The following is a 72,089-nucleotide window of genomic DNA, read 5'->3' as shown; positions in this document are numbered from 1 at the left end:
TCAGAGCCTTCACATTGGTTCTTCAACTAGTCAGGTAAATACTAATGTAATAGAAAAAGCCAAGAAGATCCTCTGATACTTCCCTCCTTAGGGGCAGAGGGAAATGACCATAGGAAAAATTGGTTTTACCATATATTGTGCAATTCTGAAATTGTCACCTAATAGTGGGTTGAACAATCTTCTTTTTTTTTTTCACACAAAGCTTTCCTTTTTTGAACAATCTTCTTTAGGTGTAGCTGAGGTGCCAGTTTGAAGATGATACCCCATAAGAAAGGGTCATTACCTTTCAAGACACAGTATGCATCTTAAACAATGGCCATTTTATGTTGTTGTGTCCTTAAGGAGAATATGTGGGTCTGGAAACCAGGTGGTGTAAGTAGGAGTTCCCCTACTCACCATTACTTCCAAAGATGATGTGTATTACTTCCATAGGTGATATGTAATTCTGTCCCTGAAACTTTAGGCTCACAGCTCCAGTTGTGCTGAGTGATCCTTTCCCCAGGCATGAGGAGGAATAATAAGAACCCCACTAAAATTAAAGCCTTGGCTTTCATCTGTTCATGTAGGGTTTCTGTGACAGTGAACCATCAAACACAGAAAGGAGTTATTACACTGTCAGAGATAATTGAGTTTGGTCATCATGAGAAGTAAGATGCTGCCTCATAATGGAGACAGAGAAGAACATTTTGATACTTAGGTGATCCACTGAGTCCTCTTCTGGTGGTCTCCTGTTCTATTAGTTTATTCTTGGTTTTTCACACCAGAAAATCTTCGTTATGAACTCAAATACACACACACATGCAGTCACACACACACATGCCATACACATACATTTCCTCCAGCATTTCATGTGAGAGATTTAATTTATCCTAATTGCCACTAACAGAGCCACAGTTTTATGATTTACAGAGCATAGCTTGTCATATATACATTATGCAATAACTCACTAAATTTACTGGGTTTTTTTTGATATCTGATCTTCTAATGCCAAGCAAATGGGGACTATATTTTCTGTGAAATTTCACAACTACTATTGAAATTAATTATTCTTGATATGTTGGTAATGAGGAATATTGTCCTGATAAGCACCTGCAATAGGGTGTTTAGTAGTCCTCAGGTAATAACGATAGAGTTTGAATGTACTTCGGTGCAGATTAATTTTCATAATCCCCTATAGTCTGATTAGTCCTGTATTTTGGACTATATTCTCAGGTATTCAGAGCAATGAATTTCTATCAGATCCAGAATGCTGATTCTAAGAACGGTAAGTACTTATAAATAAGGAGGAGATGGTGGGTGAATATTGAAAATGGTAATCTACATGTTGGCAAGGATGCAGATAAAGGGGAACCATTTTACATTATTGGTAGGAAGACAAACTGGTGCAGCCACTCTGAAGAAAAGTATGGAGGTTCCTCAAAAAGTTAAAAATAGAACTACCCTATGACCCAGCAATTGCACTATTAGGTATTTACCCAAAGGATACAAACATGCTGATTCAAAAGGGCACATGCACTCCAGTGTTTTTGGAAGCGTTATCAACAATAGCCAAATTATGGAAAGAGCCTAAATGTACATTGACTGATGAATGGATACAAAAGATGTGGTGTGTGTGTGTGTGTGTGTGTGTGTGTGTACATATATATATATATATATATATATATATATATATATATATAATGGAATATTACTTAGCCATCAAAAAGAATGAAATCTTGCCACTGGCTATGATGTGGGTGGAGCCAAAGTGTATTATGCTAAGCAAAATAAGTCAGTCAGAGAAAGACAAGTACTATATGATTTCACTCATGTGTGGAATTTAAGAAACAAAAAAGATGAACACAGGGAAAGGGGAAAAAAAGAGCAAGAGAAAAACCATAGGAGACTCTTAACTATAGAGAACAAACTGGGGGTTGCTGGAGGGCAGGTGGGCAGGAGGATGGGTTAAGTGGGTGATGGGAATTAAGGAGGGCATTTGTTGTGATGAGCACTGGGTGTTATGTGTAAGTGGACGAATCACTACATTCTACTCCTGAAACTAATATTACACTATATGTTAACTATGCACAATTTAAATAGAAACTTGAAAAAAATAAAGAAAAAGAAAAAAAATGGCAGTGGTATTGGTCCCTAGTTTGGATTGAAGACTGGCTTTACAAACATGCTAATAATCAATGTTACCACGTTAAATTTCTAAGCAAGTTTCTTCAATATTATTACTTTAGATGAATATATTCTTCTTTGGGGGACAAGCAAACTTCCCACTTATCAATAGCTGCAGTTAGCATTTGAATAAATAACTACAAATATTTTACTTTTACCCTGGGGTACTTAGAATTAATGTACTTTAAATTTCCACCAAATGAGCCCATGTAAATATTTAAACAAAAACAAATATATCTTGCAAGTGAAAATACATATAGTAAGTCAAATTAAATCACCATTGCTGGGCCCCTGAATCAAAATAAGAAGAAAAAGATCCTTGTCTGAGGAGAGGAGTAGGTTAAGAAAGATAAAAGAAGTCAGTGGAAACTGAACTGGGACATTTTTGCATGACGGCCAAAGAGCTTAAATGAAATTTCTGAAGATGGGGAAATAAATACTTTAAAACTCAGGTTTTTTGCAGCACATCCTATTTTAACCTATTATTACTTAAAATTCAGACTCAAAATATTTATTTAGACCTACATATTTCTAATTACTTATATAAAGATAGAAATAGTATCCATTCTTACATTTCCCTCCTTTTCTTCTGTTTAGTTTTCCTATTTAAAAATATAATCTTAACTTTCAGCTGTAGAATAATTTTATTAATTTTGATTGCAATTTTTCTCAAAGAAGTTGCCATGGTATTCATATTAAAATTGATATCCATATTAAAATTTATATTAAAATTGATTCCATGTTGTATGGTGTTTTTAATACACTTTTTTTGTTAATCTCCACTACTTTTGTGCTCTGATTTCTTCATTCTTAAATCATATACCTGATTAAGAGGAGTACACCTTTAAGCATATTTTTTTACTGGCAATTCTTCATGGAAAGTTTATTTTCTTTCAAAAATATATATATTATATTATAACTATATTACATATTACATATATGTAAATAACTTTTCTTGTGTTTGAACAGAAATGGCAATTTGCTGAATATAGGATTTTGAGTCTCAGCCTTCTGAGTAGAAATTATTCTCAGAGATATCAGAGGCAAACGGTTATTATAAAGGTTGTTTTTATTAACATAAACTCTTCTTTATTATGACCTTTATACTTGATGAGAAGAATAAGGGCAAAGTGCTTTCTTGTTTTGTTTTTGTTGCTCTGGCTCTTTATAGAAGTTTTTAAACCCTTGAAATTAAAAATTCACAGCAGGACTTGTTGAGGTATCACCAGTACTATTTGTAGGTTCACCAATGAATATTGTCAACATGCAAAATAACTTTTCTAACTTTAGCAATTGCTTTCTGAATCCTAAACAAAAACTCTAGTGTCATAGATGACATGTCTTGTCATCTTTTTGAGGTCACAAGTTAAATGTCATATACAATCTTTTCCTACCACTATGCAATAATTCTATTACATAAGAAAGCATTTTCTAGTTATTCATACAGACACCTTAAACTTATGTGTATTTCCCTGCTCATCCTTGCTATGGAAAGACTAGGCTTATCTGGAACTGGGATAAATTGGTAAATCCTAATCAGTGAAGGAGAAAAGGCTACAATGAAGGAGAAAAGATTTAGATTTGTCATTATATGACTTTGCTGGTTCAGCACTAAGAGGAACCTCACCAGACAAGGAATGTTCCCAAGTGGAGGAAGCTGTATCACTTAGCTTTGGCACTGCAATAGAGAAATCCTCTCAATTTCAAGGGGTAACCAGTAGTTAGTTGGGGTGATATTCCTATTTTGCCTAACATAATCTCCCTTGTTAGAAGTCAGTAATAGTAGTGTTTTGTGCTTGGCCCATCCATCTAAACCAGTGGCCTTTAACCCATAATGCTCTTTCTGGAATAACTGGTTCTAACCAAATACGCCTTCTGACTGTCCCATATTTATCTTTGTTTTTCAGTTTGGGGAGAATTACTGAGATTCTGTGAAACTACCAGTTTCTTCCATTTAACACATAGACAAGCTATTCCTTCACAGGCAGAAAGCTATATTTAAGTTGCCTTTCCTTCATTATAGTCAATTTAAAAAATGCAGACAGCTTAAATTATTTGATTTTTCCAGGAAGTGGTTACTATCTATTGATATTTTCTACAACAAATGAAGATTTTTCCCTAATTTCAATATTCAATTTGTATTCCAATAGAACTTTTAGAAAAGACGAGATTAACACTTTTGCAGAAATTTTCATTATACTCAGAAATTCACTTCTAAAATTATCAGACTGAGTGGTTGTTCTTTTCTGAAATTGTCCTTGTGAAATTACTTTGGGCCAGAGAACACACATACCTGTGATGATTTTAGTTGAAATAGAAGTCAGTAAGTAATTTCAACCACCAGCTAATTAACCTGCAAAGTTGAACTTAAACTGTCAGCTAATTAGCCTGTGGGTCTGAGCTGTAGACTATTGAAAAAGGATGTGGAGGGCAACAGGCCAAAAGAAAAGGTATCTTTCTGCCGCAGTGAGGGCTTTGGGAATGGGGGTAGGGTCTGGTACTCTTTTCTTGACAAAAATACAGTTAAATAAACTGAAGGATAATTGATAATTATGATTTGGCTTATGAATATGTTTATTTAAAATAAGGTGTTATTCACATTCCTTCCCTTCTAAATCCCTTGTTTCTATCCTTTACCCACTTTTCTACTGGAGTTTTTGTTTTATTCTTTTTTTTTTTAACGTTTATTTATTTTGAGAGAGAGAAGGAGCATGTAAGTGAGTGGCGGAGGGGCAGAGAGAGAGAATGTCACTAACCAAGAGATCATGACCTGAGCCCAAATCAGGAGTTAGATGCTTAGCCAACTAAGCCACCCAGGTACCCCTAACTTATTATTTATTGATGTATAGACATTCTGAAAATTGATCTCACCTATATGGGGGAAAATATACTTTCCTAGACTGTTTTCTGTTAACATTTTTTGGAGTCTTTTCTGTACAGAGATTTTAAACTTTCTTATAGCTCAATTTATCTATTGTTTCCTTTATTGTATGTGCTTTCCTTTTCTTTTTTAAACAATATTTATTTATTTATTTATTTATTTATTTATTTATTTATTTATTTAAAAATATTTTTTAACGTTTATTTAATTTTTGAGAGTCAGAGAAAGAGCAGGGCAGGGTCAGAGAGAGAGAGGGAGACACAGAATCCCAACCAGGCTCCAGGCCTGACGCAGTGGTTAACCTCACAAACTGTGAGATCATGACCTGAGCTGAAGTTGGATGCTTAACCATCTGAGCCACCCAGGCACCCCATATTTTATTTATTTTTTTAAGCAAACTCTGTCCCCAACATGAGGCTCTAACTCATGACCCCAAGACCAAGAGTCGTATGCTCTGCCCACTGAGTCAGGCCGGTCGGTGTCCCTGTGCTTTCTTTTTCTTCATTAGGAAAGACTTCTCTACCTCAAGGTCATACCGTTGTTTTACTTTATTTTCTTTCAATTGTTATGAAAGTTTGTTTTTCACATTTACATCTTGGACGCAGCTGGAATTTACTATTAGTGCCGGAAATAGCAATCTAGTTTTATTTGTTTTTCCCCTAAAGAAAGTCAATTTTTAAAAACGTGATGTACTATATATCTATTTCCCCCATATGATATCAGCCTGTTCTATACCAAATATCCACATATACATAGGCCTGTGAGTAAAGAATTTATCCTTGACCAAAAAAGAGTTTTAACTTTAGTCCTGGGCTTCTTGAAGTTAACCTCTCAACCCAGGATTTTTCTCCAGCAATAGGAATTTTTGTTTTGTTTTGTTTTGTAATTTTTTTTTGTTTTTATTTTTGGCGGATCTCTCTGACCCATCCAATAGTTTATCCCAATGAGATATTGAACCCACATCTGATGTGAACCTAAACCACTGGGGAGAGGTGCTGCTGGACATTGAATTTAACCAAGGGACAATCAATTAACCAACAGTGCCAACATAAGTCAGACACACATGCTCATTGAGCTTCTTGCTTGACAGTACTTTGTTAGTATTGTCATATATCCATGACTCTACAAAGAAAGGACCTTAAGCTCCATATATAGACCCCCCCCCGCCGACTCTGCCATACGCATCTTTCTTTGGCTGGTTCTAATTTATATCCTTTCCCCAGGATAAACCCTGTAACCACGAGTATAATGGCTTTAAGTAAGATATTTGAAATCTTTCAGCAAACTAACTAACAGGAGGGTCATTTGGGGAAACCCCCAAACTTGTTGGGGGGTTTGATGTCAGAAGTGAGGACAGTTTATGGGGCACATGGGTGGTTCAGTTGATTGAGTGTCCAACTTCAGCTCAGGTCATGATCTAGCTGGCTGTAGGGTCGAATCCTGCATCCGGCTGGATGTTGGCAGCTTGAATCCGGGAGCCTGCTTGGGATTCTATGTCTCCCTCTTTCTCTACCCCTCTCCCACTGGCGCTCTTTCTCTTTGTCTCTCAAAAATAAATAAGCATTAAAAGTTTTTAAAAAGAAAGAAGTGAGGACAGTTTTTGGGGTATTGTACCTCCAAACTTCAAAGTTTGTCTAACTCTGGCTATGGTCTTTTTCTGGACCCTGTATTCTACTTCAATATCTACTATTCTATTTTTAAAAAAAAATTTTAATGCTTATTTATTTTTGAGAGAGAGACACAGAGAGAGCACGAGTCGGGAGGGGCAGAAAGGCAGAGACACAGTATTCAAAGCAGGATCCAGGCTCTGATCTGTCAGCACAGAGCCCCACACGGAGCTTGAACTCACAAGCGGTGATACCATGACCTGAGCTAAAGTCAGACGCTTAACTGACTGAGCCACCCAGGCATCTCCCCCCTAACTATTCTATTTTTGTACCAATATCAAACTGATGTAATCAGTTTAATTTTGATAAAATTAAATATGAAACATCATTATAATATGATGGAATGATTCATACACTCTTTGTTCATTTTTCAAAATTGTCGAAATTATGTGCTTGTAATCTTCAAAACAAAATTTAGAATCAGTGGTCAAACTCAAAAAATCTCTGGTACGTGTGTGTGTGTGTGAGTGTGTGTGTAGTGTAATTACACTGAATTTACAAATTAATTTGATAAACCAACTAACTCCTAATTACCACACAACACTTGGAAATTAATTTGACCTTTATAATGTTGAATCTCACCATGTATGAACATTATTATTGATAAGGCATACATTTATATATCTACATACGAATTAATTAACTGAACAAATACATATTATATAAAGTACTTTTCAGGCATGTTCTATACACTGGGGATAAAGAGGCGAACAGCACAAACTGAAGGCTTATTTTTGGAAGAAGGAGAGAGCAAACATATAAATATGTGAAATATTTTTAGGTGATGGGTTAGTGTTATGAGGAAAAGTGAGGCAAGGTAAACATATAGTAACTGACAAGAAGAGTGAGCCTTTTATAGATACTATGCTTGGAAAGAATCTTTCTAATAAATTGCTATTTGATCAGAGTTATGAATAAACTCTGGGCATAATTCTATGTGGAGGAAAGAGCAAAATCAAAGACTTTGAGGTACAAAAGTGTCTGGTATGACCCAGAGACACACAGGGTGGTTAGTGTGGCTGAAGCCAAGTGAGTGAGCTAGATGAGAGACGAGCTGGGGAAGTCAGGGACTCTGTGGTGAAGGGCCAAGTTGCAATGTTAGTTTAACTGTCCTAAGAACCCATTGGGGATTTTTGGATGGGAGACAGATGTGATCTGCATGTTGCTTAAAAAAGAAAACGTGATTCTGAAAAATAGATGACAGAAAAAGGAGACATACAAACTCATTTTTATACAAATGAATAATTATTACAACTTAAAATATTCTATCTGTAATGAAATCATAAATATCTTCTTGATATTTCTCAGCTTTACAACACATTTCTCTTCATCAATCCATTTATTCTTTAAATTATCCATCCATTCATTTGTTTAAAAAAAATTGAAGCTTTACTCTGGTCTTGCACTCTGCTAGAAAATCAACAGAAAGCAAGACAGATATGATATAGATGGAGAAAATGACAAAGAAGCAGTTATAGTAACAATGAAATGAGCTATAACAATATAAATCAAAATGGTACTGAAAAAAATACCAAAAAGAAGAATGGGTTACTAAATTTTTATTTTTATTAGCCTCCCTTTGTTATACTCAAACTCACTCACACTCTCACTCTGGATGGAACTTTAACTTTCTCCCATTCAGTCTTAGGCCATCCAAATACCCCAAGCATTTTCCCTTTATTTTGAATTTCCTGCTTTGTCTACTTCAATCTGTTTGGGAGGCTTTGGAGCATTATTAAAAGGACTTAACTGTGTGTTTGCAGTTTATTAGAGAGAAAGTGTTAATTTGCTTCTTAGCATTTTTAATTAGCTCTGGAAACCTCTGAGCATCTTTGCAGTAATTCCAGAGAAACTCAGGCTTTGTAGTGAGTAGAATGATCTTCTTTTTTTTTTTTTTTCCAACGTTTATTTATTTTTGGGACAGAGAGAGACAGAGCATGAACGGGGGAGGGGCAGAGAGAGAGGGAGACACAGAATCGGAAACAGGCTCCAGGCTCTGAGCCATCAGCCCAGAGCCTGACGCGGGGCTCGAACTCACGGACCGCGAGATCGTGACCTGGCTGAAGTCGGACGCTTAACCGACTGCGCCACCCAGGCGCCCCTAGAATGATCTTCTAATTACCTTTTCAGACTTTCTGGCCTGATCTGCCTCTTAAGGTAAAAACAGAAAATGAAAAAAAAAAAAAAAAATCAGGGTTTTCCTTTGTCTATTTGCATTTACAGCTTTGTTTTATTCCATTCAAGAGAGAATTCTCTTGATAGTAAAGATTATATCACCCCAACAAATGCCTTCATCCATCTGATCTTCGAGGCTTGGTTTCTTGTAAAAGTGATTTTTTTTGAAGCCCTGAGGATTATTCATTAGATAGGCTACACATTCTCATAGTTTATGAGTTTATTCTCCGTGTGTTTGAGCAAAGTAGAAGTTTTATTATAATAAGTTGATTATTCTTAACTAAATCATTTTTTAAATGTGATGTCCAATTTATAATTCTTATTTGGATGCATTTATTATGTTAAAGAAAAATTGTTAAAATAAGGTATAATTGTGGTTCTTGAGCTTACATAAAGTGAATACATGCTGAAGATTCTGTTTAACTTATTTATTATGAAGGGAATTGGTATATTATACACAACCGATAACATAACAAAGGATAATCCAGAGCAGAAGCACATATTGGGAATAAGAAATTCTGAAATGAATTCACAAACAGTTGCAAAATGGATATTTGCAAGGCAATAATCAATTGCATTCCATAGGACACAATTAATTTGAAGTTTTATAACTAAAAATAATCTGCAATTATTATCAGTTTGCTATAATGTACAGAATTATAAAATAATTTAAGATTATGAAATGCAGAGATAATGAAAGGGTGGTCTGGTTAGTACTCTACTAGCCTTATTTTATGCATTTCGTAGTCTTTCATACACACACAATTTCATCTCCATTTTGTGATTATAATAATCTTAAAGAAATAAAACACTTGATCACAATATAAGTCTTTTCACTTTAGATTTGGTCTGACTCATTACATAGGTATAAAAAGAGTGTTTGGCATATAGGCAAATATTTGGCATATAGGCCTCTTTAGGTTTGCTTTGTAAAGTCTAGAGCCATACAGTATTGGACAATTACTAAGACCGCAAAATTAACCTCTATCTGAAAGTTTTCATAGAGCCAAATTGGATGGCTAAAGCCCCTATGATTTGATATCCTAAGTCTAGGAAATAAGCCTAATAGATGGACTCTGCCACATTTTACCTGCTTATCCATAAATTATTCTTTCCCAGAGTCTATAAGTAAAGCCAACCAAATTATTTAAAGGTGACTTATCATACATACATAATTAAAGGAGCATGATTCTCATATGTGACATTCCAGGTCAAGTCTATCTTGTATAATTTTAAAAATTATATTCTGATTTAAATTATATTTAAATAAACAGGTTTATTGTACCTATGTAAATAACTATATTACATGAAAAGTAAATAAAGACTTAAAAGGTTTTAAATTTTGGAGAATTGGGGTGTCTGGCTGACTCAGTTGGGGGAGCATGTGACTCTTGACCTCAGGGTTCTGAGTTTGAGCCCCACAATGGGTGTAGAGATTACTTAAATTTTGGAGAGTCAGATACAATTTTAAAATGTTTCATTGTAGTTCATAAAAGCAGAATATAATATGTTGTCATGAGTTAAAGAATAGCTTAAGAATTAACAAAAGGGCTTTCTTACAAATCTGGAAAATAGAACATTAAAACTACATAAAAATATATCAAATTACCACAATAAAATTTCCCTCATCAGGTACAACCTAATTAATTATACTCCATTTGATCTTTGGTTAACAGTCTCATCAAACTATTTTTTAAATTTAATAAAAACGGGACCGATGTCCTAGAAATCCTTACTCGGCATATTGGTATAGACTGAGTACCATCTAAGCAATACATCTAAGCAATGTCAACTCAAACCCTCTACCCAGGAGTCTATGCTCTGATATATAAGCAGTTTAAAGCACTTGGTCCAGTTGTTTTCTATGAGGAAATAGTTTTATCATTTGAGAGAAACTATTCCACAGAAAATTCAATGAACTGCTCATGTGATGATTTATTTCTAGCCCCTTATTGCACATTTTAGTTAACTGACAAGAAAATACATAACACAAAAATTAGTTAAGAGCCTAAGATACTGTTAGTCAGCTTTGCATTTGAATCACAGCTTGTGAGGTGTGTGGCAGCGAATATGAAGTGTGATAGCAATGCAGGTAAAATGATTACACACTGACTAGCACATAGTGATATCTGAATACACGTTAGTTAAATATTGAATATGTACTTGTGTTGGTGAAGCTGATGTGCTAGGAACACTGAGACTCCAGTCTAGTAGCTTGAGAACAGGTGGACATTGGCTGTGCTAGGATGTCCTAAACAATTGTTAACATGGTAGAAATATCTTCAAATGTATACCTATACTAAAAGCATGAAGTGAGTATAGCTTTTTTCTTATCCTAAAATGTAAAGAAGGGCATAAAACCAGCATTTAATTCCTTAAAGTGTTTTTTGAAGCACTATTAAAAGAAATCCGGAGTTACAGAATGGTCTTTCCATACCAGCTCAATATGCCATATGGAGCCAAGTCTAAATTAGATATATTTTAAAGCAGGTAAATCAAATTTCCACATAGTAGTAAAAATTTCATATTGCAATTAAACACCTAATATATCCTCAGTAAACTTACCTATCCTTCCTGCACATCACCACATTAACTCATTAGAAACTCGGAGTTGACCAACTCTGTGAAATTTGTTGATTACAAGTCAATTAAATTTTTGAAAATATGTACCAAAAACGATGATTTTAGTTTGAGTGAATATCCTTAAAAGGTTCTTCTGGACATGGTTTAGTGGCAAAGCAAATTCTCTATCAAGGCCATTTCTAAGAAAGACAACAAAATCATCACTGAAAATATATTTATCTTAATATTGTCCCTGGAGAGAGGAGGAAGGGAGTCATCCTCATTATCAAAAAGCAGTTTAAAATCATTAATATGTCAAAATGCAGCTTTGTTCTACATTATTCCAAATTAAGATGTGATGATATGCGAGTAAATAATTTCTCCTGCTCAGACACTACAGTCAGCTAAATGTATAAAGGAACAAAAAGAGAATACTTGAATTATTTTCACACTATGATAATTTTCTGATTAGTGCACTTAAAATGATATGTGTTCATATATGTTAATTTTTAGAAGATATTTATTTATTTATTTTTTAAAAATTTCTGTTAATTTTTGAGAGACAGAGTGCAAGCAGGGGAGAAGCAGAGAGAGGGAAACACAGAATCCAAAGCAGGCTCCAGGCTCTGAGCTGTCAGCACAGAGCCTGACGTGGGGCTCATACTCACGAACTGTGAGATCATGACCTGAGCTGAAGTTGGATGCTTAACCAACTGAGACACCCAGGATCCCCTTTTAATAGGCCTTTTAGAAAGAAAGAAATCAGATTAAAATTTTCTTTCACAAACTGTTCAATTTCTAGAGAAGATATTCCTACCTCCTCACATTCTTTTTTTTTCTTTTTTTTAAATTTAATTTTTTATTTTTTAAAATTTACATCCAAATTAGTTAGCATATAGTGCAACAATGATCTCAGGACTAGATTCCTTAGTGCCCCTTACCCATTTAGCCCATCCCCCCTTCCACAACCCCTCCCATAACCCTCAGCCTTTTCTCCATATTTATGAGTCTCTTCTGTTTTGTCCCCCTCCCTGTTTTTTATATTATTTTTGTTTTCCTTCCCTTATGTTCATCTGTCTTGTCTCTTAAAGTCCTCATATGAGTGAAGTCATATGATTTTTGTCTTTCTCTGACTGACTAATTTCATTTAGCATAATACCCTCCAGTTCCATCCACATAGTTGCAAATGGCAAGATTTCATTCTTTTTGATTGCCGAGTAATACTCCATTGTGTATATATACCACATCTCTTTATCCATTCATCCATCGAGGGACATTTGGGCTCTTTCCATACTTTGGCTAATGTTGATAGTGCCACAGTGCTTTTAAATGTACTGGCTCCACATTGTGGGTCCTCATCCAAGATTTTCAGCCTACCAATTGGACAATCCTGAAAAACCTATTTCACTCCTTTAAACCTGCATTTTCTCAACTGTAAAGGCAAAACAATAATGATGACACTTACCTCATAAATTTGTTATGAAGATTAAATAAATCACGCATTTAAAATTGTCAGCTGAGAGCCTGGCATGTATAAGTACTCAATTACTATTATCATGATTTTTATTTTTATTTGGTTCTCTTTTTTTTTTTAATTCTTAACATTTACTTATTTTTGAGAGAGTGAGAGAGAGAGGGGGAGAGGGAGACTGAGCACAAGCAGGGGAGGATCAGAGAGAGAGGGAGACACAGAATCTGAAGCAGGCTCCAGGCTCTGAGCTGTCAGCACAGAGCCCCATGCGGGGCTCGAACCCAGGAACCATGAGATAGTGACCTGAGCCAAAGTTGGATGCTTGACCAACTGACCCACCCAGGCGCCCCTAGTTCTCTTCTTTTTAATTGTTATGTGAAGTTAGTAATACAAAGTCACTTCTATGCTTTTCTAGTTATTTTCAAACAAAATGATCAATTTATGTAGATACCATTCTGTCATATAAAAAAAAAAATCACTCTCAAGGCCGAGAGTCACATTTGAGAGATGACTGTCAAAATTAAAAATATAATTGATAGAGAAAAGAGAATATTTATTAACTATTATAATAAGCCCTACAAAACACATTTCTTGAATATATTATTTTAAACCTTTTGATCTCAATTTTATTTTCAGAACTTTGTGTTTCTACATGAACACAATAAATTGGTTGTTTTCACTGACTTCATGTAATTATTCAATCCCATGTCAAATTAATTTGGCTAAACTTACATAGTTTTTCTCAATTGGCACAGTGAAGACAATATCTCAGAGACTATCTTTTAGTGTTTTATTTAAATACAGAAAAATCATCTTATGAATGTAAAAGTAGAAGAAAAAGCGATATGGAGAAAGCCCATCTTAAAATATGTCTGCAGACAGAGGCTAGTGTTTACCTGAATTGGTGGCTGGTGTCACATGAGCTAATGTTATTTGTTGAAGATGAACAGGAGCAGAACACATTTATTCTATTCAAAAATGTCTCTGTGTGTATAATTCCATTTTAATTTTAAAAATAGAGTATTTCCCTCAAGTTTCCCACCTTATTCTTTTTTTTAATGTTTATTTTTGACAGAGAGAGAGAAACAGAGCGTGAGAAGGGGAGGGGCAGAGAGAGAGGGAGACACAGAATCGGAAGCAGGCTCCAGGCTCTGAGCTGTCAGCACAGATGCCAGCGTTGGGCTTGAACTCACAGATAGAGAGATCATGACCTGAACTGAAGTTGGACGCTCAACGGACTGAGCCACCCAGGCACCCCTGTCCATCTTATTCTAAACTGAATCTGGAATGATATAGTATCTTGTGATGTTGCTACCCTAAAGTTACAATTTTCTTATCATTTACAAAAAGGATGGCTAATCTTGAACATTTTTTAGAATGAAGTCATATTCTTCCTTTTTTTTTCACTAAATGTCCAAATATGGAAACAAACTGGAAACTAACTCTGGAATGCCCTATGAGAAATGTATACGTTTAATAATAGTAATTTTGGAAAAGTGCCATCTTCTGAGACTTAAGGTTATGACAGTAGCATTTATTTTTATCTAAGAGTAACAACAACAACAAGGCAATTTTTGACTGGCTAGTATTTTTTTTTAATTTTTTTTAACATTTTATTTATTTTTGAGACAGAGAGAGAGAGAGAGAGCGTGAACAGGGGAGGGTCAGAGAAAGAGGGAGACACAGAATCTGAAACAGGCTCCAGGCTCTGAGCTATCAGCACAGAGCCCGACGCGGGGCTGGAACCCACGGACCGCGAGATCATGACCTGAGGTGAAGTCGGACGCTCAACCGACTGAGCCACCCAGGCGCCCCGACTGGCTCGTATTTAACTAGATGTGTAGTGTGTCTTTGTGGTAGGCTAAACAGCAGCCCTCCAAAAATGCCCAGGTCTTTATCTCCAGGACCTATGAATGTTACCTTCTAGGACAAAAGGGACTTTTTCAGATATGACTAACTGAAGGATGTTGACTTGGGGTTTGTCCTGGCTTATCCAGGGGTCCAACGTAATCATGAGTGTCCTCATAAGGGAAAGGAGAGGCAGGAAAGTAAGAGAAAGGGATGTGTTGATGAAAGCAGTTTGGAGAGATGCAGTGATGGCTGCAAGGGAACTTTGAACCAGGTACAGTTACCAGCATTTAGAAGCTAGAAGAGGCAAGGAGTCTCTAATTCTCCTGTAGAGCCTCCACAAGAAAAGGTTCTGCTGACAGTTTACATTTAACCTAGTGAAACTAATTTTGGACTTCTGACCTCCTGAACATAGGGTAATAAATTTGCTCTGTTCTAAGTACCAAATCTGTAGTTATTTGTTACAGCAGCAGTAAGAAGTTAATGCAGTCTTTTTGATAGAACTGTTTTTCATTCAGTAAGTGGTTGAATTCTGTCTTTCCCTGGGTTTAATATAGCCATTGCTAGCGCCTGGGTGGCTCAGTTGGTAGGGCATCTGACTTCCGCTCAAGTCATGATCTCGTGGTTTGTGGGTTTGAGCCCCTCATTGGGCTCTCTGCTGACAGCTCAGAGCCTGGATCTTGCTTCAGATTCTGTGTCTCCCCCTCTCTGCTCCTCCCCTACTCACTCTCTCTCTCTTTCTCTCCAAAAATAAATAAATATTTAAAAAATTAATATAGCCATAGCTGTGTTAAGAGTTATAAATTCCTTAGTCAGATTTTTAAACTATAACTGTAGCTCATCCTTTCCTATTTTACATTTGATAACTCAAGGTTTTTTTTTTTTTTAATAAACACAGTATCTGGCACTTAGTAGTGATGTCTTTTTTAAATTTTATTTTATTTTTAATTTTTTTAATGTTTATTCATTTTTGAGAAAGACAGAGACAGAGCATGAGTGGGGAGGGGACAGAGAGAGAGCGACACACAGAATCTGAAGCAGGGCCCAGTCTCTGAGCTGTTAGCACAGAGCCCAAGGCCAGGCTCGAAGCCACAACTATGAGATCATGAACTGAGCCAAAGCCAGAGGCTTAACAGACTGACCCACCCAGGCACCCAGTACTGATAAGTCTTAATGAGAATGATTACTTTCTAAATTGATGAGAATCAGAATTACTCAAGTGCTCTTTTCGGTCTACATTTTTACTAAAGCAGAGACCAGGACTAGTGACAGAGAATGTGTCACTCACTCTTTAGGTTCTTCTCTTGATGAACTTACTTCTCCCATGTAGCTTTTACTTAGTTTGCCAGGAAAACAGTGTGGAAGAATACATGGCAAAGCCATTTTAGCAACTTAAATTAGATGTTCTCTTCCTGTGTTCTTCCCTGCTCCACTGTTGTCTTCTCCATTACATGGGGCAGAAAGAGTTACACTCAAAAGATTGCCAGTATACAAATTAGAGGGCAGTTACTTTTATTAAATTATGTACACTTTTAAAGAAGGTTAAAAATGAAAGAAGGAGGGGCACCTGGGTGGCTCAGTCAGTTAAGCATCTGACCCTTGGTATCGGCTCAGGTCATGATCTCACTGTTTCATGATTTCGAGCCCTGCATCAGGCTGTGTTCATGGTGTGGAGTCTGCTTGGGACTCTCTCTCCCTCTCTCTCTGCCCCTTCTCTACTCACGCTATCTCTGTCTCTCTCAAAATAAATAAATAAACTTAAATTTAAAAAAAAAAAAATGAAAGAAGGCAACCAACAGGAAAGACCAGCTGTGTCCTCAGATGTCTCACAGATGACATTATTTTATTGAACTTCCCAAGGGAAGGATCTGGCATAAACATTACCAGCTGAATAAATTTGGCTAATCTATAACTTCTTTGAAAGGAGGGACTTTGACAGAGCAATTTCTGGTGGCTCTAGGACCTTTCTTTCAGTTTAGGCTTGCATGGCAAAAATACTGACTTTACTTACATTTTATGTTTATATGGGGTGACAAGGATGAGAAATTTTGAAGACTAAGCAAAAAGTAAAACCAACCCTCCCTAAACTAACCTTTGGTGTTACCAAAGATCAAACACCTAAACTGTGAAATTGAGAATGGAGTGCCTAATTAGATGTAAATGCAGATTTAGCAGCCTCGTATAACTGGTTTTAGAACCAAACTACAAATCTGTGTTATTAAAGGTATATAGATCAAAATAGTGTGGTTTCAGTCAAATCTCAGTGGCTTGAGATACCTCTGTCTTTTCAAGGTGGCTTTGTCTTACCACTTTTCTGATAACTCTATGTTTTAATTCTAAGAGCAAACTTACTTCCTTTGTTTTGTATTTCTTTGAAGAGAACACATGATAGCTTTTAGATGCCAGCTGCAACTTTGTTTTGGATCACTAACATAGTAAAGTAATTAATCCAATTATTTATCACCATCTAGTGTTTAAAACCAACAGAAGTTGGCTTGGCCATAAATGACATTACATCTCAGATATGTTTTTCCTCCAGGAATGACTCAGGGAAGATTGTGTTGGCGAGTAAATAAGGTAGCATCTAAAAAGGAGGCTGCTGGCATTCAAGTCTGACATATCCAATTACTGGAAATACCTCAACATCTCTCCAAACTGCTTCTCTCCCATCCCCAGTGCCATGGCATGGCTCAGGCCTCATTATTTATTGTCTGGATTAATGTAACAACTTCCTAATTGGCATTCTCTGTCATCAATCTTGTCCCTCCTCTTCTAATCTACCTTCTTTATGGTCACTGGTGATCTTTCTTACACAGAAAATGCAACAACATCACTTCTTTGCTTACATTTCTCCAAAGCCTCCCACAGCCTTCAAGATTATGAGTGATGTTATACAGTCCCTAGCTCACATAAGAAGCCTGCCTAAAGGCTCTTGCTCTGACTTCAGTACAAACTATTCTTAAAGCTCTTAATTACTTTCAGATTTTGGAAAATACCTTGAGCAGTTATTATTTTTTTGACAATCATACTTGCATCACCCACTGTCTGGAATGCCCTTTACATCCAGGTCCTCAGGATTCATCTTTTATATCGCCTCTCTCATTTCCAACTCTGCTTTTTTCTGAGGTTCACTTTTCCTATGAGTGCCCATTTCACAATGTATTATGTTTAATTACCTTTCTACCTATTAAATTTGATTTCATGATTTTTGTCATGGAAGTTTTCTCTTCAGCCTCAAGAAAGTACAAGTATCATATTTATTTTGGGATTAATAAAGAGAATAGGAATATACAGGATTTCTAAAAATGTATCAACACCACAAAATCACACACACATATATATTTAAGTTTTAATTTTAATTCCTCGTTAGCATACAGTGTAATATTAGTTTCAGGTGTACAATATAGTGATCAACAATTCCATATGTCACCCGGTGCTCATCACAAGTGCACTCCTTAATCTCCATTACTTATTTAACTCATTCTCCTATTCACCTCCCTCTAGTAACCATCAGTTTGTTCTGTATAATTAAGAGTCTGTCTCTTTCTCTTTTTTCCCTTTTGCATCCCAATATTTTAGTGGTTTAATATAATAGGATCTTTTTTCTTGCCCAGAGAATCAGTTGAGTGGTCAAGACAAAGCATGGCTTTCCGTCATGTGGTGATATGGTAACTGAAGTATCTTATATTTTGTGGCTATGTCATCTCCTAAGAACACATAATTATTTGCATGAAGCTGGTAGACTAGGAAAGAAATGGAGGAGCTACAGATTAGATTTTAATGGCCCAGAAATTGGCTCACATCTCTACCAATCACCTTCTATTAGAGAGAATTCCACATAGCCATACCTAACTACAAAGAAGGCTGAAAAAAATTCTAGCTATGTGCCAGGGATTGGAGATGGATTTCAGTGGATGGCATAGATGTCTCTTACAAGAGGACCAACAGTGAAACCCCATCAACCTTACTCATCTGGTGTTGGCCCTTTTTTAAAAAATATGCATACAACATAAGATGGGCTTTCACCTCATGTGCTTGTTCAAAGTCTAGGCTTTCCCTAATGGTTCCTAGAATTCACACATTCTTGTTTTAGAAATGCTTACCCTCCCTTGTTGGCTACCTATTGCATCTTGTTCTGCAAGTTTGCTTCAGGTTCACTTATTAATCACTTTGAATTATCTTATTCTGTCTGTTCCCTTTACCTGAGTGTGGTAAGGATTTTATGCCATCTTCCAAGTTACCATTAGGCAATACGTTATGTGATACAAACATGAAATTTTTGCTATAATGAAAGGAAATTAGAGCATAGAACAGTAACCAGTTTGAGCAAACATCCTCATGACTTTTCCTAAAGTTTCATGGGCACATTCATTTTTACTGGTAGCCTATTATCTAGTCCCTACCTCATTTTATGGCCCTATGAAAAACCTTCCAACTGTTTTCTTCATCCGCGGGTCCATTTATCCATTCAGAGCTCTCCAAGGCAACAAACTAGAAAACAAACATAAAACTCAAAATTCCTTTTCTCTAATGCATAGATCAATTGAGCTCAATCAACCTGTCCTCTTAAGATTATTGTGAAAATGAAACAAAATTCTGCCCTATTACAGAATGCTGAATGGCTATAGTGAGTGTTTCTTGTTTTTGTTTTTGTTTTTTTTAAATAGCAGTTACTTTTTCTCCCTTATAGCACCAGTAGTTTATTGTGAACCTCTATAGTGATTTGAGTTAGAAGAAGAATTTGCTCTACTGGCCATGCAGTTATCCTTGTTTACTGTTCTTCTGGATCTGAGAGAGATAATGAACTGCAGGAGTAAGTCACATGCTTGAGAAGTGTTGCTCAGTCAGCAACCTGATCTGACCGGTCCCTTCCCTTTGATTTTCTTGCATTTATATTTCAAAAACTAAGATTTAACTTGGTTTAATTTGGTGCTAATCTGAGTGGTACGTCTCTATTTTTCTGAATTCTCAACATTTATTTCAGAATTTAGGAATGCCTCCATGCCCTGCTTTTAAATGTTTACCTTCCAGCCAGTGTAACATTCCCCAGTACAGACCTCTGCAGCGTTTGTAGTGGAAGGCTTCATCTCCTAAGTAAAGCACACTGTATAAGAAAGAGAAAATTAACCAAGAAATGGAGAGGAAACAATGGCAGCAATTGAAATAAAACTGTTGGGACCACTTTCCTTACGATTATATCTGGCAGCCATGGAATATTTATAGTCCATCCATATATCCTCTATATCCAGGAAAACAACAGTAAGACTATACAACACAGGCATTGTTTTCTCTATCAACTGATTGAATAATATTTCAGGAAATAGATTATTATAGACATCTTTCCCTCTTCGGTCATCAGGATTAATGGTGCTATTCTAATATGCCCTCCTATATGGCACCAGAGAGAAGAATGCCTTGTCAAGAACATAAAAGTAAAAACAAAACAAAACAAAACAAAACAAAATGTGTTGTGTATGTTGTGTAAACTTAGAAAACAAGTTTTTTTTGTTTTTTTGTTTTTGTTTTTGTTTTACATAGGAGAAAGGAACCTGAGTTGTAGTCATGGATGGCCTTAAAAAAATATCCATTAAATTATTCTCTCATGTTCTCTTTACCATGCTTATCACATCCCTTTGCTTCTCTACTCATCTTTGGAAGTCTCTGTGTACATGTCCATGTGTGCATGTATACAGACACAAATACGTGTGCCAGAGGAACTTCTGTAGCAGTTAATAATTTTCTATAATTTTTAGCATTTAGTTTTGTAGATAATATGCTGAGGCATGGTGGTTCAAATTTAGGCCTTTACCCCCTTCATTTAGTCTAAGTCTTTTACATCTTAAAAAAAAATTATTATCTGTCATGTGCCCTAATCAGCAGACTTAATGCCCTTTTGCTTGCTTGCTTTCTTCTGTCCCTCATCTCTCTCACCACCCATTTCCTCCACTGAGAGAGGGCAGAGGATAAATATTAAGGGTTGGGCAAAATATATAGTTGGTTCAGTGATAATGACTCTCACAATCTTTTTCCTTTTCTAATATTTTCTGATTCTTTGGTCAAGTAGTAGGGATAAAATATGCTTTCAGTAAACATCTTTGGAATAAAGATGTCTATGTCCAAAAGTCCATGAGTACATTTTTATAACTGTGTATTTATAAACCTACAGAAACAAATATCTAATAAGAGGGGTTAATATTTGTAACTTAATATTTGGAATAATTACCTTTTAAAACTCTTAATTTTACAGTAATTCTTAATACTAGGTGCATTATGATAAAAGCCATTTATGAAGTTAAAACTAATTTAATGATTTCATCGTTTTATTGTAACACTTTTAACAATATTAGAAATAATTGCTTTCCTTGAGGAATAAAAACTGTTGGAAAGAAAATTAACTTTTTCTTTAAAAAATCTTATAAACAAATATTGTACCCTTGGAATATCCCAAAGAGAAGATCGAAAAACCATTTTTTAAAGCAAAGGCAAGCAGATAAATTATCTTTATAGGTGTTGTTAGAAAACAACAAAATTTTCTTTTTAGCACACATATGCTACAAAGAAGGAATGCTAAAGGCTTACAATACCTTACACATACCTGTGCCAGTGATGTTAAGTTTGTGGATTTCAGAATTCAGAATGTTGAGTGTTGTGCATGAGAGTAGGACAGGTGATATGTATGTGAGTGTGGTGAGTAGCACGTGTAATGTGGTTTGTGTTGTGTGCATCTATGTGATATGGATGGGTATGTGGTGTGTTGTGGGTGTGGAGTGTGTGTGTGTGTGTGTGTGGTGTTTGACATATGTGGATGTGGATGGTGTTTATGTGTTTGATATGTTTGTGTCTGAGCATGCCGTGTTATTTAGTGTGTGTGCATGCCTATCCTATGTATACACATAAGTCCTGTAGCGTATTTAATATCATTAGCTGTTTGTCACTTGAAAAAAAAAATTACCATAGTATATTTCCATGTTTGTGATGGGAAGAGAAAATCATTATAATTAGAAGAAGCTTAGAGTATTGGAGATAAAGCTGAAATGTGAATAGCACATTACTGCCTTTCCTATTGCCTGGTGGAATGACGATGATCTATGTCTTGAGGCCGAGTCACGCCCCAAGTCATTTTTCTCCTGGATACACTGTATTTGTTCCATGCTGTCCTGCCTAGCCACCTCTCTCCCATATCTGGGTTTCCCTAGAATGCAGATTGTACACTATGTTGAGCAGATATGAACAGAAAGCTGAAGGTTTAGGACATTTAATATTTAGGAGCACAAAACTAATAAAATCCTCCAAAGTACTGAACAAATGTGATGTACTATGAGGACAGGAGTTAGAGTGAGGCAAAAGACAGGTAAATAAAAATCTTTAAAGATAAAAATGAATTGTGCTGATATCAGGTAGAATATACTTCCACACCATTTTTAAAAATAAACACAAATAAGTAAGTTACATAATGCTTTTGGCAGCTGACTTAGTGAAATAGCTAGGCTTAAAGTAACAGCAGATTGAATTTTACAATGAGCTAATTATTAGTGAGAGGAAGTAACAGCTGTGCAGTAACACCTTCCATAAAAGTTTCCCCTTCAAGGAAGAAAGGAAGAATGATGATATATCAAAAAATAATCAGGAGTAGTAACATTTAGGTTAATAAATATGCCCTCTTTAAAAGTCTTGACAGCCAAGTGTCTTGAAGCTGACCATAATTTGTTCTAGGTTTTCCAGTTCCTATCTGCCTTCCCTGCATTAATAAAACTAAATTAAAAAGTTAAGTAATGGCAGAAATTTTGGATATAAAATGATCGCTGATTTATTAGGTGTTAAAGTGATAGTTATTAGAACTTAAGAAAATTCTAAGCTTCACAAGAAACTTCTATATTTGTCGGGAAGGGGAGTTAACATCTAGAATCTAATTCTGATTTTTGTCAGACTCCACCAGCGCTCAGTTAACTGTAGACATAAATATATTTTTATTTCTCCTTGAGTAGTGACTACTAGGGCAGTGGCTATAAAACTGGAATCATTAGTGTCATAATCTTAAATTGTAAGAGATATTAATGTATGTGGACAGGAGAAAAAACTATTCGGTGGAGAAAGAACAACCCTGAGAGCAGTTGAATCATTTTTATCCCACCCCATCTTTCAGTTTTTTTAGTGTGGAGGATATACCTACTATTAGTATTTCTGAGCTGCACCACCCTGAGTACAAATTGGGTCACATTTACAGTATCTCATAGCTTGATATTCTGCCTTAGTCACTTCCACTGCTCAGCCATGACGTATTATAGTCACACAGTATCATGTGACCAGAATTGGCAAAGGCTTTGTGAATGAATGTGATGGGTCATTTCAGGGCCAAAGCCTTTAATTACTTCAGGGAGACATTCCAGCACTGTTTTCTTCTCTTTCACATAGACTGGAGAGACTCTGTTGCAGATAGAGCAGCTAGAAAGTGTTGGGGACTTCATTAACCTGGATTGCTAGTTGCTACTAAGAGAACAGTTGCCCTGGATTCTTGCTTAGAGCCTCAGTCAACTTTGTATAAACTAAAAATAAACTTTTATTGTACTAACTCACTAAGAGTTGAGGGTTATTTACTATCTCAGCATATCTTCTCGGTTATCTCGACTTGTAAGTGTTCCAAGCCTCCCATCTTGACCAGCAGGAATTCCATGCATTTCCTAGGACTTCCAAGCATGTCTAGAGTTTTTTACAGTTTTGTATCTGTTCTGGTTTCATCTAACTGCATCTGATGGGATGGGAATCCTTGCGGGCAGATTTTGCAACTTCTGCTCTACTACAAATCTTGAGAAGGAGATTTCTCACTATACTCATCATGGTCTTTTGATTTGTTTTTGTCAACCGCCCCGATACCCGTGGTGCAAGCAGGGAGTATGAGATCAGATGCCTCTACTTCTTCTGCTGCATCAAAAGTAGAGCAATAAATTTGTCAAGGTTTATGCCGCATAGTCCCAAATATATGGATTAAAGCAGAAGAGACCTAAAAGGAAGTTATTTTGCTCACTTTCTCATCCTTACTGGCTTTAATGTGACTGCAGATTTTAGTTGAATTGCCTAGGCAGTAGTTGTTCCATAAAATAAGAGTGCTCTCCCCCATCCCCAATTATCAGTTGAGGAATGTACGGTAGCCAAATAGCTGTTGGCATCAAGTGTTGCGGATACTAATGGAAACAACTGTTTCAATTCACACAGAAAGCTATTTCCTCAAACCATTTGTCTGAGTCCTACAGTACTTCCAACAAGCATCCTACCATACTTGGAATCCCCATAACCTATACAAACTTTTCCTCAAAGTTGTTTTAAAGATTCTGTCCCCAGAATCTCATCTACGCACAGAACATTTTTTACTCAAGTTTTTCATCTGTTCTTTGGGAGCTTCCTCTGATAGTTGCTGCATCAACACTGCCTTTTCTTCAGTCCATAATAACAATAATGTTCTTCTGGGTCCTAGTTTGATGACCATTCTCATTTTATCGTTTGCCAAACTGTAGGGGATGAGAAAATGACTCCTTTTTGTCTGTGATTCACTTACCTCCTAGAACCTGAAACATAATTATTGTTCCCAGGATATCATATAATCTCTGGTGGCCAGAACTTCATGAGTTTGGGTCCAGGCCAACTCCTGTGTATGATCTTTCAGGCTTGACCATAGATAATTACAAAGGCTTTGCCTAACAGGCCTCAAGAGGGAAAACTCGCCTTCTCCCACACAGACTTGGTACACAGCAAGGGCATTGCAGTCTGTCCTGGAATTTGCAGTAAAGGCCCCAGGCTATCTGCCCTACCTTGGGCTTGATATGCTTATACATCAGTGTGCATTTCCAGCAACTTGTTTCTAAAGACTTCTTTATCTGGAGGCCTTGACAGAGGCAGTTTTCAGCAATCCTGCCTAAACCTCTCCACCATGTGGCCTTAAGATCTTTTTCTCCATTCTAACTTAGTACTTTTCCACTCCTAGGCCTCCCTCTTTGCAATCTCCCAGCTTCCCCAGTTCCATAAGACAGCAGGAAACTTTTGTTCAACGTTCTTTGGCAGTGACATTTTCTGTGCCTGCTCTGTATGTCATCAGATTGACCCATTCTGGATGCTATTCCGTAGGGGAAAAAAAATGAAACCTTTCTTTTTCTTTCCCTTTTACCTTCACCATCACAATAAATGTATAAAGTCTTGATTGTTACTTTTAGCTTTGGGGTTGTCCCAATTTGTCTTAATTAACCATCTTGATACCTTGCAGATCAGCAAACTTTTTCAGGTGTTTTTTTCCAACCTTTCTTTTTTACTCACATAAACTTAATAGTGTGGTTGTGTTTGAGAAGAGGAAGATTGAATGCTCCATCCATTCCAATGTTCTGTTATCCTCTCCTTTGAAAATAGTCTATTTGAATATGAGCCCCTATGGTGCAACTTTTAGTGTGTTTTCTTCTGTCAGGAATCTTGTCTCTGTAAAAATATTTACAGTGTAATTCAGACCATCAAGATACATTTCCATAGATTTATAAAATCCCATTGTATTGCCCCTTTTTGAACCAATTTTGCAAGTAATATTCTATGACAAATAATGTTTCATAATGTTTTTTAAACATAAGTTTCCATAGTATAACTGTATTGCTTCATATGGAAATAGTGTTTATTTTTTAATATTCTTTAATATTCCTTTCACAAAGGAATAATGGTGAATGATTTTTATGTCAAGGAAACATTTTTTAAAATTTACTTATTTATTTTAAGAGAGAGGGAGAGAAAGAGAGAGAGAGCACGGGAGGGGCAGAGAGAGAGGGAGAGAGAGAATCCCAAATAGGTTCTGTGAGGTTGGCACAAAGCCTGATTCTGGGCTCGAACTCACGAACAGTGAGATCACCACCTGAGCCGAAATCAAGAGCCTGATGCTTAACTGACTGAGCCATCGAGGTGCCCCTGAAGGAAATATTTCTTAATGTTCAGAGGTGATCTTAATGTTAAGATCACCACCTGAGCCGAAATCAAGAGCCTGATGCTTAACTGACCGAGCCATCGAGGTGCCCCTGAAGGAAATATTTCTTAATGTTAAGAGGCACATTTCAATATGTACTTATTTCTTCTTTCATTTGTTCATTTTTTATAACTCACATTAGTAACATGACAACTGAGAAATTTCATCCCCAGAGATATGCATTCTGACCTAACCCTATCCAAGAGCCTCCCTTAGCTGTGAATATAGCCTCACCCCAATAAATTTTTGGTTGCAATAGACAGTGTTCACAAGTTTTAGGTCTTTTTAACCTAACATTTATTCTCACCTGAATTTGTTAATGTATGCATCTATTTATAGGGAGTCCTAAAAAGATAGAGCTGATTTTAGCTACTGATAAAAATAATTCTGCCCTGCTAATTATAGAGACAGATTCTTTTGATGGACAAATAGTCACCCAAATTTAAATGGTTCATCGATGAGGTTTGCAAAGAAATAGCAAACAGTACTGAATTTCAATAACTAGCGACATTAAAATTAATTCTCTGAAAAAAGAATAAAGGCTGATTGATAGGTAAGGATCTTTTAATGTATAATAGCTATAGCTATTTGCAGCCTCTTGTTTTGTAGAAATGTGTTTTTGCTAATGAGGGATGTAACTACTGGCTCTTTTCGTTTGTGTTTAGAATATTACTTGCAAAATTGGTTCAAAAAAGGGCAATACAATGGGATTTTATAAATCTATGGAAATGTATCTTGACGGTCTGAATTACACTGTAAATATTTTTACGGAGACAAGATTCTTGACAGAAGAAAACATACTAAAAGTTGCACCATAGGGGCTTATATTCAAATAGACTATTTTCAAATGTCAACTTTGACAAAAACATACTTAAATAAAAAAATTCTCACCTACTGAGCATTATTTACCTTCTTTAAAGATATGCAACAAACTAAAATTTCTAATGAAAACTTACTGTAAGAACAGCATGCTTACTTTAATATGGACATTTAAAGCATTGCATACAGACATATCACAAATTGTGTTGTCAAACATGTATATCACAGTTTATTATTCTAAAGAGAAATGAAAACAGTTGACATGAAAATCACTAGCATAGCATAGAAGTATATCTAAAACCCAGAAGAAAAAAAAAAAGAGATGAACAGATCAAATGAAAACTAAAAACAAAAAAAATTAGATTTATGCGGGCAATGGTAACATAACTAAGATACCAGCAAAGATACAAACTATATAATTTAAATGCAGTTATGAAAATAAAAAACAACTTATCAAACTGATGGACAGTGCACACACACAAACACACAAATACAGTAAAATGAGTATTTTTTCAGTGTTGTGGCAAGTCTCTTTGAGAATGTTCACTTTATTAAAAAATCAATTAATCCTTTTAAAAATTGATTCACAGTTTATATGGAACAAATTGCGGATTATGTGGAATGATATTGTATAAGTGATGTTTTTAGCTTAAAATTCTGTTTAATAATCTAATTATTTGATTGCCTATGGAGTTGGAGTACCTTGACAGACCACATCATTTTATTCAAATTATCATACTTTGATAAATTTATTTGCTTCCTTAACTTTTTTGTACAAAAACTTACAAATGGACATCACTTTTGTGATAAGGAAGCAAGCCTACAAGCTGAGAGGTAGGAGTCATCTTCGTTTAGCTGATGTTCAACACAAACTTCGCAGGTATTATACGATTCTTATGCTCCGTTTTAGGTACTTTTGCCTTAACCTCCAACCAGGATGTTAGGTGACAAGTTCTATCCTTGGGTAACACTTCAGTGAAAAAATCTGCATATGCTCCAAAATGATTATCTGAAGGCACATTCCAATAATAGTCACCTCATGACCATGCTTCTTGCTTCAGGCCTTCCTGCTGATATTAAATGCTAGGATGCTATGATTATCTACTATGATATCTAGCATTAAATGCTAGGATGCTATGATATCTTCAGAGTAAGAAAGTACAGGAGAATTTTAGTTCTCAATGGAGCAAACTACTGATTAAAAAGAAAGCTAGTAAATGAAAGTCTTTCAGTAGTCTGACAATTAGGACTTGTCTCTGGTGCTGGTGAGGTGGTAATAATACTTTGCATATTGTGGCATCACTGTTATCAAGGTTTTACCTTGTGGTTAATTGGGTCTGTTTACAGGTGCGAGGTGGAATGTTAAGAAATGCTATCGATGTGGTAACTGAAAGGTATTAGAGCGATGATAATTATGACATCTTGGATCAGGGTAGCTGCTAGTGTAAACACTGGAAGCTTTGTGAAAATAAAAAGGTGAGCCCAACTCAGCCAACTGTCCAATATGAGATCTTATAAAAACTATGAGCTATGATGAAATATTTGAAAGGCAGACTGTGCCAAAAAATAGGATCAAAGGTCTAATCGTGAAGCTGGCAGAGCTAATTTGGAGACTAACTACATATGTCTTAGATCTGAGATAGGAGCAATTGGGTTCATGAGCCTGAAAATCTAGCACCTCATGTTTTCCTAAAACCTGTGGGAACGAAGGAAAAGAGATTAAGATAGGAAGGATTAAGAGGAAAATCCTGAAACTGCCCTTTTCTACTCCAGCCAATAGAGTAATTAGAAACAGCATTGCAAGAAGGAAGGAATTCAGAGATTAGTGTCACCATAACATACTTAAAGGTGCAAGGGTGATGGTCCGTATCATATCCCTGTTTGATCCCTATTTAATTTATTTTGGCCAAGAGAACTAGATGGATCCTGAAAGAGAGTGGTGTACTGCCATAAACTTAACTAGGCAATAACCCCAGCTGCAGCTGCTATGCTGAATTTGAGATCTTTATCAGAGCAGATAAAACACAAAACTAGTTCTTGATATATTTCCATTGATGTGGCCAGTAATTTCTCCTCACACTCCATCAGTAGGGAGGATCAAACACAATTTTCATTTACATGTCAATAACAGCAATCTACAATCAATATTATTCATGGATAATTTGCTCATAAATTACCTAGGAAAAACAGGGATTATAGTAAGTGCTGAGTGTTTTCTCATTTTCCTTTCAAAATATAGCATTTTCTAATTATTTCATGATGTCATGAAAGGTCCTGGTTTGTCATTGCTTTGGTGGAGAGTATTACATTAACACTTTTGAATTTCCATAGAACTTCTATAGTTGTAGTCACTTAAAACACCCTGAATAAAATTAAATTTTAATTAACTGGAAGAACTTTTGTGTTTTGCTACAAGAATTTCTTCAAAGATTTCATTCTCATTCAGAAACACTTTTCTTGTAAGAATTAATCAAAGACCTTTATGTATATTTATAACTCAACCTATCACTGCAGTAATCATTAACCTTTTTAAAAAACCTATTGCTACTGATGGTATACATGTGTTGGTATGATTAAAAAGTTTTCTTTACCTGTTACACTTAGCACAGTAGAGAAGTATCCTATTAATTAATTAATCAGCAATCTATTTATTTTTATACTTCTTATTTTTAGCAATGATCAGTGTACTAAAGATTCTCCAGATTTATTTCTCCAAAAGTTTGAGCCTAAAACCAATTAAACAATGGGATACCCCTTACACTATACTTTTTTTTTTTTTAAGTTTGGTTTTGGTTGAAATGAACATCAATGTACACCTGAGGGAGAAACAAAAGGCAGAATAGCTCAGCCTAAATGTGTAAATGGGTAGGAAAGTGTGGTGAGCAAAAAGGAGATGTGAAATGTCAAATATCTCAGTTAAATTCTTGGTCATAGCTGTGGAACTTGGGAAGATTACTTCAACTCTATGAAAGTTGGTTTTCTAGTCTTAAAAAAAAGATATGCCTACATAATAACTTAGTTATATGGAATTTTAAGAAAGCATGTGGGATGCATACCAAATGGAAAGCTTCTTCATACACACTCTTTAAATTGGCTATGGTAACTGTAACATTTTTTTTAATTTTATACATAAATGAGCTGTAGTTATCATGGCTTTCTATTATTATTTTCACTTATAACAGCAGTTGTATATGAAGCCTGTGTGGGATATAAATTATAGATGATATGTTTTTAACATGAAAGCATTCTCAGCATAAGTAGTTGTTTATTCAGTTGGCATTCTCTCCTTCTTTATTAGTTAGAACTCTAATTTTCATGGGGTGAAAATGTGTCAATTAAAAATATTTATCCTCTCACATTAATTTGAGGCCATGGAAGGCCATTATGATGCAGTTTTGGCCAATGGACTTCAAGAAGTTGCTGAGTTACACTTCCAGGAAAGTTTTTATAAAAAGAAATACAACTCTTTTTCTTTTATAAAAAGAAATACAACTCTTTATTTGCTCTTTAGCCTTTCCCTTTTACACCTTTTCTTTTTTGAAATAAAAACTGGATACCTAGAAATTGACTGCCACAAGCCAATGGTGACAGAGCAGAACAAAGGAAGAGGCACAGATGCCAGGTGATGTGGATGAGCTTCTGTACCATCTAACCATAGCCTTCTTGTTGTGCAAGACAGATAGACATATTTTTCTTATGCCACCATTTACGATATTTTTTATCTGTGGCTGAAAATACCTTAATTAATATAACATGAATGTAGTATAACATCTGACTAGGTGATATATCATTGACCCTATGAGAATAAGCAAGCATGGTGAATCATTCCTTAAGGTTAATTTTTGAAAGGGATTATTAAATCTGTCCTTTAGGAATGAGTGTGTTAAATTTGATTTAAGGATAACTTATATAGGTGTAGTGAAAAAATAATTTAGACAATTTATGAACTATATACATATATAAATGCTCAGAGATATAAATAGGAAAAATGCCTACCTTGAATTTAACATCAATCTTGTCTCTTTCTTGTCTTAATCCACTTTATTCTCTTTATTACTTTCATTATCATCATTTTTATCTTATATTGTTTTTCACTGTCTATCATTTGAAGGATAAGAATATATTCATTGTTGAACAGTGGCATAAGAAGGGATTTCTACTCTAATACATTCATTTATATTAATATATGCCTATGTACACATAATATACAACATTATATGCTCCTATTACAGTATATAAAATTCTCCTTCTTATTGTTACTTGTACTTTACACCCAGGGAAATGCGGCTCCTTCAGACCAAACTTTTCTTCTATTGGAAGATAGTCACATGACCCAAACCTGGTGATTTCCAACACCTGGTTGTGATTATTGTTCCAGGGCTAGTGGATTAATCCAACTTGGGGAAGTTAGAAACTGTCCTTAGGAGTTTCTATACTGGAGATGGGTGTTTCTCCTGTGTCATGTTGCTAGACGTACTTGAGTCCAGGGCTGTTTTTGTGCATGGTTTGAGTCCTATGGAGAAAACTGAATTGAAAACATGAGATTGACAAACAGAGACATATGGATCACAAACAACAGAAAGGGAGGCTTGATAGTGTCCATGTCTCTCTCTCTAGTGGTAGCTGCCACTAGACCATTTTGAAATAGTTACTTCAAAGTTAGTAACTTCAAAATAGTAACTTCCAAAGTTGCTTCAGTTGGGTTTTAGTTGCTTTAAAACAAAACCAACTCCTGTTTCTTTCATTGGAATCATTTGTTTTTTAGTTGTCTTTGGTGCCTTTCTATGCTTTATGAGGCTGAAATTGATCTCACTTTTACCTCTACATAAACACAAAAAGAAAAATTCCTCTCCCCATGCAAGTAAGAAGCATTTTTATCAATCTGGAAGAAATAGTTTCCATTTAGGAAATAGGCCATTTGGAAAGCTCTTTACCCAGGATAACCTCAGAGAGTATCTCTAAATGGTTTGTGTTTTGATATACTTTTAAGATCAAACAGGGATTTCTGATATGAGACTGGAATTGTTAAACTAGACTCATTATTAAACTATCTTCATGTCCATTTTTATCATCATAATAAATTAAAAATAACCAGGAGTTACACTTTGTAAAAATTGCTCTAATCCACCCACCAAGCTTGCATCATCTGAAAAATGAAGAAACTAAAGGATAAGTGATCTAAATTACAGTCACAGTGTCACATTGCTGGTAAGAAAGCAGCAGAGCACAAAACTGAACCCAGGGCAGTCCAATTTTAAGACTGAGCATTTTCAGGTGACCTAAAAAGTGAGAGGTGGAGAGGGAATGACCCTGATTTTCTCTATCTTTGCCACAGAATATTCGCTTGGCAAGCTGATGATGTTTCATGGACTAGTCTGTCAGTTTTCTTAGAGTGTAATCTCTTAATAGTTCCACTGTATGGAGTTTGTTCATCAGGTCTAACTGTAGTTCACAACCCTGTTGGTTTTGTCTCCATCAACTTCCCCATTAAATTATTCAGAATATCAGCTTCCTTTGAACACAGAATCCCCCAGGCTTCATAAAGCTATCAAGCAATGTTTAGATTCAGGTTTGATGTTGACCCACATTTGTTTTATTCTCGCTGTTTTTTGATATTTTTGGTAACTCAGCAAATTTGCTTTTAAATGTGGGATTCTTTTGGAAAATGATTACTTGGCATATACATCTATTGCACATCATTAATGAAAACAGGCAAGACTTTCTTTTTTATTTTCCTGATAAATGCAGTTCTGAGCAGTGATGTTCAGGCATAGTAAGCGCTGATCATATAAAAGCTTCATTGAAATAACTGTAGGAAAGATACTCTTTCTACGGTATTGTGATAGATGTTGACAGGAAAATGATCATGAGTCAAAGCAATGCAAGGTTCATCATAGTGCCCTTTTGAGCTTGACAAGAAGAGGACATGCTTTATAGTAGAGGTGACAATAAAAATTGGGTATTGGCAATATGACATTGAAAGCTAAAATATGAATCAGTCTTTATTGTAGGAAAAATGAAAAAATATTAACTCCTTTCAGAGAGGAAGGTTACCCTCAGTCTACTTTAGCACTAATTGAGACAAATCATACATATGGTATTTGTCCGATACAATTTGTTAACTTTTAGAGTATAAAAAGTATTAATGTGAAATATTCTGATCTTAATTTACTAATTTTTATTTTAATGGTATTATTACTACAATTTTAAATTTCATTAATATCTTGGACTATGGCAAAACTTACATGAACCCACGATCCCAAACTTTAGTCAATTCATTCAAATAGATGTTTTAGTAAATTGAAACAGTCAAATATCTATTGATTATTTAGTGCTGCACGTATTTCTCTCTCAGATTATATACTTTGTTTAGCTGTCTCAGCTTCTAAATTCTTGAATTTCATTAAAAAAATTTTTTTACATTTATTTATTTTTGAGAGACAGAACACAAGTGGGGGAGAGGCAGAGAGAGAATGAGACACAGAATCCAAAGCAGGCTCTAGGCTCTGAGCTGTCAACACAGAGCCGGAGGCAGGGCTTGAACTCCTGAACCGGGAGATCATGACCTGAGCCGAAGCTGGATGCTTGACCAACTGAGCCACCTAGGTGCTCCTTAAATTTCATTTTTAAAAATGTTTTCTAGGGGAAATAAAGTTATTCTAATTGTTTTAATAAAGATTTTTTTTTCCTGTAACATATTTTTTTGTTGTTGTTGTTAAAATAATACACCTACATGTTCTCACTTTCCATCTGTGGTTGATAGTACAGATAAATCAGATTCTAATTTAAATATTGTCACTGAAAATTTACTACTTTGCCTTACCATTTAACTTTGTTTTAGTAATTAGGATTAAATATCTGGAGATTTTTTTCCTTTGCAGATCTAGACATGCTAAATCAGAAATCATTAAGTTATGGGGAAAGAATAGACTGGGATATTACTCCGACCCTTTGGAAGGACATATAGAAGTGGCAGGGTCAAATAAGTTTCACTGTGCCTTTTCATTAACACTAGTCATTATTCATTGGGTAATCCATAATACCGTGATCTGTTCAAGACAGTCATTATTTTAGATTTGTGAAGGTCATTTTATAATGTATTATCAATTTACACTATATCTTCAAATGCGAAGGGAGACATAAAAAGGAAAAGAGTCATCAAAAGTTTTCTTAATGTGTCAAAGACATTTTCATTTTAATATTAGGCCATCTTTAACAGAGAATGTCTCTTTAGCATTAACTCTGAGATGTTTAATTTGGCTTTTAATCAGTGAAATACTGCAACATGTAATTTCTCATATCAATAATTTATCATTACACTGAGAAACAGTAAAGAAGGATATATACTATGTAATCAGCTTAGAGATATTTCAATATCCATTTTTCTTTTCAGTGGGCCAAAGCATACTCTTACTCACATAGTCATCTAGTTAAGTTCTGCTGGAACAGTCCCTTCTTTATGAAAGACTTCCTTCTTGCTACTAACATTAAGTATCATCTATGTAACATATTAGTGAACTGAAAAAAAAAAACCCTAGATATATCCTACTATTTAAAAAAAAATGTAGAATCAAAGGAAGGATTCGTGTGTTGTAGTTTTACAAGATGTCTGTAATCTGAATGCAAAGAGCCAGGTGATTTGTAGAAGTTGATGTAGCTTATGTGTAGTCAAACTACTAAATGTGGGAGCATCTTGTCTTGTGTGTCATTTGTGTACACAGGTGTCTTTGGAGATGTCTCAGGATCCTGTCCACACACCCTTTTAGGTATTGTAGCACGCTGTACAACGTCTGTCTATTCTTGTAAGCTCAGAAATCATTCTGCTGCTCTGCTGTCATGCAGGAGCACAAAGATTCTCAGTAAGGCTGTCTGAGGACCTGTCTTATAAGTATATCAAGTAACATTTTCTATTTCTGGAATATTGTTCCTTCTGTGGTTACCTACCTAGGAAATGAGGTTAGCTTCCTTTATTTTGGCAATTTGTACAGAATGCTTTTCTGCTTGAATGGGGACAAGATTACTGAGGGAGGGGGAAAGAAATATGGGGATAATTGTTAATATTTTAAAATATTCTGTCAAAAATGGTCCCTCTTGTTAAGATGCTACAACAGTCCACGTGGCATAGTGTACAAAGATTTTCATGATCTGACTTCTAGCTATGTATTGAGCCCTATCATTCTGCATGTCTAAGCAGTTCCAGGCTTCCCTCTGCTTATTTTTAAGATTCCTGTCTAATATTAATGACTCAGACTTTTCATACTGAAAACAGTTGTTTTCCTTGCATAATACCTACAGTACCTTTTTTCACAATACATAAAGGATATATTTTAGTTCACTGATTGGGTTATATAGCTTACCATCCCTAAAATAATAGTAGGTGTTTTTCTCCAAATAGGATACCCTCGAGGGCAGTAGACTTGTGGTAAACTTACCAGTGCCTACTGTGTCTTTCCAATAGAAGGCATAGTACTATCTGATTTTGCCTTTGCATGCCATGGTGCAAGCATTCAATCAGGAAGAGTTGCTGTTCCACTTTCGTTGGACTTCAATCTGTATGTTTTGAATAAATGATATGATGTACTCAGTGTTACCCAGATAAGTTTTATATCCAAGGCCTTTTTTCCCCAAATCTCCTAGATATTGATTTTTCTACAACTTGTGTCCATACCGATCATACTCTTCTTCCTGAAATTCTCTCTTCCCTTTACTTACCTGATGCTATCTTCTCTTTATCTGTGATTGCTGCCATGTTTCTGCCCATAGCAATGCCTCTTTTTTTTTTTTTTTTCCTATACACAAATGCAGTCACTCTCCAGGATTCTACTTGGTCAAAGATACCATCTCTGGAGGAACTTTTCCATTTATAACACATCCACCATCAGCTTTAGTAACTTCCTAATTTTTGTTTCTTACATGAATTCTTTCTTGAATATCAGATTATTTTTCGAATTGCCTGCAGATTTTTTTTTTTCCACAGAGATGTCTAACTGGTACCTTAAATATGAGATAAAATGAACTAACCCTTTTATCCTATTGGAGTGTTCCTTTTCTGTTCAGCCAGATTGAATATTTTAACAGTTGTGCCAAGTTCTTCTTTTCTTTTTTCTCACACTTCAGTATTCACAAATCATTGTACATTGTGGTTTATAAACTCTTTAGAATCTTTCCCTCACTTTACATTTTTACCCTTTCCATCCCACTTAAGGTCACTGATTTTTTAAGCTAATTTTGTTTCCTAATGTTTCCCTCTCTTTCTCTCTATTGTCTGTCTACCCTAAACTGATAGATTTTCTAAAGCATATTATCCATAAAGTTAGTATCTTTGTTAGAAATGTTTTGATGCTTTTTCATTACCCATTTAGTAGCATTCACATTTATTCAGTGGCATGACCTATCATAATCTGACAGCAAACTTCATGTCCTTATTTTTCTTTCAAGTTTTTCCTCATCATAAATAAAAAGTTGTTCAGCAAGTGTAGGCTATTAATCCTTTGCCAAATAAACAACATATTTCCCCAGAAACTGGAAAGAGAGGACTAAGATAGAAGTATGGATTTAAAATTCACAAGGATATAGACAAGAGTTAACATAATAGTATTTTATCAACAAAATGCATGTATGAAATGAGATAAGAACTTTAAGGCAGAACATGGTGGGATAACATTTGATTGAAGGGTGATAATGACAGTGTTGCTCAGGAAGAGTAAAGATGTAGGGAACTAAGTAAATAATGTTATCTCAGGGGCCAAGTAAAGGGATACTATTTAGATATTAGCATTTCAAAGACCTTTCTTGATGAGAACTAACAATGCATTGGATTTGGAAGTAGAAAACTATGGTTTAACTGGGCTAAACAATTTCAGTGTATTTTATTTTATTTTTTTAACATTTATTTCTTTTCAAGAGACAGAGAGTGAGTGGGGGAGGGGCAGAGAGAGAGGGAAACACAGAATCCAGAGCAGGCTCCAGGCTCTGAGCTGTGAGCACAGAGCCTGATGCAGGGTTCGAACCCACTAACCGTGAGATCATGACCTGAGCTGAAGTCGGATGCTTAACCCACTGAGCCACCCAGGTGCCCCATACAGTGTGTGTTTTTTTTAAATACAAGCTTAGATTTTGTAGAATTGAAAGATGATATCCGATAGGTAGTAAAGTAGATTGTCTGTAAAAGGAGAGGAGATATTAGGGGATAGAATAGATAGTAGGAAATATGGGGTCACTGGAGAGCTGTAGAGGATCTGCAATACTGGCAGATTTTCTTATCCCACTGGGGAAGAAGTGAGTCTCTAACTCAGTTAGGGAGAAGTTAAACATACCAGAGAAAGCAGAGTAGCTAAAGGAGCGTGTCCCTGAGGTGCAGAAGATTTGTATCAGGAAAACAGGCGGAAGAATTAGACTTAAACAGCATACAAGTGTTCTTGGTGTCCAGGAGAAGAGATGATGATGGATAGGGATGTAAATATGTGGTGTTTATACAGGATGTGTGACTGGTGAAATCTATGTTTTGTAGTCTACTTGTTTTCAGTGAAATGAGGACCACAGTCTTCCTTAAGAAGAGCTGTGGAGGAGTTTCAGTCTCAGTTGTGCCCACAACTACATGACAGGATGGTTCAGGCCTGCAGGACAGTCTAGAACTCACACCTCAAATGCCGATAATAGACTAAAATATCATTTTTTTGAAGATTTAAATACATAATTGACTCTAAAATGTTACAATATTACCAACTAAAAAAAATTAGGCTGAAAATGCTGATTTTTCCCAAATAGCATTTAAATTAAAAGGGATAAGAAATATAAATAGAACATAGTACACTAATGAACACTACAACAAAATGAGACCCTTAAAAAGCAAATCTACAGAGAATTACAAGGAGAAACTGAAAAATGCATGACTACAGTAAAGTTTCAAAACATTTTGTGTATAAAATGAAGGATAAGGAAGGCAAAAACTAATAAGAATATAGACTATGTTGACAGGTTTTAGCTAAAAGATATATCGAGTACTCTACCTGCAATAAATACAGAATATACATTGGCTTTCACATTGACAATGTTTATAAAACATCATACAACATTTACAAAAATTGAACATATAATAGGCTTCAAAGGAAGTTCCAACAAATTTCAAAATGATATTGAATAGTCCATAATATCTGGCCACAATGTAAAAATGTGTTAGATGGCTATAAAATCACATTTATCTATCTATCTATCTATCTATCTATCTATCTATCTATCTACCTATTTATCATCTAATCATCTATCTATCTACCTACCTACCTATCAATGCACAACTCATGGGTTAAGAAGAATTATGGTGCAACCACTATGGAAAACAATATAGAGTTTCCTCAAAAAATTAAAAATAGAATTACTATATAATCCAGCAATTCCACTTCTGGGTATTTATCAAAGAAAAATGAAAACAATAATTTGAAAAGATCTGTAAACCCTCATGTTCGTTGCAACATTATTTACAATAGCCAAGATATGGAAACAACATAAGTGTTCATTGATCTGTGAATGGATAAAGAAGATGTCTCTCTCTCTCTCTCTCTTTCTCTCTCTCTCTCTCTCTCACACACACACACACACACACACACACACACACACACATGCTACCTGCATAGGAAATTTTGTTTTGTCCATATATTCTCCCTACTAATTCTTCTCTTCGTATGAAGGAAATCCAGGCACAGTTCTTCAGTTGTGAATGGTGATGACAGCAGATTCACTGGTCCATTCTTCAATAAACAAAGGGACTGCCATATACCCCATCAGGTAAAAAAAAAAAAAAAAAAATTATTTAAAGAGATCTAGGTAAAATATTTCCTGTGTTCCTTTTACAAGGAAAGCTAAATGGTAACTGACTTTTAAAAGATTACATATCTCTGCCTGTGAAAAAATTGCCAGAGAATGAAACCAGAGTGGCTATGAGAAAGCATGAGGCAATGAAGATCTGCTCAAAGGTGAAACAATACAAAAGCAAGACAAGTCTTGGGATAAAATGTCATACTGGAGTAAGATTGGTTGAAGGGGATGTGAGAAAAAAGAAAAAATAAATAAAACATTGCCACTACAACACCAAGATTTCTGCTTTTGGTTTTATAGGAGAATGACCATGGCTTTTCATACAATAAAAAAAAATTTGACTCAATGTAATGGATACTATTATTCACTCTACAAGTGTTTGTTGAGCACTGCACTGTTTTCTTGGGCCTGAGAAATACAATGATGAAGTAGACAGACACAATCTAAGTTCTTATAGGTTTCAATTTGGAAATAGGCTTTATTCTTAGGTAATACAGAGAGGTAAATATAACATAGTAGTTGAGCTAGACCCAGTTTTGAATACTGGGTCTGTCAATCACTAGTTTTGTGACCTTGAGTAAGTTACTCAACTTCTCTAAGCTTGTCTACTTATTTGCAAAATACGGATAATAATATTTAGCTCACAGGGTTGTTATGAGTATTAAATTTGAGTGATGAATATATAGCAGTTCACAAAGTACTTGAAGCTGAACATTCATTAAATGTCAGCTTGTTATTATTGAAATTTTAATTATTATGATTTAATGCATATTGTGATGCCTGAACCTTATTGAACAAGCCAGGAACATTTAGGCATAATCCAAAGGTAACTAATTGTATTTGTATTTGTTGGGGCTGTGTAGAGGGAAGGAGAGGGGATGGGAGATTAAGGATACATTTTTATAAGCCTAGAAAGGAAAACAAAAGAAATTTCAACTGAGCTTTTGATTTCAAAGAGAAAGAGAAGTCTTAGTATTTGCTTGTGATATGTAGTCAAGCATCATCTTTTGTACAAGATAAATAAGTAAATACGAGTTATGAGCCTGATATGTCAGTATGTTGCTCATTTTTTGTAGCTGATATTACACAAGTTAATATCAAATTATTTTTGTATTTTCACTTATGAATTAACAAATAATTTATTTGAAATATAATTTTGAATTGTTGAAGTATCATAAATGACTATGGTTGACTAGAAATTTAGAATTATCCAGAATTTATTCATATTCTATAGAAACATAGTCACAGATTTGCTAGTATTATTAATAATACTTAAAAAAATAAGAACTATTATTACAAGACATCATGTGAAATCCAGTCTTATTTGACTTAATTGAAGATGTTGGCAAATTCAAAAGTATTCAAATAGAAATTAACTTTGAGTATAAAATTGCACTTATTGGCGCCTGGGTGGCTCAGTCGGTTAAGTGGCTGACTTCGGCTCAAGTCATGACCTTATAGTTAATGGGTTTGAGCCCCGCATCAGGCTCGGTGCTGACAGCTCAGAATCTGGAGCCTGCTTCAGATTCTGTGTCTCCCTCTCTCTCTGCACCTCCTTGCTCACACTCTTTCTCTTTCTCTCTCTCTAAACTAAATAAACATTAAAAACTTTTTAAATTGCATTTATTGTTTTCTATCCATAAAACAAAAATTATCTAAAAAACTTTCAACTCCTCTCTCTGAGGATCTTGTGCTTTCAAAGGATTAACTTGAGATATAGGACATTATTTTCTCCCTTCTTAATGAGACTAGTACCTCAGGGTAAGTATAGAAGCCTAAAACACTAAAGTCAGTTTTATGTACAGATAAATTACATTCACTGCCTCCTTAAGAGCTTTCATTTGATCCCTGTTTCCCAAATAGAACTGCCTATCTACAAAAAAATTTTTTGAGAGTTTATTTTGAAACCCTCAAATATTTGAACTTCTTGATTAATGAGCAAGTGCAAGTCCTTTTCATAAATTATCTAGTTAATGCTCAATGAAGTTACATCTGTTTCTAGAAATTTCACCATACGTGTGTGTATAATTTAAGTTAAATTACTTTAATATCATTTTTCCTTTAAAATAAAAATGGAAGCCCTATTGAAAAGTTAAATCAAAGAAAAGCATTTTTATATGCCCCATTGCTGCTAAATATCTCAGAAGTTGTATGACGTATTCTTTGTGAACCCCTGGAATAAGATAACAGAAGCAGTATTAATTCAAATATAATTATTACCATCATCAAATAAAGCCTTTCAAATTCAATTAATCCATTTGAAATGTGAAACAATGTTATGCTATTTTAGATATTCCTGGGGGTTTCAGAAAGGAGATCATATTGTTGCATAAATAATTTTTCATCTTCTCTTGGAAGACTTTCCCCAAATGTCTTCATTACAATGTCAGGCAGCAGAGGGATAAGGCTTCCTACTTTCCAAGTATAAAATCTTGCTGGAGAAACTCATACCTGGGGAGGGGTAAAAATGAAGAAGCAGCATGGATAAATTATTCATCTTTTAAGGAAACACAGAGAGTATCCAGTTTTTTAATTGTATCAGAAATTTTCTAAAAGAGATTAAGAGAATCTGCTTTAGTGAAATGCACTTGATTCATTCAGTAAATACCAATTATAGCCTTGTATGAGGTAATATAAAAAGAGGGAATAGATTGGAAGCTAAATTTGACTAAAAATATTTCTAGAGAGAAAGAACTATGTATCCAGAATTTCTGATGTTCCCAACTCAACTAAAGTAGAATGTAAATGTAATAGTGTGTGACTGACTACTTATGCTCAATCATTACAGAGTTGAAATCTTGACTTGGGGGGGAGGGGCAGTGGTTGGTCAGTGGAAGTCAAAAAATGTTGACTTAATCAAAATTCTATTTTAAGGGGAAAAGGACTCTCCATTAAAAGATTAATAGAAAGTATATATATATATATATATATATATATATATATATATATATATAAACTCGTGTAATGTTTGGTTTACTAAAGTTTTAATATATATGCTTATTTTGTTCTGTACAACTATCATATAAGACTTCTATTGCTACCATTATTTTTTCACATATGAGGAAGCTGAAAGTTAGTTATTTGATGTCTTCAGGACAGTTTTCCGTAACATACTTTTTGATATTGAATAGTTTATTTAACCCCATTCCTACATTTTCATGGATTTATTCCTTCATTCAAAACATCTTTTATGTGACACACCCCATAATGCATGCTGGATAGACAGACAAGCTGGGAGACAATCCTAAAAATAGGGTATCATAGATACTTTGGTATAAGCAAATTTAGGTTATAGTAGGGACAACCTTTTATGATGGAGACAGTTAAAAATCTTCTTGAGAAGTAAAAAATAATAATTTGATGTTAGCCTTTGCAAGACATGATTTAACATTAGTGTAAAATTAAAGAGGATTTCTTATATACAGGATTAAACAGTTTGGAGAGAAGAAAGAGCTCTCATTTTGAGTAGAGAATAAATCAGTACATGTCTTTGTCATCTGAAATTGGATCTTGCCATTGATCTTTGTTTGATCTCCCTGAAGGAATGGAGGCTATAAGCAGTTGCTTTAAGGTACATTTTAGTAATCACTGGGGACTCTTTTTTAGTTCTGATTTAGTCATCAACTTGGAGATTAGCTATATCCCTAGTGAAAAGGGAAATAATTGGTAATACATAAATGTATAGTAGTCTAACAGCATAAATGCAAGTGTATATGTGTGTTTGAGGAGGAGAGTGTTTGTGCATGTGCGTGTAAGCGTGTGTGTGCGCGCGCGCCTGCGTGGTGAGTGTTCTGTATCTTTTCATTGGGACGTTAGTTGGGATGTGTTATAAGTTAATAAAGAAGCCTGTAATTAAATAGAAAAAAAACCATAGAAGTTGACATCAGGAATATGTATCTAGATCCAGGTTTGCAGTATCAGAAATATTTATTGCAATCTATCTAAATTTTCTGGATTCTCATTTTTATTTTCATGATCTCTGTGGTGATAATGTGTCCAAAGCCCTACGAGAGTCAAGTCAAATAACTAAAAGTAACATAGACTTTTCACTGTTTTTCATATGTTAGTCTGTTTACTGTGTTAACATTATCTTTTTTGTTATTAGAAGCTTTTTGTGAATAATTCATTTTTTAAAAAACATTTAGAAAAAACTTTTGGAAACAAAAATGCAACATCATAGCTTTAGCATAATCAGCCAATAAATTATAAATTTTAATTTGAATATTGCTTTAAGCTGTCTTGTTTTAGTATGCACCTTGGATCAATAATTTAGTCTTCCCATTTCTTGGTTTTATGTTCAACACTGTAGCTACATTTATTGATTTCTTACTATATGCTAACAATTACTCTAAGAAACACGCATTTATTAATTAGTTTATTCCTTAAAGTAAATAGACAACATTATCATTCTCATATTATGAATGAAAAACAAAGGGCACAAAGGTTCAGGAGCTTAGGTTGTACAAGTAGTATATGGTGAAACTTTAGAGAAAGGAAACTTACTTAACTTAGGGAGAAATGATAAGAAACTTGTAAACAATTCATTCAGTCTCTAATAAAATATAAAAGTTGGTAATAGTAAATATATTTCATGAACATACCATTCAAAAGTTACTCACAGCAAATGTGCTTTGTGAACATATTGTTCAGCTTCTTTTTTTATATGAAATGATACCTCTGATATAAGATAATTTTACACACACACTCTAATTTCATACATAGTATAAAATAAGCTAATATATATAATTATACATGCATAATCAATGTAAGAACTTCCTATAAAAATAACAGTGGATAAACATTTCATTGCATAAATGACTGTTTTATTTATTTTAGAAAATGTCTTCAAGGCAGTTTTAAAATTTGGTTTGCTGTGTTACAATTAAACATGATTGCTCCTATCTATGCGAAACAAAGTAGCAACTGCTGGACAGATAATTAAAGTTAAGACATTCTTTCTTAAGGGTGACACCCTAAATTATAATTATGATGATTTAATTGAGCATCAAATATACTCATGATGCTCATAAAGCATGAAGCAGGTGTGCAACTGTTTTTCCTTTGTAATGCATACTCACCCAAATCCGGTCTGCTGTACTGCTGCTTTTAATGACTAAAAACCTGGTTTTTCCTGTTTTCCCTGTGTACGTCAATTTACACCTGTGACCAATCTTTTTAATTATGAGGAACACTGTGGTCGACACAATTTGGTTCCCTATGACAATATCCATTATATCCCCTTGAAAAATTCCTGGCAAATGGCATCATCACAGATGCCAGGTAATGTGGATAATTAAAGTTATCTATCCTTTGCTTTCAATTTTGGGCATTCACATTAGGCAAAAGAATCATTTTGAGAAACAATAACTGAGTTTTGATATAATGGAAATCTTCGAGTCATTAAAATTCTTTGTTCATTCTAGTCCAATTGCTAGAAAATAAAATGCTTCTGTGTAGTGGAATATGTTTATTGTTATCTGCTGAAATGAAAAGTAGTTGGGCACAGGAGTCAATTTATTGAAGCATAGCTGAACACCTAAAGTTTCAGAACTGCCAAAAATGCAAACTACTGCAACTAGCTCGTGTTTTCTTCTTCAGCTATGGGATTATTCCTGGATGGATGGGAATACAAGTGGTCAGTGTTTAACAGTTTAAAACTGCTTGTTTCATCTTCAGGAGACTAATTCACTCCTTGTAGTAATTGTGTTAGAATCTCTGTATGAAACCATGGGTAGATTTAATTCAAAATGGCTTTAAGTAAATGGTAAAGTTGAGAACAAAATAATTTTTCCCATATTTTCAAGGTCAAGAATGACATGTTGGGTATATTCATCATGAGTTAAACAATAGATATTATTTTCATCATCATGAGTAAAAAGTAACCCCCAAGGTAGTATGTATTATATATTACTTACAAAAGTATAGGCTCTATGAACACTATAAAGGCACAATACCAGAGAAAATAAAATTAAACTATATAAAAGCACTGTGGTCTACTGAGATTTATAGTCCAAAGTGGGATACTTTGATCAGATAATGGAAACTACTCTTTGCCTTGAGACGACAGACGTAAACTGGGACTATCTTGGACAAATTGAGATGTATGGTTCTGTAATTATACACAAACTTATTTAAGACCTAATTAACAAAAGCACGAGTGCTGTGAAATACTTATGCTGATGACAATGACTATTTTGTATTGAAATGTATAAATAATTGATTTAAAATTATGTACTGGCATACATGGAAAGTTTAGATTCTCCTTCTTGTATCTCCTTAACTAGTCTTTCACTGAAATATGTTACACAACATACAGTTTACACATTTTCATGGCAGCAAGAGAGAGTCACCTGTTCCCTAGGTGCCAGGTGATCCACTCTACTGTGGCCTCTCTTTGCTTATTTTGGCATCCACTGCAATTTCTGACCTGGGCTTATTTGGGGGATGGTGCCCAGAAGAATGGTTTTTTTCCTTGTGCTTCAGATCAAATGAACCTCAACCTTTGTCAAATAAAGAACCCAGTCTTCTCGGCACCTCTCTATTGTCTCATCCGTAGGAAACATTGGCATGCCTTCTTATTCTAGGGGGAGTTATCTGAGGTTCATCACCAAGAAGACAACTTTCAGACCAATATGTTTTACCTTCCAGGTATTCTTGGTTTCTCTTTAAATTCATCCAAGGGTTTCTACTTAGGTATTTGTTGTATTTATTGTCTCACTCAATTGGAATGAAAGAAAGAAATAAAAGTTTATAGAAACAAATTTAGAATTGAGTTTTAGAATCTGTTGAAAGTATAGGTGAAACTCAAGTGAAATTTCAAGCCTGAGTTACAAAATATGATTATGTAAAACAAAAATCACCATTATGTCAACCTGTATGTACGGGTGAGAGCAGCAAATAATCATATCTTTAACATGAACTAATTAGAACTCTAAATATTTTCATTCATGTGAATAGACCTTGTAAAATCAAAGTTAGAATCTCTGTCTGACTACAAAATTGTGTTCATATAGATCATGTTATATGGATTAGAAGAAAAAAAATGTTATAGATAATATAAATGTTAATAGGATAAAATAACACTGTGAAGAAAAACTTGATAGCAGTGATAATAGGAGTTAATTATTCATACTACCAAATTAATTTTTACTTTTTCAAGACATTGATAAATTAATTTACCTATGACAAAAATTTAAATAACATAGAGGGGATGTTAAACTTGTGTAACAATTGTGATCCTTTCGTAAGGACCCATGATGTTCTGTGAACATTATAGATACATTACTCAAAGTACGTCTTATCCTCACTACAGCTCTAGGAATTATTCAGTAACCTCAGTATACACCTGAGGGTGATAGGGTATGAGAGAAGCCATGCAATTTGCCTACATTAACATAGTAGTTCTTAAATGGCACATCATAGGTTCAAATTTAGATTTATCTAATTTCAAACTTCAGAGTCCTTTTGCTTCTCTATACCTCTTCTCTTTAGACATTTACTAAATTTTAATTATAACTTCAGATTCACATTTTATATAATATGAAATATGCCTATATCAATAAACCACTATCAGTAACGTGAATAATGAAAAGCAGAAATCGGATACTAATTAGTTTATTTCAACAACACCCGTGTGCTATTTATGAGATAAAGCACAATCAACAAAACTGGTAAATGTTAGCTACAAAATGCATGATTTCCATTTTTAAAATTTAAGACAGTTAGCTAATATGTTTAGTCATGTCATACTAAAGAAATTTTTCTGATTCATCTTTACGTTTGACAATAATTTTGGTATTGATGGTAATAAGGCCTTTGCTAGTGATTCATTAACAGGTCATAGTCATTAAAAAGAGCATTTTAGTACACCAGTTAGTAAGGTTCATACTTTTTATGCTCTGACATATCTTAAGAATCAATTATTTGCATATAAAGAAAAATAAATGAAAGAAAGCAAAATATAGCAGTTACTTTTACCTCCTCCCCTCTTAACAAATGTTGTTTTGAGATAACTGAAGAGAGAATATGAGTGTTATGTAAAATGCGTCACTGAATGCTACTAATAAATCATTGATAATATATGAGTAGTACATAAGGGACACATGACGCTTTTGTTATTTCTTGGTGTGTTTAAACCAAAAGTGATATACAAGGAAAATAGAATAATTCCATTACATGACTTACATTTGTAACTTTAGAAAATGATACATTTTCAAGTAGTGAAGTTTTGGTTTTTTAAGTTTATATAACTAGAGCTTAAAAACATTAAAATTCTACATCCCTGATATTTCCATTTCTAATCCAGAGTTCAGTTATATTATAATGTCATTAACAAATGTTTCTCAGATATTAGAAGAAACATTAATTTTTCATTTGGCACAGATATTTTTACATGTTATCTCTAGCTGTCTGAGCATTTCTGGAAACATCTGGACACTTGGATGCTTAACTAATGTGAGCCAAAAGCCAGCAGGAAGAATACAATTATATAATGCACTTTATTTTGTGAAGTTATTGCATAGGAATTTATGCACACATATCCAGGATTCTATATTCAAACAAAACATACCAAGAGCTGAACAATTAAATTGGCTTTGCGAAAACCCTTTAAATTATAATTTGTCCCAAATACTTAATTAAAGCAAATTGCAAGATTGGAATGAAACCATTGGAATGAAAAAGGCATCTCATTAACCATTGTTATACTCAGGCCAATATAATCTTTTTAATGCATGATTATTATTCTCCTAACCATAACTTGAACATGAATGTTGTCTCATTAAATCCTATAGGATGAGTCCTCAGTAATAAATAGCCAGTTATATTGAGTTAGTTAAAACAGTGTTTTCTGATTGAATAAAAAAATGTTTAATTGATTTCCTTTATATACTACAATGGACATTGATTGTTATTCTTAGATATTTGAGAAATTGTCTTCTTTGTAGGATGAATAGTACTCTCATTCACCTAAAAAGGGAACACAGAAACAGGTTTTCCAAGAAAGAAGTAGTGAATGTCACCAACTGACAGGGGTACGAAGTTTTGCTTCACTTGCAAGCTAACAACCTAGTCTGCCATAATGTGTACATGGTGACAAAAGACATGAAACTTCTGAAGCAGAGACAAGAGACATCATAACCCACAGCAGAAGCAATAACTAGTGTTGATTACTACAATCAAGTTGATTAACACATCACCTCAATAGTGGTGTGCGCGCGCGCTTGTGTGTGTGTGTGTGTGTGTGTGTGTGTGTGTGTGTGTGGCATGGTGAGGCCATTTGGGATCTATTCTCTTAGCAGATTTCAAGTATGAAGTAACTCTATACATTATTAACTTTAGTCATCATGCTGTATGTTAGACCATCAGAATTTACTGATCTTGTATAACTGAAACTTTGTATTCTTTGACCAACATCTCTTCATTTTCCTCACCAACCAGCCCCTGGCAACCACCATTCCATGCTCTGCTTCTCGAAGTTTGATTTTTTTTTTTTTTTTTAGATTCCACATGTAAGTGAGATCATGCAGTATTTGTCTTTCTGTTCTTGGTTTATTTCACTTAGCATAATGCCTTCTAGGTCCACCCATGTTTTTGAGCTAACATAGACATTCTTGCAAGCAGTAAACAAACCAATCCTCTTCCCTGCAAGAAAAAAAAAACATTTATTTTCTCTTAGTCTTGACCTATTTAGTTGCCTATGTGACTAACTATGGAATTAGTCTCAGGAGAATAATACGTCTTGTGGTAGGACAGCCTTAGCAAAAATGTGCAGGGATACCCAGGACCCTTCTCTTTAGCAGATCACCTCTCCACTTTAATTTTTTGTGAGTGATCAGTTTAATTTTTGCTTAGTCTGTTAAACTGAAATACTAATCTGAATCTTTGTCCTAGAATACCACCCTGGAGAAACACTACCACATGTATTTAAGAAATAAATAAACATAATAATGAAAACAGTTTGACTTCTGAAGTTTACTCTCTTATATTACTCCCTCCCCCAATATGGTACTTAGTTCTTTCTTTATAGGTTATGTTTAACTGTTGAAACATTTAGCCTGTGTTAGTTCAGGTCCTCAGAGAAGCAAAACATCAAGACAGGATTCAATGTGCAAGGATTTTATTAGGGGAAACACCCATGAGAGGAAATGGGGAAGAATTTGAGAGGCTGGGACAGCAATCCAATCATGATGCAAGTCTGACCATGAGTGAAAAAGATAGGAAAAGAAGTTTGACTGGAAAAAGTCTTAGACTGTATAAAGACCCCGTCCTGTCTGCCAAGGCTATGAGGATTCCTCAAGCCAAAGTTGGCATGCAGAGGAGCCCCATGTCTCCCTAGAAAGAACCTGCTGTGCTCAGTCATTGGCTGGGGGCAACCAAAGGGAGCCATGGCCTCCAGTCAAACACAGAGGAAGATTCCAGAGCAGTCTTTGGCACCCTAGGTTAACTACTTCCTATAGTTGTAGATGTGCAAGATGCATTCTCATGTCTGCTACAGTCTCCTTCTGAATTGGATAGTATTTCAGTGCTGCTCCCTCCTGATGAGTAGACAGATGCTCATATTTCTTTATAGTTTTACGCTAGTATTTGGACTTTAAAACATTACCTCCATGTTATATAGCTATCAGAAACCCATACAGATGGAATCTCTAATAGCTAAATATTTTGAAATTCTTACTGAGGCAAAAAAATGATGTCCTTAAAAACATAAGAAAATAAAGTATTTAAAATTGTTTACTATAAGAGTATGAAACTTTTTACAGAAATATATTATTAGCATTTAAAAAAAATTTTTTTTTTCAACGCTTATTTATTTTTGGGACAGAGAGAGACAGAGCATGAACGGGGGAGGGGCAGAGAGAGAGGGAGACACAGAATCGGAAACAGGCTCCAGGCCCCGAGCCATCAGCCCAGAGCCTGACACGGGGCTCGAACTCACGGAGTGCGAGATCGTGACCTGGCTGAAGTCGGATGCTTAACCGACTGCTCCACCCAGGCGCTCCTATTAGCATTTTTATTGTAACAAAATTAACTGCTTATATGATTTAAAGATAGAATGTATTTTTGTCTCTTTAGTTATGTTTACAAAGTGCCTCTAACAGCTTCTGTTACATAGGCATTCCATATCTATTTGCTGATAAATGACTGAATAATCCATGAGATTTTAGGTTTTTCTTCTTTTAAATAAATAAACTCGTAATTATGCATTTCAAGAATGAATTACAATACTGCGGATATACCACTCATGATTTACAATTTATTTTCATTGTGTTCATTTGCAGATTATGTATGAATATGATATTCAAATCATGTTTGTGCGTGTGTTTTCTTTTGTGTATTTTAATATAACTGACTTTCTCATTTTAAATAAGCATGTTGAGTTGGTTTTTATATAAAATATTATAGATAATACTGATAAAATTGAAGTTTTATTTATAGATTGATAAATTACACTCATTAATATGATGTTATTACAGCTAAATCAAATTTAGAAATTTCTGAAGGTGTTTTCTCTTTCCAAAATGATTAATGTTGTCCCAGGTCTCTGCACTCATTGGATCAAAGCCTTTTATTTCTTTAAGAAAAGGAAATAGAAGTCAGTTCAAATTCACAATGGCTTGAAAACTCAAAAGGGAAAATATTGGCTTGAAATTAACTCCACTTACTGGAATAGAAAATAGTTCTACTTTGGAATCTGAAAGATCTTGGTGTAGAATATCAAGTCAGAACAGAGATGTCTAGAGCAGAAAGTTCATTAATGCTAACTATTCTTACAGATAGTTGTGAGATCTAACTAAAAGATGGTTTCCACCCCCACCTCCCACAAGAAGCCAGTCAAATCCTTGCCTTTTTCCAGGAGACGAGGATGAAGAACTTCAGAGATGAGATGGCCAGAAGTCCCACTCCGTGTTCATTACATGTGAACTAAAAAACTGGAGGGATGGGAATAAACATTCTTAGATAGTTTGGGGACTTCCAAAACAGACAGGGTTTCTGCCTTTTTACCCACTAATAAGTCTATGACCAAGGTAATTGGAAAAGTGCCCATGATAACAAAGAACCTTCTCGATGGAACAGATTTCAGGAGAGGGCATGAGAGAGCCATTCTGAGAGAGAGCAACTCCACCACCCTCCCCTGCCTCTGTATCCCCATAATGTGATGTGCTGTGGAGAACATCCAAAAGATCCAGTGAGCCCACAAAGTGCTGAGAGGCTAGTGGACTGGAAGGGGTTTGGGACTTTTATGAGAACGTTGAAGAATAAGTAGATCTTCTGTCTAGAGGTCTTGTGTTGTACATAGATATTGATGATAACAAATGCCTGCATATATCATAGTCCAAGCAGAGTGAGTGACCTAAATGGAACTCAGTGAGCCTAAAGTACTTTATGTGAAATTGAAGCCTGACCCTAAATTGACATTATGGTATGTAAACTACTCCCCTGCTCCATGCATCAAAGTGGAAGGAAAGAAGAAGGAGCATGAGGAAAAACTCTGAAAGACTAAGTATTGGTCCAGAAAAACTAAATTAATGTGAGAAAGATTAAATTTGAACTGGTAAGTGATCACATTACCATGAACGGTCAAATTCACGCTTATTCAGAAAATAAGATATTGTTGTTAGACCGAGTTCATTTCATAACAACAAAATTACATATGTACATATACAAACTGTGGTGATACAGTTTAGACTTGCCTGTTAGCTTCACTTTTCATTTATTTGTATTAGCTGCTTAATTTTGGCTCCAGGAAAGTATGTTATATGTACATGAGAGAGAGAAAGAACATGTAAAAAATAGAACTAGAACTATTTTGAGGGTGCCAAGAGAGTAGGACACACTGTTTAATTTTTTTAGTCTCATTTGATATTTATGTGAATTTTTGTGACTATTTTTTTTATCTAAATCTACTTACTAGCCCTAGAATTAGAGAAAATTGTTGACAGAAAGAATGGCAATGACTTTCGTAGATGGTAGTGAATGTGGCCTTCCAGAGGTTAATGTGGGTTTGTACAATACAGTGAAACTGTGATCACAGCAAAATTTAAGACACATTTTAAGCTGTTTACAATTTTCTGGGATAATATTAAGTGCTTGTCAAAATCTTTAAGAGGAAAAATAATATGAATGGAATATGACAAAGAGTTCTGAAACTTCATCTCTGAAAATGAAAATAACTGTAATTTCTATGTAGCTATAAGGAAGTAGGTGTATAGGTGTATGCAAAATGATTTTATTTCTTACCTCAGATATTTAATTGCAAAAGACTAACTGCCTTACTAGAAAAAGTACCAATAAATGTCAAACAAGTTTAGATAGAATCTTGGGTCATGTATTTGCTTTGGATATGCACCTTGAGTCAGGGGTACAAAAGAAAGAAAAGCTAATTAGCCCATTGTATAAACCATAAGAAAAAATCTAAAAAGGGGTTTTGCTCAAAGAATGCTGCCCCACTAGCAGAGGAAAAGACATTGGACACCTGGCTATGGCACATTCCTAATATTCCATAAGAGAGAAGGATGTGAACAGAAGGCCTTGGAAACCTGAACTTCTCAAGGCCAAATGCTTTAGGTTATTTGTAAATCACAGAATGGATCAGGCCAGATCATATCACTTACTCTATAGTGGAAAAAATGTGTTGTTCTAATATTAACATTGACTATATTCTAGCATATAATATGGTGAATGAGAAAAGGGAAATAGATAGCAGGATATCTTTACTAAATGAATCCTGAATAAGTAATTGCTGAAAAGAATATTTCCATTCAGGCACAGCTGCTGTTTCATACTTCTTCCAAATCTTGAGACTAGGATGGGTAGAAAAAGAGGAAGTAGTGGACCAATCAATGAAAACGAGAGCCAAGGAAAACTAAGGTAACTGTATAAATACCAGAAAACAACCTGGTGACAAATACAGATGAGATTGCTCTTGACATAATATGTCATGGGCCAAATTTCTCTTTTGGGAAAAGGAAATGGAAGGCAAGCCCTTGAAGTGCAGACGTCAGAAGAAAACCAACATCCCAAAGATAATGTAAGCCTTCTCAGTAACCTTTAAATGATATAGAGAGGACAGGAATTATATATGCAAAAAATGCACCCAAGTACTTAACTCATTGAAATGAAGTGCAATGCTGATGATCATTAGTTGTAAATTAGGGAGTGGTTTAAGTGATCCAAGGCCTTTAGAAAAGGTTCATGACAGACAAAGTCTCCAGCTATCACCTCATAGGGATTTGTGGGACAGGGGATAATGGTTCAGGTGGAATAAAAGGGATTTGGGGCTCAGTGATACCACTGTACGGTCAACCGTTAATGCTTTTTGTTTTTGTTGCTCCAAGAAATATAAATGTAATAGAAATATGCTCTGACTAGCTATGAGCCCAGAAAAATGGCTTTGGAAATCAAATGCAGAAGGAGCATGTGTGGAGCCGGTGTTAGTGGGAATGAGTCTTATTTATGTTGACTTCTTTAAAAATCATAGCTCTGATCACTAATGAGTTTTTCTTGTTTATTATTTTTATTTGTTTCTCTCCACTTAATCAAAAATAAATACCACGTGGCCAGAAATATTACTGGATTATTTATTGCTGCACTTTTGGTACCTAGAATAGTGCGCATATTATATGCTGAGTAAGTACTTAAATATTTGGTATGTTGAATGAAAGAAAGTAGGAATAAAATTACTTTGTCAAAAAACGTGATATTTTGGTCTAGTATGTATCATATTTAAGGGGAGATATTCTGATACAAGAAAGATGAGGACAAGATATGACAAGGAAAGACAGTAGCCGTCATGATACTCAAAACTTTGAAGTAGTTTAAAGAACAAAACTGATCTACCTTTTAGTAAGTTAAGTGAAACAATAAGTGCTTTGAATGTTGATTTTTTTATGGTCTTGAATATATTGTCATAAAGATTGCATTTATTTTTGTTTCTTTTTAAAATTTTTTAACGTATATTCATTTTTGAGAGACACAGACAGACAGAGCGTGAATGGGGGAAGGGCAGAAAGAGAGAGAGAGAGAGAGAGAGAGAATTCTCTTGTTGAGAATTTTTGCATCCATATTCATCAGAGATATTGGCCTGTAATTCTCCTTTTTAATAGGGTCTTTGTCTGGTTTTGGAATCAAGGCAATGCTGGCCTTGTAGAATGAGTTTGGAAGTTTTCCTTCCATTTCTATTTTTTGTAATTGTTTGAGAAGAATAGGTATTAACTCTTCTTTAACTGCTTAGTAGATTTCCCCTTGGAAGCCATCTGGCCCTGGACTTTTGTCTGTTGGGAGGCTTTTGATTACTGATTCAATTTCTTTGCTGGTTATATGTTTGTTCAAGTTTTCTATTTCTTCTTTCAATTTTGGTGGTTTATATGTCTCTAGGAATTTATCCATTTCTGCCAGCTTGTCCAATTTGTTGGCATATAATTTTTCAGAATATTCTCTTACAATTGTATGTATTTCTGTGGTGTTGGTTGTAATCTCTCCTCTTTCATTTGTAATTTTATTTATTTGGGTCCTTTCAAAGACTCCTTAATTTAAAATATGTTCTGTCCAGAATGGCTACTTTATAAAGAAGATATTTTGAGTTTTATGAATAATGACTATTCAAAATATTCATCAGTCTGAAACATTTAGGCATGAATGCTTACTTAGCAAATACCAGTTCTGTTGAATCACTAAAATAATTGAAGTGCATACTACAACAAATCAGGAGAAAACAGACTATAAATGGTATCTCCTCTAACTGTGTGAAATTAGGTGAGTTACTTAACCTCCTTGCACCTCAAAATCTTTCTAGTAAAATAGGTGTAGTGATAGAACACCCTTATTATTACTGTGTTAAATGAGGTAATACATTTTAAAGGCTTAGACCAGTTGCTATTATTATCATCATTATCATTATTATTACCACTAATTGGGCCAATTATTCTGATTATAAGCAAATTAAAAACTTTTTATAGTTTAATATTTACTATAGGTGGTTTTAAAAAATAAATTGAGAGGGGCGCCTGGGTGGCGCAGTCGGTTAAGCGTCCGACTTCAGCCAGGTCACGGATCTCGTGGTCCGGGAGTTCAAGCCCCGCGTCAGGCTCTGGGCTGATGGCTCAGAGCCTGGAGCCTGTTTCCGATTCTGTGTCTCCCTCTCTCTCTGCCCCTCCCCCGTTCATGCTCTGTCTCTCTCTGTCCCAAAAATAAATAAACGTTGAAAAAAAATTTAAAAAAATAAAAAATAAATAAATAAATTGAGAGGGGCACATGGGTGGCTCAGTTGGTTAAGTCTCCGGCTTCGGCTCAGGTCATGATCTCGTGGTCCGTGGGTTTGATCCCTGTGTCAGGCTCTGTGTTGATAGCTTAGAGCCTGGAGCCTGCTTCAGATTCTGTGTCTCCCTCTCTCTCTTTCCCTCCCTGACTAGTGCCCTCTCTCTCAAAAATAAATAAACATTGAAAAATTAAAAAAATAATAAATTGGGTGGGGCATCTGGGTGACTCAGTTGGTCGAGCATCTGACTTACGCTCAGGTCATGATCTCACAACTTGTGAATCTGAGCCCCGCATCAGGCTCTGTGCTGACAGCTCAGAGCCTGGAGCCGGCTTCGGATTCTGTGTCCCTCTCTCGTTCTGGTCCTCCCCCGCTCATGCTTTGTCTCTCTCTCTCTCTCTCTCTCTCAAGAATAAATAAAACATTAAAAGGAAATTTTAAAAAATGAATTGGGGAACCAAAATATCCTTTATCCATTCAACCCAGCATTATCTGGTTAAAACCGAAGCAACAATAAGAAACATACAGTGCAAAGATCACAGGGAACAAGAGCCATCTTCTCTCTTGCTTCCTTTCTCACTTTATGGTTTAGCAAGTGGCCTTTTAGGATTGTGTTTTTCAGATATCTGCCTAGTAGCAAAGTTTATTTATGTACCAATGGCAGTTTGGAGGAACTTAGAAGCAATCAGCATGGTGCAGGTCAGAAACATCCTAGAGTTATGGCCAGAGAAGTGTACCTGCTAGTAAAAATATAATACCCTATTCACCAATTATGTATCTAGGCTTGCTGAGCAACACTACATGCTACAGTAGTAAAGAACCTTTGTATAGTTTCTGCAATTGCATCATTTTACTTAATCTCTATGAGCATTAGTTTTCTTCTCTGAAAATGAGGATAATATCAGTACCTCACAGGTTTGATCTGCAAGATGAAAGAGTCAAGCTCTAAATCGAGTAGAGCAGTGCCTGAACTAAAACAATATTAACTCAATTCTCATTTATTAGGGTATCATATTTATATTCATGTCTTGTAAGATATAGCAGGTTTCAGCGATGGCTCACTGGTGAAGTTCCTGGAATTCTTTTTTAACTTGGCTGCATATTGGAAGGCGTTCTCCAAAAGCTCGGCTCCCTGAAGTTTCCAAAATTAATGGGCACTTGAGGTTTTTACCCAAATTTCCATTCTTGGCCACATAAATTCCACATGAATCAGTAATGGCAACAGCACTACATTGCCTGCTTTGCTCAGGTTATAGGGTTTCACTAAGTGTACTAAAATAGGGTTGAATATTTCAGGTTGATTAAAACACTGGGAGGAAGGACAGAGGGTGATTTTAGACATTTTTCATACCAGTGGGAAAGCCTGATTTTTCTAATAGAGATGTTCCCATACTTTTGTCATCCCAACTTTTACTGTTTTTTACATGAGTATTTCAGTAAGTTTCTTGGAATTGCATAGATGGTGGCAGGCAATAAGATTATCTAGCATATACTCAAGTAATAATAGGTGGTCCTTGGACTATTTCCAAGAGGGGTAGGAGGAACTACTTCGTGTGCTTTAGGGCTTTATAAAAAGTTAAGATTGTGGGTTAGCAATAGTGACCTTAAAGGTTAACAACAACAACAACAAAAATGGAGATATACATGGACTTGAGTGGCTGGCACTAAAAGGACAAACTTTAGGGGAAAGGACAGATATATTTAAATTGAGATGTGTTGATAAATTGTTAACTTGTCATGCAATACACATTTTTCCTTCCCACTTCCCTCTTAAATGGTACATCTTACTTCAACTGATAAGTACCTCAAAAAGCTAAAACTACTGAGGGGGGAGGCCAGCTTGCCACACCTGTGATTTTCAGACAGCAGGACAATATGTAATAAATAGCTGTCAAAGTCTCTTTCTTCATTTTTGTGATTTCAGCAGAAATATTCTTAGAGATTTTTCTTGATAACTACTAGGCAAATGTGGAAAACTCCTGGTTCCAAAATGGAGGGAAATATTTATTTTTATGTTGAATTATTGTTCACCAAATATTATACTATCATATTCTAAATCATATAGTCTATGTGCACTAACTCTATAATATTGGATACAATTCTGGGGAATTTTTTAAAACTTTTTTAAATGTTTTTATTTATTTTTGCGACAGAGAGAGACAGAACATGAGCAGGAGAGGGCCAGAGAGAGAGGGAGACACAGAATCGGAAGCAGGCTCCAGGCTCTGAGCTGTCAGCACAGAGCCCGATGCAGGGCTCGAACCCACAGACTGTGTGATCATGACCTGAGCTGAAGGCGGACGCTTAACCGACGAGCCACCCAGGTGCCCCTGGGGAATTTTTTAAAGTCCCAAAGTCTAGACCACAGAGGATTAAGTAAGATTTTCTGGGTATCAATGGAGGTGTTAGTATTTTTTTAAAGCTCACCTGGTGATTTCAATGTGCAACAAGGAGGCATTTTGTCATTGCTCATGGTATCCAAAGATGTTGCATGTTTTGAAAGATTTCTGGAAAATAAGATTGCTCTATCTCTTATGTGAACTTCATATTCTAAGCAAAAATAGTCAAAAACACAATTGACAATTTTCCATTATTTAGTTGTACCAAGAAGTTAATTTGAGAAACCGTTACAATAAAGCAGCACAGTTTATATTTGTATCTTTTATCTCCATATTAAAATAACCCAGGATGAAATCTATGATGTATAGAATCACTGTTAGCTAAAAAGATAGCAATTCAAAGTATGGAGAAATTTATATGCAAATTTGCATTCTTACTTTTAATAAAACTTTTGTCATTTATTTGTATTCAGAATCAATCCTATTTAGCACCCTTTTATATTTTGGGGAGAGCCACTTGTTGTTGTTTAATGTTGTCATTAACAGAGATGCATAATCTACCTAATTCTTTTATGGTATTGATAGTTGTAAGTACAGGGAATAACTACCTGTCAAGCATTTATAATACATCTGGAAGGAGCTGCCAGTCTGTGACAATTATGTCTCATTATTAGCTTTGCACAATATAATGAAGTAGAATTTAGTGAAATAGAGATTTTCATTTTATTTTCCTGAAATACAAGCTGAGAGTGTGTGTGTACTTTTGTACTCTATCTCATTCTCCTTAAGACTTCCAGTTCTTAAACTTTAGGGCACGTTGGGATCACCTGGTCAATTTTAACAAATAGTAATGCCTGGGTCCTACTCCCAGAGACTCATACTTAATTGGTCTGCTAGTCAGTTTCTGACAAATTTTTTTCTAAAATTCACACCTAGTTAAAGTATATTTTCTTCAAGTTAATCTTTATTGAAATTCCATGTATAAGGGAGATTTATCTCATAGAATAAAAGGCTTATTTTTTTTCTTTTAGGACTATACATGAAATAGTTTTTTTAAAGTTTATTTACTTATTTAGAGAGAAAGAGCAAGCAGGGGTAGGGGCAGAGAGAGCAGAGAAAGAGAATCTCGAGCGGGCTCCTCACTGATGAATGTGTTTGGGTGGTCTTTAAGAATAGGCTGGGGCGCCTGGGTGGCGCAGTCGGTTAAGCGTCCGACTTCAGCCAGGTCACGATCTCGCGGTCTGTGAGTTCGAGCCCCGCGTCAGGCTCTGGGCTGATGGCTCGGAGCCTGGAGCCTGTTTCCGATTCTGTGTCTCCCTCTCTCTCTCTCTGCCCCTCCCCCGTTCATGCTCTGTCTCTCTCTGTCCCAAAAATAAAAAAAAAAAAAAAAAAAAAAAGAATAGGTTTATATCGTTAGGCAAATGTCAGAATTTTCTCTAATTTGTTAACTTCATTTGAAGACGAACAGTTAGGCAAAACATTTCAAGGGAGCACAAAATGTTGTACTAATTTAAGGAAATTTTAGTTGTAACTTGACATCATTATGAAAGTAAAACATTGAAATGATTATTTGAAATTTCAGTTTTATTCAAATGGTCTTGATGTTACCAAAACTTAAATCCGTCAGAAAATACATCTAGCCATTGCATAAATCAGTCAAGAGAATGCTTTAAATCAATGTTATATAAAACATTTCATAATTAAATTCTAGGTATTTGAAGTCCTCTTATCAATTGTGAAAAGTGAGTCATCACTGGCAAATGAAAAGATTTTGGAAGCTTTACTTATGTATGTATTTTTTTCGTTGGTCTAAATATCAGAACTTTGTAGGGGTATGTGATATTAGGAAGAATTGATGAGGGTAAAATTGACATTTATTAGTTCCTTTCCAAACACTAGAAATGCTTTTACATATCTACATCATTGATTTTAATGAATCACATGAGGATTTATTTTAGATATCAGTTAATTTTACGCTAGGATAAATTCAAATCAATTTTTCAAGCAATGACATTTAGCATTAGAATCAATGATCGTTAATTGTCATGTGGATTTAATTCTAGTTTTAAAAATTCTTTTATCAGGATATCCATGGAGATAGTTATTATAATCATCAGTTGAGTTCCTTCCCTTATATACTCTTCAGATTTCTTTAAAGCAGTATTAATTCAGTAAGCTTTTATTTTTATTTTTATTTTTTTTTAATTTATTTTTGGGACAGAGAGAGACAGAGCATGAACGGGGGAGGGGCAGAGAGAGAGGGAGACACAGAATCGGAAACAGGCTCCCAGCCATCAGCCCAGAGCCTGACGCGGGGCTCGAACTCACGGATCGTGAGATCGTGACCTGGCTGAAGTCAGACGCTTAACCGACTGCGCCACCCAGGCGCCCCCAGTAAGCTTTTATATTAATTCTATGTTAAGTATATGCTATTGATTTTTGGTGACATAATGCCATTCAAAAGCTTTGTGCCCTTCTTTTATTTTCTTCTAGAATTCTTCTTATATTACTGAGAAACTTCTTAGGCTGAGTATTCAACTCTTGAGTGTCAGGTACCTAGCTCAGTTCACATAAGCTCATTCTTGTTTGACATTAATTAGAAGTTTCACACAGGTATTTTACAACTGGTTTCAACACCATTCTTCATTTCTTTGTGAATAATCTGCTGCTTTCTATAAGGTTTTATTACTTTTCACAGAGACATTTATTGATATTTTACAGTGTGAGAGTGAAATGAAACCTTTCTCCTAAAATGATATGTCTTTTCCTGTACTGTGATGTGATTAATCAGAGCTTTTTTTTTTTACTTACAAGATGAATATTATACTTTCATGAAAATGCTAGCATATTACACTAATATGCTTATATTTACTTTATAAGCTTCTCATTGAATAAGTGACAAAATCCATTTTTATATTCGTTATTTCAAGTAATGATTTTTGAGAAAGCAAAAAAAAATGTATAGGATGTGAAATCAGGCCATCTCTACATTTAGGTGCAAGATTTTTTTGCCCTAATCTATCAGGCACCGGTATCGTGATGGGTTAAGTTACAAATTCCCTTCACCAAATCTATTGTATTTCAATTTATGATCACACATTTATGGATCAATTAGATAACTGGTATATTCTATTTTTAAATTATTTCTAAATCAGAAAGCACTAACTGGTATGTTACAAGCAAAAATAACTTTGTTAGTAACCTTGATTTATGTTTGTTAATAAAATGATAAACTTTTGTATTTTTTGCTAGGCCTCTAGTGTGGGGTATTGAATCAATCTAATCAGCAGTTTAGCAGGTTTGGGGAATGTTGTTGCTATGGTTACCCTAATATACCATCGGCTCAAATTCTACTGGCGTTACCTTGTGTTTAGAGCAGTGGCTGGTGTGCCAGAAGATTTCTCGAGATATGTGCTCTCTCCTCTGTTTTCGGTCTTCCCTCTGTCCTTGTGCCTCAGAGAAAACATTTTATTTCTCTTTTTCTCATTTAGCTATAGACTGCTGTGGGTGGGGGGTGGGGGGAGATGTTCTTCGTTGCTCTGCTTCAGCCTCAGACTTCAGCAGTTGTGGTTTCTGGATTGTCAGGGGTAGGGTCCAGTCAGGAATTCTCCATCTCCTCCAGGGATGTAAGCCTCCATATTCTGGACGCAGGATGCACACCTACCCCACCACAGGGACTGCGTTTTATTTTGATGTGTGTAGTCCTGTTCTCTTTTCTTAGCTGTAAGGAGTGTTTACCTGTGCCTTAAAAACAACACGGTCTATCGCCCCTTCTCCGATGGATTAAGACTTTTGTTCCATAGGAAAGATAGGAAGGATGAGAACGGTTTTTCTTGCCCGCCCTGCATACCTGCAGTTCCTTCCTCCCCACAAGTGTTCTCAGGCTTCTTGCCCTCTCCTTCTCTCTTGCGGGCACAAGACGATGCTTGTGGAAAAGGTCCTGAGAGTGCTGAGGATTCCCTTTGCTTCTGTGGCTCTCAAGGTTTCTAAATCCTCATGGTAGCCTAGGTCTGTCCTCAGTAATTTGCTAAAAAATTTTAAATGACATTTTACTGATATCTACTCCATTGTGGTAATCTGAATAATGACTCCCTCACCCCTCAAAGAAAGATATTATTCACATCCTCATTTTTGGAAACTGTGAATGGAATGTTACTTTATATAGGAAAAGAAAACATACTTTGAAGGTGTGATTAAGCATCTTGAGATGAGGAGATTAACCTCAATTCTCAGTGTGGGCCTAAATATAGAGTCACATGCATCCTTGTAGGGGAAAAGCAGAGGGAGACTTACCATTGACAGAAGAGGAGAAGGCAGTGTGACCACAGAGGCCAAGACTGAAGGGATGTGACAAGCAGCTGGAAGAGGAAAGGAATGAATTCTTCCTCAGATCCTCCAGAGAGAGCACTGCCCTGTCTGCCTCTTGATTTTGGCTCATTGAAACTGATTTCAGACTTCTGGCCTTCAGCACTGTGACCAAATTCAATTCTGTTCTTTTATAACCTCAATTTTGGGATAATTTTTTACAGCAGTTCTAGGAAACTAATACCCCTGGAAGCAAGAGATCACATCCCATCTTTTCTTATCCTTCCTTACATTCCAAATTAGCTGATTAACCTGTGACTTTGACTCTCTGATTGGTTCAATAGTTACGATTTTAAGGATCATCTAGTGTTCTTATTGTTGTAAACATGGGAGCAACACTCAAGCTCTTTACTTTCTAGGTCAGGGTCTGTCAACTGCAGTGTTACTGTCATTTTGGGTTGGACAGTCCTCTCTTTGGGGGTGTCATTCTGTGTGTTGTAAAATATTTAGCAGCATTCCCTGGACTCTTATCTACTACATGCCAGTAGTATGGACCCAATTATGACAACCAAAATTGTCTCTAGACATTTGTGAATGTCCTCTGGGAGGACTAAATTGTCTTTGATAACTACTGTTCTAAGTAGAAGCTCAAAGTTGTGAACTCTTTTGTGTCTGTTTTCTTTCACAAAACATTATGTTTATGAGATTTATCCCTGACAACACAACTAATTTGTTGACTCTATTGTTGATGGAAACTTGGATAATTTCTTATTTTTGCTATTGCACATAGTGCTATGAAATTCTAGTATGTGCCTTTCGCTAAACAGTCATATGCATTTTATTGAGCATATGGATGGAGCTGCCAGGCCAGATGGCATGCAATCCGCAATCCTACAACTGTAGTGGACACTGCCAAACAGATTTCCAAAGCAATTTTGCAAGTTTATCCCCCCTAATACAGGTTACTACAGTTCTGGGTACTCTACATCCTCCTTGACATTCAGCATTTTCTATATATTTTTTTCATTGTATCCATTCTAGTGAATATAACATTGTGATATAGTTTGCATTTCCCTAGTGACCAATGCATTTGAGCAGCTAAGTGATAGAAGCTAGACCAAATTGCCACGTTATACCTGATTTCATTTATATGATATTCTGGAAAATGAAAAGCAGTGGGAACAAAAAAATAATCAAATCTGCGGTTGCCAGGGGCTGCCAGTGTTGAGCAGGTTTAATTACAAAAGAGCATAAGAAAGTTTTTTAGGGGTGATAACATGGATCTGTACCTTGATTGTGATAGTGTCTACAAGACTATGCATTTTTCAAAACTCTCCAGTCATTCTTGTCAAGAGAGGACTGAACTAAGATTTAAGATTCCAAATTGCTGTGCTATCAATCTTTTTATCTATTAGTACTTTTTCTAGTTATTCATCTAGCCATTCAGCCATCTGGGTTTTTTTTTTGTTGTTTTTTGTTTTGTTTTGTTTTGTTTTGTTTGTCCCATGATTTATCCTGTCCCATACACAGTTTTGAGAACAGAGACTGTATCTTTGCATTATGATATCTGGCAGAATTTGCAGCACACATCAAGGAATGGTAAATGTTTGCTGTTGAGAATGAAAATAATCTAGGTTTATGGAAATATGTTTATTGAAAACTGTACATCACTTAAATTATGTAAACTTTTTGGAAATCAAGCAGGAGAACATCTGTTCTGGTATGGGGCTTACTTAGCATAGTTTCTTTACATTTTCATTTGAACACTTGCTAAATTACAGGCCACTTCCTTGTGAGAGTGATAGCTATTGTTATCAAAACACTGTTTATTTATGTTCTTAAAAACTCATGTTTAAGCATGTTAAGCAAACAAGGCATATCTGGCAGCTGCAAAGTAACAAATCCAAATATCTCCCAACAATACTGCTTAGTAATGTGCATAGAGGAGAGGTACATTTAACCACGTGGTTATCCATGCTGAGGGATTAAACTGAACCAGCTGTGATAAAAAAGGACTTATCTTTTATAACTCAAGCTCAGCAGTCTCTCTAAAAAGTGTCTTCAATCAAAAAATGCTTATGAGGCCAAAATAAAAAAAAATTACTTCCATAGACTCTACAAAATGCTGGCTATGGTAATTAATATTCTGCAGCATTTTAAGGAAATCTAAAGAATGAAATAGGCCTATAAACATTTTAAGGCCAAATGATATGACCATACAATTTGAGAAAGTACTTCTTGAAAGGTATCAGTTCTCGAGTTTATCAGAATGAACTGTTAGATTTGGATCCTATGAATGAAAGTAGCAGGATAATTTTATTTTTGGTTGGTTAGTTTTACAAATGCTTACTTGGTTTTTGAACAAAGCCCATTTTAATATTCAACAAATTATAATTAATCAGTCCATTTTAAAAAGCAGATGAATTTTATATAGTCATTATAAATGGTAATCTAACATAGTAGTTAATGGCATGTACGTTAGAATCCCAACTCTATCACTAACACTGCATGTCCTTAGATAGGTTACTTCATTGCTTGGTGTCCTGGGTCTTCATATCCCTAACAGTAAAACAGAGATGATAATAGAACCAATCTCCATAAAGTTGTTATGAGGATTAAATGAGTTAATATCTTAAAATGTATTACTCATATATATTATCCATATATATAATTTCTCCTTCAACTAAAATACACTATGGAAATAATTTAAAACATAAAAATGTGAACATATTTCTCTTTGTCATTATCTAATATTATCTGAATTAATGTTTTCTATTTTTTATTATAAAAGTGATATAAAGCAAAAAATGGAAATACAGAACAATTCCAAGGGTAAAATAAATCATCAATAATTCTCTGATGCAGATAATCACTATACATTTTCATGTTATTTTCTTTTTGTCTCTGCATATATTAATACATATTTTAGATCATATAGTGATACACATTTTTTTAGTGTTTTTAAATTGAAGTATAGTCAACACTCAGTGTGATATCAATTTCAGGTGTACAGTATCATGACTCAACAATTCTATACGTTACTCAGTGCTCATCACAATTAAGTATACTTTTAATCTTATTTATTGCTCATCACAACTGCACTCCTTAATCCCCATCTCCCACTTAGCCCAATCCCCACCCATTTTCCTTCTGGCAGCCATCAACTTATTCTCTACAGTCAAGAGTCTGTTTCCTGGTTTGCCTCTCTCTTTTTTTTGCTTATTTGTTCTGTTTCATAAATTTCACATATAAGTGAAATCATATGGTATGACTGATATGTTGATAAACAACATTTTGATGAAAGCATACATTTTATTATAAGAATGCATCATGATTTACTTTACATGATTATTTCTATTTGAGGGCTTTGTAAAGTTTTATTTCAATCTATTACATATAACAAAAGTTTTGCACCTATATCTCAGTTCAGATATCAAATTATTCCATTAGAGTAGATTATGAGGCAAATATAGATTCTTTCCTCAATATCAAAATCACATATGAACTTATACTGAGTTACCTCCACTTTTACTATTTATCTGGCCTACAAATGTGGTAGAAATCCTAAGATTCCCTAAGAGAATGATCAAATTTGAGAAGGAAGCTAGAAAAATCAGAAAACGGTTCCTCAAACATGGTTCTTGGATAAATTGATGTCTAAAATTAAACTCGCCTTTATTGACATCTCTTTGTGGTGATTTAGGAACAGAAAGTACTATGTATCCTACCAAAAATAAGACTTTGTCATAACCATGACAGAGGAAACTTTATAACTGGCTATTGTTCAGAATGGGTTGTTGAATTTGAAAATGGATTCTAAGGAAATTGACAGTTATATATATATATTTTGTCCTTATAGCTAGTCTATGTCACCAGTATGACCTGCACAATTCAAAGAGATGGAATATATATATATATATATATAATATATATATATATTCCATGTATTCCAAGACACAAATAACAGCCCCAAAAAACATATAGTAACAATATTTCCATCAGTGTATGTGCTAATGCTAAAGTTTGTTTTAGCTATGAGTAATTCTAAAATATTCTTAAAATCTCTGTAAAAAAATTGTTCTTAAATACCATTTACATTGAGGAATTTTTCTACTCTTTTAAGTCTCTATTGAAATATTTTTCTGCTCATCAGACCAATTTAATCAACTCATGTTTAATGATCACCATAGATAATATGTTAACCTTTGAGGATCCAAAGATAGGATAGAAACTATACCTTCACTGAGGAACTTATAGTCTAAAAGAAGAATTTTAATAGAGTTTCCAATGCCAAGAGAATTTTAGGAGCACAGGGCAGGTGTTCTTTGCCTGGAATAAGGAGCTTAGGGTTAAGGAGCTCAGGGGTTTTCAGTAAGACTGATTTTCTGAGATAAATTGCAAAGGATGATCCTAGAAAAGAAAGAAAGGAAGGCCATTTAAAGAAGAAATGGCAAGGACAAAGGCAAGTTACACATTTTATATAGTGTTATGACACTACAACTTAATGGTACTTGAACACAGATTTTGTGGTGGAAGGTGGCAAGAGATGATGTTTGGGAAAAGTGGGGAGACATTGAAGGACAAGGCACAGGGCTTGTACTCCATCTTAGATAATAGGTAAGCATTGAAAAGATTTAGTAGGTGAATGAGATTCTACTTGTAGCCTGAAAAGGAAATTTGAAAAGAACAATCATGGAAGGAGAGATAGCAGTCAGGAAACTATTTAATACCCAGGTGGAAGACGATGAAAGCGAGTGTTAGTATGAGGGAAAGAGGGTAGAAGATGAACTTGAGAAATATTTAGAGTGTAAAAGTGACAAGGGCTTGAATTTGATTGTGGTCGTCCTATAGGGCAGAAACAGGTCAACAAAATGTAAATGAAAGAATTTAAAGATATTTAAATTTAAAGAAAGAATTTAAAGAATTTAAAAATAATCTAGTGAGACACTAACATTTGCGGTGTTTCTAAATATGTGGGTCTCAGACCTGGCTGCACATAAGAATTACCTGGGGAGGTTTAAAAAAATTCTGAGGCTTCACTCCCTCCCAAGACCAATTATATAAGAATCCCTAGTGGTAGGATTCAGGCATGTATATTTTTAAAAAGCTTCCCTAGTGATTCTAATGTGTATGCAGTATTGAGCACCAGTGTTGTCTAAATCATTTTCCAGATGTTCTTTTGACTTACAAAACAGAAGAGTAAAGGGGAAATGAAAATAGTATTAAGAACTAACTTGTATCCCATAGTAATTATAGGAAGAGTGTGCAGTTCGGTGTATACTTTATATTACACAATTTTTATGAGGTAGACATTTTTACCCAAGTTGTGTAGTTAGAGAAATCACAATATGGGACATTGAAGTCAATTTCACAAGGTCATCCAGGTATTCAGCATTATAGGCTGGACATGAACCAAAATCTGTCTGATTCCACATTCCACGTACTAAAAGTGCCTCTCTGCTATATCTAAAGCCAGATAATTATGTTACAATTTCTTCCTGTAATTATTGTTTTAGATATACATATTTTGAAGTGTTCTTCTTTTCTCCCTGTAGGATTTTGGTAAATTCTATGTAAATATTCATTAACTTGTTCCAGCGTATTTACAATAAAAAAAAAAAAAAGGTCTTAGGAGAAACAAAAATTTGGCTGATAAGGGAATTAGTACTAGTGAATGCCAACTCATGGATTTTTTTTCCCAGAAACTTTAGAAATACAGAGAAGTTCAAAGAACATAGAAAATACTGTTCAAGTCCCCTAGAATTAATTGTCATTGACATTGACAATTCATGCCATATTTCCAAAAGAATAGAAGCTCTGTGAAGTAAGATTTTTTCCCCTGTTTTGTTCACTGATTTCTTTATAGTCAAGAAACAATGACTTATGTACAATATATCTCGTATCAAACATTCTATATTAAATGTCCCTGGAGCAGAGTGTTTCATATTATCAAAACTCTATTTTTAAATTTCTCCAAGGTAATAGAAATTTCTCTAGAGTATATTGTTGAATAAATCTTCTTTACCATCTGGTGACTTTTCTGCTTCAGCAATAAGGTTATATTTTATGTTGAATTTCCTTTGTCTTCCATACATATTTTTTTAAGTCTAACTAATCAATTTGTCATTTTTCATCCATATTCACTATGGTTTTTAAAGTCTTTTTTTTTTACAATAATTCAATTTCTGTACTGTTGTACTAATCCTTGCTGTTTCTAATGAACTTATTAACTCCTTAGCGGTATTTCCTTGGTTCTCAATGTTTTCTTAAGTTTAGAACTTTACTTTTATTATTTGTTTTATCATCTCATCTCTAAGACCTTGTGCTTTTATTTCATTGATCTATAGCATTTTCTTGGGTTTCTTAAATTTTCCTGTGATGCATTTTGTGTGTGTGTATCTTTTGTTTCTTTTTTTCTTTCATGTGGTAGCATTTTAAATAGTTTCTGCTTTTTATCTTTTCATCTTGTTCGTGCTTGGGTGTTTTTATTCATTCATAATTTTTCATAACCTTTTGATATTCTTTACATTATATCTCAGGCCAGTTTGATTTTTCCCTCAGTTATATTGTGAGGGCCAGGAATTTTGTGCCCTTTGACGTTTCTGTAGTTAAACAAAATGGTGAGATAGGAAGGATTTGTTTAGTGAGGATGTGTTCAGGCTTTGCTACAATACCTGGACTCTACTCTACTGTCTTACTAGGTTAATTTTTTTACACAATGATGGAGTCCACAAACTTAAATCATATATGCCATACCCTTACAGTGTGGATTGCTTTGCCTAGATTTAATTTTCTTCTTAGAAAATCAAATCCATTGTCTGCTTTCCTAACCTCACCGTTTTCTCCACAGAAGCTAGTTTCAGTAGTCCAAACATATATAGACTTCCATGTAATTGGTTTATCGGAAAATTTTGGAATCTTCTTGTTACTTCACAGATTTAGTCATCTCAACAATGTGGATTCTAGGAAATCAATGCATAAAATCTTGCTCTGATTGTCTCTGCCAAACTGAAAGCATTTTCTCATTTCTTTGAGGAAGTTTTTGAAATAAAATTATATTTTGCACTTTTTTTTGGGTAGGTGGTAGCATAAACATTTTCCATTCTTTTTTAGTCTTTTGTTGTTGTTGTTGTTCTTGTTGTTTAAACTACCTTTGTTCCATTTGGAAGGAAGGAAATTCTCAGACTTTTAATTTTCAATTTAATTTTCTTTAGAGATATGAACTTATATTACTAGTTTTAAGAGGAAGAACTAATTGGGACTGAAAAGTTAAGCTGTTGAAGACTATAGGAGGCTACAAAAGTTCTGTATGAGCAAATGATTGGAATTATAAAGACATAGCTTCAGACTGGACATGAATGTAAGTAAACTTCTAGGAGCTGATAAGAAATATGAGTAATTTCATGCTTTAAAAGTAAGAAAAAGGGGCGCTTGGGTGACTCTTGATTTCACGGTCTCACTGTTCCTGAGACAGCCTCCACATAGTGCTCTCTGATGACAGTGCAGAGAGCACTCTTTCTCTTTCCCTTCCCTGTTTCCCTCTTTCTCTGTCCCTTCCCTTTTTGTGCGATCTCTCTCTCTCTTTATGAAAAATAAAATAGAACTTAAAAAAATTAATTTAAAAAAATATGAAAAAAGTTGGTGAGGAGAAAAATCAGGTTTTAGTAGGTGGTAGAATGAATTGAAGAAAAAGTAACCTGAGAGAAAATGGTATAAACTACTCATTCCAGAAACTTCTTGATGTAGCTTTTATCTTTATTTCCATACCTATGTATACAGGCAACACAAACTTTCTTTTTGTATGTCTGATTCCTCTCTCTCTCTCTCTCTCTCTCTCTCTCTCTCGCCTTATTCACTTATTAGCCTGTTAGATGCTATCTGGGGATTCAGAGAGTCAACAGCCCCTCTGCAATTTGAGATAAAATTAAGTGACATTAAAGTATTTCACCAAACTCAATTATTCAACTGAACAGAGGGGTGGCATTAGTGCAGTTAAGAAAAAAAAAAATTTGTTTGCATTTGGCACGTATCTATGATAATGAAATATGCTCAATGAAATAGTTATTCTCCAAAGTATGATTTTCCTAGATTATATGACTAACTCTTGTTACCTAGACATAGATTCAATAATGATAAGGGGAAAATAAAAATAAATTTAACTGTTCTTGGAATTATTAAGGACGTCATGTATAAAATAACTTCACCTAAAATATATATCCAGGAAATGCTAAAAACTAGATAAATTTAGCTTTACATATTTACATATTTAATATTTATTATTGTAAGGTATAAAGCAAAAGGTGCTCTGACTTTGGGAAATTTTAAAGATTTCTTGTATTTTTCATCATAGGTTAAAACTAATGTAATCCCTTGCTTTCAGCAATATGTGTGGAATAGTAAGAATCACATTTGTCTCAACTATATAATGTCAGAATTCAGAAGACTGAAAAATGATCAAATGCATTCATTTATTTCCTGTTGACTATTGTCTGAATTCTGCCTTTATCCTACTCCTAGGATGATTGAAATTATGATGAAGAAAAGTGAGGCATCATTGCTTGGTCTAGTGGCCCTGCATTTTTTTTTTAATACCCTGCAATAGATCTTTGCACCTAGATTTGTAAAGGGCTGATTTCCACAAGGGCATATTTATTTTCTATATTTTTATTCCAGCATCTGGATAAGCTGCGAGGCATTTAATGTGATCTCAAAGCCATTCATCCATTGAAACCCCCTGTTGTGACAAACAATGAGAATAGGGAGCTGTTTCTTAAGCTTGAGGCACACATATAAACTACTTGTCCTAAATTTTTCATTTGAGCACAACTTGAATGATTCATTTGAAAATATTTTGTCAGTTTAAATTAATTCCTTGAATCAGATGCAATCGGAGTCTGCTTTAAAAACACTGTATTAAAAAAATAAAACAAAAATACTGTTTTTCACAAGCTGCCTGTGCACACACTATGAAATAACAACAACGACTCATTTGTGTGTGTCTATGAACACTATGTGATGTACAATGGGAATAGACTGATTGTGATTGAGATGGTTTTGCATGGTGTCAGGCACTATTAATACTTAACTTCCTTTGTCCAGATACTGTATACATCAATAGCATGAACAAATGAAGAAATAATTGAAATAGCTTTGCTGGAAATTAGAGATGAAAAGCTTTCTCAGATAAATTTGGAGTAAATAGCATTTTTAGTGTATTTGAGTATTCCTGTACCATATATCTGACATACCCCCACATAAGATGTGTTTTATGATGAAGGTTACTTTGAAAATGAAAGAGGTTCATAAGCTTTGTGTGTAGGTTGTATGAAGAAAGTGGTAGAAAATTATTTCAGAGGAGAAACTAGACAAGGTCACGAAGAGCTTGAAATTAAGTGCTACAAAGCTTTAGCATATTTCATTTTTAGCAAATGGAGATTCACCAAACAGTTTAAAAACAGAAGAGGCACATAAATGGTTAAATTTACATTTTTGATAGCTCTTCAGATAATAGCATTGAGGACCGATGTTGCTTGTAGTGAACCCAAAGGCAAAGAACATCAGATACGATTGTAACATTCCAGGTGAAATAAGGAGGTGCATAGACAAGAGGAACTCTAATCAAAGGAGGATTAAAGAAATAGAATAAAGTGGACTTATTAACCGTTAACTGAATAGGAGAGGTGTCTAGAAAAACTCCAGATTTTTGGTCTAGGTATAAAGAATGCTATTACTGTTAACCCTGATGAAAAATGCGAAGGTGCCTATGAAATGAATATCATGTGGAGATATTTAGTGGTTTGTTAGATAGATCTGAGGCATAAGGGCAGATTTTGAAGTGAAAACCAGCTTTGAGAACCACGTAGGGGTAATAGTTAAACATTGTGTGTTGTTGAAAGGGCCAGTAGAACAACAGCAACAACAAAAACAAACAAAACTAAACAAAAAACCAAAAACAACCTAAATATGGACTCCACTGATCATTGAATCATAAACAGAAACACAACTGGATTTATGAAAATCATAGATTTATTGCTCCCTCCCATTCTGTATGTGCATTTCCATTTAATTGTTACCTGTCATATTGTGTGATTTCCAAGATACCACCAGTCTCCTTCTTTACCTTCTGTTAAGGACCGTATTGCTTGAGTTTCAATTGCAAAGGCATTTGTTTCCTTTCATTCCGTATATGGTGCTTCCCTGGGAACCTCTTTATAATCTTGATAGAAAGAGTACTTGTCCAAATGCACTGATTAATATTTCCCTCAAGTTCTTCTCTTATTCATAAGGTGAGCTATAATGTTATATGGAGTCTTTTTCAGTGCTGTTTAGCAAAAAGTGATACACAATATCACATAGGGTAAGTTATGGTGCTGTAACAAATCTCAGTGACTTAAAGGGAAAATATTTGTTTCTTGCTCATGCCTCCTGCTGATGCCCTGCCCCACATCATCTTCACAGCAGAACCTTGTGATGGCTCTCACATATCACTTCTATTCACTTTTATTCTCCAAAGCAAGTCTCATAACTAAGCTTGATGTCAGTGGGCCAGGGATATATCCTTCCACAGGAAAAGGGCAATAAATACTTGAAACAACACAATCTGCCATATATAGTCTATGCTTATTTCTGTTATTACACTATTAAAAATATCTAAATCACATCTCTTTTCTACCTATTTTGTTTCTTTGACTAACCTCTTCTCAAGAGAAGCAACATCCAGTGATTTTTTTAAAGGGGATGCTATATATTTTCTATCTACAACTCAATATGGCTTTATATTCTGGTAATTTTTTTCTGTGTATACTA

The sequence above is a fragment of the Prionailurus viverrinus genome, chromosome B3, assembly GCF_022837055.1.
Source record: "Prionailurus viverrinus isolate Anna chromosome B3, UM_Priviv_1.0, whole genome shotgun sequence".
NCBI lineage: Eukaryota > Metazoa > Chordata > Mammalia > Carnivora > Felidae > Prionailurus > Prionailurus viverrinus.
The sequence above is the reverse complement of the archived record's forward strand: the minus strand, read 5'-3'. Positions refer to the sequence as shown.